The sequence below is a fragment of the Carassius auratus genome, chromosome 35, assembly GCF_003368295.1.
Source record: "Carassius auratus strain Wakin chromosome 35, ASM336829v1, whole genome shotgun sequence".
NCBI lineage: Eukaryota > Metazoa > Chordata > Actinopteri > Cypriniformes > Cyprinidae > Carassius > Carassius auratus.
In genome coordinates this window covers 18,691,148-18,763,236 of record NC_039277.1, presented here as the reverse complement: position 1 = coordinate 18,763,236, position 72,089 = coordinate 18,691,148, and the positions used below count along the sequence as shown (strand labels likewise).

The window sequence follows — 72,089 nt, the reverse complement described above, 5'->3', positions numbered from 1 at the left end:
AATGCATGAATCTCAACGTTATAATGTCTCAGCATTCACTCTGTCCACATTTCTAGCTCGAGATGTTGCTGTGTTCTGGATCGCCTCGAGGTTTTTGGCTTTCAGTGTCAGCTGGGAATAACTTAAGATTCAATAAACAAACAGGAGATATCAGAAATGTGTCAATCCAAATGTCTGCTACAGACTCATACTATATTATTACTATAGGGTCACATGGTTTCCTGCACAAAATATTAAACGTTACTGTGATTTAAACTTCAAAAGCCATGCCACATCACTCACATCAATGCTAAAACACTACACAGCGATGTAAGCATCATAAATAACATCATGCACCACCACATGAGAAGTGTTGCAGACAACGGAAAGGAAAATTGAAAGTAAACACTATATTGAAAATAGCAAAAGCCAACAGAAGAGAGAGCTCTGGAGAAAAAAAAAAAAGGCCTACGTCACAAAATAAATGTTTCTGGTAACACTTCACTTGAAGCCTTAATATATAATGCATTGTAAAAGTATTTTAATGCATTATGCCTTCCAATGCACAAAATAATGCATTGCACAACCTCATGAATAATTGTAATCACAGTTATGAAACATTATAATTCTTTTATAACTACTTTTCTTGTTACTCCTTTAGAGCTATATATCTCATTACATTTTACCTTTATCATGCATTATACTTTTTAAAGGTGTAACAACGAATGAATTATATATAAAAGCTTTAAGTAAAGTGTTATCACATTTATTTGTCTAAAATTAAAATGATGTTATAATATGCACTGAACATGCATGCATTTAACGCAATAAACCACCTTCACGTCTCTATTTTTCCTTTTTTTTCGTCCATAAAGAGTTTAGGAACTCATTGCTCACTTACTAATATTGAGCATTTCTATGGGTTTTATTGATAGTATTATTATGCAGAGTTAATTTTATGTTTGACTGGGCACCTCCAATTAGTCTGTCGCTCAATTCGAGAGGCGATACTTTCAAACAATCCAAAAGGCTTTTACTTCCAAATAAATATGCATGTGAAGCTAAAACCCAATAATGACAGAAATCATTTTCATAATTGAAACCTATTCCATGCTGCTGGCCAGAATGAGCATTTGCATAATTTAGTCTTATCAATGGCACAGCCAGTTCCTTTATCGATGGGGTTGCTTGCACAACTCAAGCGAGTCTTAAAAACTTCAACCTAGTTTTAAATGCAAAAAAAAAAAAAAAAAACTTTTCCATGATTAATATGCTGCTTTTAAAGGAAAACAGGTGGTGGAGCGTTAATGCTTATTCTTTTGGTAAACAGGACAATGGCATGCATAGAGAAGAATGGGGATAATTACTTGGCTAAATTGGGAAAATGTTACTTAAATCTGAATAATACACTGGAACAGATGAATTGTGCTCGAGGCTGAAGTGACTCTCGCTCCATCTGCACCTGACATTAGTTTTAGTTGTCGAATAAAAATGTGAAGTCATTTCCATGTTGCCTACAGCCTTTTCTAATTAGCGGAGTCTTAATGAATGAGATTTGCAACATCATATCTTATAACTCCACCGTGTGAGCATTTAATGGAGCAATGCTGAGATCTAATCTGTTGAATCTTAGAAAGTACAGCTTGATTTAAATGCGAATTCTCCTCGCTGTGGTCCCCTGAGTTTACCCATTATTACTCAAAGACCTCAGTTGATCCGTAAGGTGTCTGTCTTTGTCAGGACTCGAGCTGTTTTCATGTGATCAGAGATGCAGATCTTACAGCACTGAAACTTTGGGTTGATGCCTTCAAAGGCTTCAAAGACACTTGCTGCTCTTTTGAGGAGCATAGAGGATGATGCCCTTGGCTGGACAAAAAAAAAAACACAGCAAAACTCTTAAAAGCAGCCCTTCTTTTTTTATTTTTTTTAACAAGACCGCTCATAGGAAAAGTTCAAGTAAAAGTTTAAACTGACATCATTGACTCATCCACTGAGTTGTAATTTCCATTACATTAATGTTAAGCTCAAAAATGTCAAAAAGCATGTCATATGGACTACTATTATCAGGGCTTGCAAGTTTTGTAAATTTTACTGGCATACTTTATGCTGTTTTTGCAATGCTGCTGTTACTGTCTGCAGGGCTCTATACTGGGACCGTTTTTTTTTTATTTTATTTTTATTTTTTTATATGAAATCAAAAAAAGATATTGGTTTTCTTGGGGGAAAAAACATGAAAATATTGCAAATTTAGCTTTTAACTTCTTTTGTTTTCATTTTGAAAAGCCTGTTATCTTTGCTGTCCACCTCAAATCATGCTACAGATGATTTGGTAACACTTTACAATAAGGAGTCATTTGAATTAACTAACATGAACAAACAATGAACAATACAATACAATTTGTTACTGTATGTATTAATATTTGTTTATGTAAGTTAATGAAAATACACTTATTCATTATTAGTTCACAGTGCATTTAACTAAAATGAACAAGCACAACTTTTGATTTTAATAATGCATTAGTAAATGTTGAAATTTGCTGAAGAAGAATTGTTCATGCTTAGTTCATTTTAACTAATACTGTTAACTAATGAACCTTATTGTAATGTGTTACTGCAGGCTTTATTTTATTTATTTTTATTTATCCATTTGATTCCACAGTGTTTGCTAAACTTTCTGTGTTATTTAGAAAAGCATGTGGTGCATGCATTGTCTTGTCTTATTCATTTTTGTTAATGAATGTTAGTTTGTCATTGTCATGTTTTAATTGTTGTTGTGCCCCTCGTTTAGAATAATAATGAATCTGAAATATTTAATCTGATTTACTGAATTAAAATGTGTGGAGGTATATGTGCATCTTATTGGATTTAGTACACTTGTCAATCAGCATAAATGTTTGCCTTTAGTTTTAAGAGGCTGCTCTTATTATGTAGTGGGCTTTGGAAATGAAGCAAAGAGCTTAAGAGGATTAAATAAATCTTTTAAAATTCAGTAGATTGTCTTTTATTAAATAAAGTTTTTAAGTTGTCGGTTGATGGTTCCATGTTGCCATTCATGTTTCTTGTTACTCGCCATTTTAATAGGTTTATTTTGGTCGCATGCCATATAATGATTTACTTGATCGTCTGAAATTAATCGAAAAAGTTGCACTGTATCTGTGGTTCTCGGTTTTAGTCCAAACTCTAGCGTTGGGTGCAAACGGCCATCATTGGAAGCCCTTGTAAACTGGAGATTAGAGGTCTCGCCCGCTGAAGATCAATTGGAAAGTGTTTGTGGCTCGCAGCGCAGCCGCTCTGATTGTTTCATCACTAAAGGGTCTGTGACATCAATTAAACGAGATACTCCAAAGGGCCTGGACTCAGCACAACTTTTGAAGCGAAGGGAGAAATGTTTCCTGGCTCGCGTGGTGCCACCTCACATCAAGGACGAGGGAATCATGACTTTCATCATCTCTTTTGCTCTTTTAAATTTTATCAAGCCCATGCTTCCATTGCACTCTTTGCCCCAAGAGTTCTTTAGTCAACTTCAAAGGCAGTGCATTGTGGGACATTTGTTTCCAGCACATTTTTCAATCAGTTGAGGGGTAAAATGAGTCCAGGTCTGTCCTGATGGAATCTGGACTGCGCCGAAGAACTGGTGGCAAATGAAAATAATGTAATGAAATTAACCATCGCGTGTAGTTAACACAGAAAATAAATAGGCTTATTATCTTTTAAAATGGAAAAACATTCTCCCAATGCTGGTGACATCAAAGGCCATGAGTCCAATCAGACTCTATATGATGCAAATTAATTTTCAGTAGAGTTTCTTCTGGCAGAAGCTAATCAAATTAAACCGATACCAACACTGACAGGTTTTCTAACAAGGGCTATAAACTATAAACTATCCAAGGTAAATGAAAATTTGTAGAGCAAAACTTCTGGTCCTGAAGCAAAACCAGGTAAGCTCCAATTAACAATAAATTTTTTAATATAATTATTTAATAAGCAACAAAGCATTTTCTTCTAATAATTTGTATTATATTATTGCATATTTTAATTTGTTTTTCACATATTAATTTTATTACAGTTTATTTTTATTTTATTAGTTACAACATTTGTGTTAACATTAACTGGGAGTGACAGGAAGTACTCAAATTTTTATAATTTACTTTAGAATTAAAAAGTAATTTCAATAATTATATTATATCAGCATTCTATTAATTTTAATTTCTTAATATTATATATATATATATATATATATATATATATATATATATATATATATATATATATATATATATATTATTTTTTACATTTTATTATTTTTACAATTACACTTCAATATAATTTTTCATTTTTTATTACAATAATCTTAAAATATTACCATATTTAATTTGTAAATATTACATATTACTATATTTAAACCCTGTTTAAATCCTAACATTAAATGAGAGCCAACGGGAAGTGCTTTAAAATTTCTACAATTTATAAAACAAGCAAAAATCAGCTATTCATTTTTAACATATTTTTGATTATTATTAATATTTTATGTTGTATTATACCATTATAATATAATTTAAAACATTTACAAAACATTTATTTTATTAATTACAATAATTTATTTTTTATTTACCTTGCCAAAAGAAATAACTTTTTTTTTTCCAACTTTGTGTCCTAAAGCAAAACTAGTTAAGAAATGCTAAACTTTTATATTTGATTTTTAAATTAAATGTATTCTATTTGAAATTATATTATATAATTTTTTGTATCTATGATTATTCTTTATAGTTCATGAAATTGGGTGCCAAAAGGATGTACTTGAACCAATAAGTACATAGTTAAAGTAAAACATATAATTAAGCAGCAGCACATATCTGTAATAATAGATATTTCCTGTCTGAAATGCATATAGTTTGCTCAATAACATTGCAGAAGCTGTGTGAGAAAACAGATGCACTGAAACGACAGTCAATCTCTGAAACACAAATGTACCGAAGCTACTCAGGAAAGAAAGAAAAAGTCCTGAACAAATAGTTCTAGGTATACAAACGCTCCTGTCTGAACAGCTCTAATGTGTTGAGGTGAATGGATGTCCACGCACAGAGAACTCCAGAGTGCTGTGGACGCAGTGTTATTTTTTATTCAGCAAGAACAGATTTCATTCTTGATATCATCGTCTGTCTTGGTTCAGCGTAGCTTCAGGCTAGTGAGCCAAAAGACTCAATGTCTAAGGAAAGTCACACAGGATCCAGTCAGACATGCACAAAGAGATTTGACCACACAGAAGCCGGTCAGGACTGATTCTTGAGCATTCATCTTAATCGTCTGATCAGAAAACAACTTTAGTTTCAACACAGACAGTAAACTAAATTATCCCCCATTCCTGATACTGTGTGATACAATAAATGTCTCTGAAAAATCAGTATTAAAGAAAGTTGCATGCAATTACAGTAAAGTGATATTTGCAACCTTACATATTATGTAGCAGTTGTTCTCAAAACCTGGTCAGTATTTTAATACATTTAGAGCAGTGGCCTCAACAAATTCCATAAGGAGCCAAAATATTATTTAAAATAAGACCAAAAAAATAAATTATATATTTATTGAAAAAGTATAAACTACTACAATCATAATACTCCATTGCAATTTTTATAATAAATATGCCTTTTTCTAGTTATGCCAAGCTTTGTGAGAAAAAATAAATACAAATCAGTAAATCTTACTTTTTCACCAGTCATTCACATAATTACTGAAGGTTTGTTTAAGTATCATTAATATATGATATTGTTTTTATTAAGCTGATTTTTTAACCTTTTTATTTCTAATTTAATGTTTTAAAAGTTTTAGTTCTATTTAATTTTAGTGAATAAAAATCAACCTGTCTCAAAGTGATTAAAGAAAAATTGGCAAGCTTAAAATAAAGAAGATTAAATTTTCAATTGTAATTAAATGACAACTGATTAATCATGAACATTCCGATAGGGAAAAAATAAATAATAATAATAATAATAAATATATATATATATATATATATATATATATATATATATATATATATATATATATATTTTTTTATTTTTATTTTTTTTTTTTTTAAACATCAACATTTAATTATTATAAAAACACAAAGTACTATATAAAAAAAATTAAGTATTTAGTAACAATTCTACTTTTTGATGGTGTGTTTTGGAGCTTGACAGACACTATGAACTCTTATTGTCCTTATCAGGTCTTCATAACTGAATTGAATGTTAATCTTAAATGTAAAGAAAAATATCAATTTTATCAATATCAAGGTTTATTTTTTTGTACTTGTTGAATTCCTTCCATAAGAAGACATGTAACTGGCGTATTGAGCCGCAAGCCAAACCTGTCCGTAAACGGTTTACATCCACAATCATGATATTGCAGTTTTTGAAACACGGCGGTTGACATCGCTGCAAAGTTTCCCCCAAAGCACGCAACAAAGAGGAGCCGAGCGTTTCTGTGTGAACTAATCCCGATGATTGACACTCTGTTTACCTGAAACCCTTTAGAGCTTAGAAAGGGAATACATCACCTGTCAGCTCTTTCCTTATCTAGGCTTTTTTCCACTAGGCTGCGATTTTATTCAAGCACCTGACAAAAACATGCACTCTCAAACAATAAATCTCACAATGACACGTTGTGAATCTACAGAAACATTTGCAATAGGAGGAGGACTCATGCATGATGGCTCTGAAACAGCAGGAAGACAAACAGGCTCCCAAGGCTCTGCTGGAGAACAGGTGAACTCACTGCAGATGACTGCAAGCTTTGGAAATTGAAACATCTCATCTGATCACTCCATCCCTTGCTCTTCATTTTATTTACACAGATATCAGAGCACTGCAAGAGGCCATCGTGTGTTCTGTCCGTAACAATTTACGAAGCGAGCAAAACTGCACTCGGATGTTTAGTTGCTGTTTGTTAGTGCCGCTGGCTAAGACACATATTACACTGAAAAAAAGAGACTTTTCACTCAGAAACTGAGTAAATTGTTATAAACAAACAGCAAGTAACATTGAATTAACGTGAAATTTTGAAGTAGAAAGAATACAATGTTTTCTTATAGATCGTGTTTTTATTTACAGCTTCAAAAAACATTTTACAGTGTAATTTCTTGTTAAACATTCTCCAAATATCTCTAAACCATGGAGAATATATATATATATTTTTTTTTTACAGGAAAAAATGCTTTTTATTTACAGGTTTTGAGAATCTGTTTATAATCTATTTTCTTGTAAAATGTTCCAACATTTTGTTTTATTTTCAACTTTAAAAAAAAACAAATTCTACACTATAGAAAACACAAATCTTTATTTACAACTTCGAAAATTTATTTTTTTACAATGCATTTTCTGGTAAAACATACGCCAATAATTTTTTGCTTGAAAAAATGAAATAAAAAATAATAATAATAATAATAATTGTACTCCAATATTCCTTTGGGGGGTTTTTACAATTTATTGTTATTATTTTTTATTATCATCATTTAATTTGTGTGTGTGCGTTTTCTTGTAAAACGCAGTCTAATAATCAGTATTAACAACTTTGAACAAACAATAACAGTGTATTTTCCTGTAAAACACACTTTATTACACTATATTTTTGTCAGACTCTGTTCTGTGTTTGTGTGTGTCTTGCTCCCCATGCACTTACCATGCCATTACCAATCATTATCTACAACTTTGAAAAAAGTAAAATTATAAAATTCTTGTTGCATTCCAATTATCCATTTTATTAACCAGTTCAGTTTACAGTCGTTCTTGTAAAACACTTTGAAAAATCATTAAGTTTACTGTTGCTCATAAGATTTGAGGTGTGAACCAACCCATAACTAAGTATTCGTAAAGGTTTTCCACTTCTACATTATAGATATTAGCATTATCACAGCGTAGCTATACTTTAAACATTAAATAACGTCAATGGAGTGTATAACAGCAGGGAGCTAACGATTGCCATGAGCCTTTGATAATTGCTTTACTGTCCATGAAAATTGGACATAATTAACAGACAAGGCCCGAGATGATTGGAAACAAGATCAACACAGGCTTCGGGTTGAGACGGTATTATCACGCACTCGAGCGTGAAACGAAGGCGCTAATTGTTCTTTAAAAAATAAAAGGAAAGATTTTCAAAGCATTAAAGGGCAAATCTAGAGCTCAGATCTGAGGACGGCGAAACCAACGCGCATACAGAATGACACTCGACATTTTCCATATTGACAGATTCTGTGCTGAACGTTGCATACACAATGCTTAATTGCTTTCGTAAAACAACTGGGGATTGAAACCCCACATCATTATTCCTCATTCAGATGGGGAAAAAAACCATTGACACCGGCGTTGTTGGAGTGTAGGCTATTGAATAGTCATTTGCCGCTTGGTGGTAGGATTTCAACAGACTGCACATTTGCAATTAAATACGAGCCTCACCAGCGACCCCGAGGATAGCGAAGCGACATAATCGCTCCGTGAACGTGTAAAGCCTCGGTCAGCAAACGCAACACAAGGCCTTACTGAGCATTATGAGCACAAATTCACCAACGTCATGTTACTTGTCTCGTATGCTTCCAAAGCTAATTAAAACGCACCGCCACGGGAGACCGTGCAGAAATATTTGCGCCCCACAAACGACATGCTTCATTAGTCTCAGAGCAATTTCTCAAATGCCACTCATCAATCAAACTGAACACGAGACTGAAGGGACGATGATGTCACACATAGAGATGTGCATATCTACACACGCTTCCCAAATCAACTCTGTTTAATTAAGCTTGTTTGGGGTGGTGTCTGCCAGATTTCAGTGTGACCCTGGAGCATAAACCAGTCAGTGAGATTTAAACATCATCTGAAAGCTGAATAAATAATATTTCCATTGACGTATTGTTTGTTAGGATAGGACAATATTTGGCCGAGATACAAATTCACACAAACGTTATGCAACAGTTAAAAGATACAAAAGTTAAATATTTGAAAATCTGGAATCTGAGGGTGCAAAAGAGTCTAAATATTGAGAAAATACAAATGTAGTTGTACAAAAGAATTCTTAGCAATGCATATTACTAATCAAATATTAGGTTTTGATCTATTTACTGGAGGAAATGTACAAAATATCTTCATGGAACTTGATCTTTACTTAATATAATATTGATTTTTGGCATAAAAGAAAAATTTATAATTTTGATCCATAAAATGTATTTTTGGCTATTGCTACAAATATACCCCAGAGACTTCAGTCTGCCTTTGTGCTCCAGGGACAACATATGTATCTATGATTCATACAGATATATTTGTAATTTATTAAAACTTACAAAATTTTATGGGTCCACAGAAAACAAGAAATTCTGCACATATAAAACAATACAAATTGTTAAATATAAAAAATAAAAATAAAAAATATGGAAAAGGGGGGAAATAGCTTTAAAAAAAAAATCTGAACTGAAAGTGTTTCAATTTATGATTAATTCATCCAAACATTACAAACATTATTTAAAATAAATAAATAAATAAAATAAAAATATTTTACATGTTTTATTTTTTGTTTTTGTTTTGTTTAGTTATTTTGATTAGACAGTAAAAAATAAATGCATAACATGAAGTCATCACAGTGGAATTATACATTAATCAGAACTGTCGAGGATAACACAAAGTTAAAAACTTATTTCCATTGTGGTCCTCGTTGTAGTCTGATAAAGATGGTCAGGCAAGCTACAGATGACTAGGGTACCTTATACATTCAATCACATCCGAAAAATAAAAATAAAATAAACAAATACATACACTTCAATAATAAATATTCCTTAAAATCACATAAAAAATTGAATCTTATTAGCATTTAGCAACCATTCACCACATGCTCTATTAAAACAATGATCTGACTGGCTTAACTTAATCTCAACTGGGAGTTTGTTCCATTCCATTGCTGCAGTGTACAAGAAGGTGTTTTGCCCCGAACAGCTCTTAAATCTACTAGGAACTATGTCTGTGGCACTACCTCTAGTTGAATAGCTATGAGAGTTCCTAATAAGCTTAAAATAATCTTTAAAATACTTTGGCTCATTCCTATACAAAATCTTTTGTGTCAATCTCTCAACTGTCTCAACCTGTTTTCAACTGTCAACCATTTTAATTTCTTACGTTCGGGAGAGCCGACATGGTTCCTATTGTTGAGGTTTAAAATCAACCTGACTAATTTATTCTGTGCCGTTTGGAGTTGAACTTTTATCCTCTTTGGGGTGCTGCTGTACCATGTAATACAGGCATAATCGAAGTGTTAATTATTTGGTTCACTTTTATAATAACCCTTTGACCCATACTTTCTCCACTCACAGAACTATCCAAATCACAGCCTAAATATTTTACACAATTTTTAGCTTCAATCTGGGTGCCACCCACAGAAATGTTGAGCTCAGGAGTCCTACTTGACCTTATTTTTGAACCAAATAGAATAGATTCGGTTTTCCCCAGATGCAAAGACAATTTGTTCTCGATCAGCCATTCACTTATGTTATTTAACTCCTCACTTAAATGGTTCTCAATAACTTCTTTGTCCTTATGGGAGAATACCAAGGCTGTATCATCCGCATAGAGAAAAACAGTAAACAATTACAGTTGCAAACAGATTTCATATCATTTATATACAAGAGAAACAACAATGGGCCCAGGACACTACCCTGAGGCACCCCACACATTATTTCTCTAGCTTCAGACAGAGTGCTGTTAATATCAACTCTTTGATACCTCTCAGTCAAGTATGATCGAATCCATTCACATGCCATACTGTTAAAACCTAGAGCTTTTAGTTTAATTAGCAAGATCTGATGGTCAATGGTATCAAATGCTTTCTGGAGGTCTAACAATACCATGCCACAAAGTTTACCCAAGTCGATTTCACTTCTTAAATAATCTGTCAAGTATAATAAACAAGTATCCGAAGAATAAGATGTTCTAAAACCAGATTGCAATTCATAAAACAAATTAGAATTACTAATGTAATTATTTATTTGCTCTTGTACTATTCTCTCAAAAACTTTTGATACAACCCCCAAAATTGAATTACCCTCTTCTAATTTGTTCCCTTTTTATATATAATGGAACAACCCTAGCAAGCTTCAAATCTTTCGGAACTCTACCTGACCTAATCGAAAGATTAAAAATATGAGTGAGATAATATATTCTGCAGCATCTTTTAAAAAACTGGCTGGAATTTCATCTAGACCCATTGCTTTTAAATGTGCTTCTTGCCATTGCTTTATAATTGTTTGTGAAACTTTCTACCAATTTCTGAGTGAAAGCAACCAAATCTACCCACTGTATAGGTTTAGATAATATTTTGATAATTTATTTTGGCATTAATACAGTGACAATATATATATATATATATAAACCCTTGCCTTAATTAAAAACTAGTCATTTCACACACACAGAAAAAAAGCCTTTGTATTTTAAAAAGATCATCCCTCACACGTCATTATATATGTTTTTAGATAGATAGATAGATAGAAACAGTCAGATAGATAGATAGATGGATAGATATAGATTTGCATTCACATCATGTAGAACAGCAATCTGTTAAAGAAGGAGTATAACTAAATGATTAATATTTGAGATCATTATCGGATACAACTGGCTTCATAAAGATGTATGTCACCGAGGTCAACATGAAGAATTAAATTTCAAATTAGAAATGTGCATGACTTTCAGACGACGTGAAGCAATTCTCTGGTCGATCTTTTATAACTTCATGCCTCGGCTGATAATGAAATTATTCATGTTTTCAGAAGGATTTCTCCGATCCAGATTGGCCTGAAATCTAATTACGCATTTGCTCAGCGGAGAACATTTTTCATGAGGAAAAAAAAGGCAATGAAATGTTAATAATGTACTACTGCTCTGTTAAACGGAAGCAGAACTATACAAGTATATGCAAAACTTTGTCTGGCGTTAGACCTGTAAAGGTCAAAGCCTTTATGATACAAAATACACAGTCTCTCCAACTCCTCCAAGAAAGATTTTACAGCAGATCGATGATCCCAGAGGCCTCGTATCACAGGAGAGCTTACTGAAGCCTTTTCATTTTTAATGCCGTTAGTCTGGATTCTGTTCTGTTTTGGGATTTTGCAAAAAATTATTTGCACCAAAGGCATGCAGTTTATTGCTAACATTACAATAATTTAGGCAATTATGCTGAAACATTGTTTTTGAAACACATCTGGGGAGAAAAAACAGCAGTGTTGCATTACAGAAGTAAAATGTGCTGCATTTAGCCATATTCAGGTTTATGTTTCTAATATAAAAAGCTATAATTGTTGTATGTTAAGTGCTGTACTCAACCGAACAGTCTCTGAATCTGTTTAACTCAAAGAAGGAATAACAAATGATCACCTCTCCACAACAGTCTGAATGTAAGCTGCATGCTTCAAAAAAAGGCCATCTCATGCATTTTGACTGACAGCCTCAGCTCTTCTCCTTGAGTGTCCACACGTAATTACCCATAATCACTTGTACATCCTGAAGAGGATTTGCTTCAGTGAGAGCCAGGGACAAATGCAGACCTCTCTCCACTTTAGTGGCGAAATCAGAGGGGAAAAAAATAAAATCAATGTGGTCAACAGCTCGATGATCGGAGCACGCCTTTCATCCTTCTCTATGCGTAACATTGAGACACTTTTTTGCAAGACCTTCATCCACAATTATTCCTCAGCGCTCTCCTTATTTACGCTGCCCTTTTAAAGCATTTAGTTGGAGTGCAACTTCACTAAACTTAATTTATTACCGCTGCCAAGAAAATATTTAATATCCAGATATGCATGCATTTTCTTAGAGCAATGCATTAAATGCATGAAGTAGACTGTAAATGAAGCCCATCAATCCATAAGATGAATGAATTCATAGCTTTCTTTTTGCTGAAAAATTATATAGTGCAAAACATTTGAATAAGTTAAGGAGTTTGGAGCCTGTTCGCGAATCATTTGAGTAATTTCGGAGCGGGTTCCCGAATCATTTGAGTCAGTTCTGGAGTTCAAAGCGGGTTTGCGAATCATTTGAGTCAGTTCAAGAGTTCGGAGCAGGTTCGCGAATCGTTGAGTCAGTTTGGCAGTTTGGATCATGAATCATTTTAATCAGTTTGGGAGTTCAAAGCAGGTTCGCGAATCATTTGAGTCAGTTTCGGGATCGCGAATCATTTGAGTCAGTTCGGGATCGCGAATCATTTGAGTCAGTTCGGGAGTTCAAAGCGGGTTTGCGAATCAGTTGAGTCAGTTTCGGGATCGCGAATCATTTGAGTCAGTTTCGGGATCGCGAATCATTTGAGTCAGTTCCGGAGTTCAAAGCGGGTTCGCGGATCATTTGAGTCAGTTTCGGGAGTACAAAGCGGGTTCGCGAATCAGTTGAGTCAGTTTCGGGATCGCGAATCATTTGAGTCAGTTCGGGATCGCGAATCATTTGAGTCAGTTCGGGAGTTCAAAGCGGGTTTGCGAATCAGTTGAGTCAGTTTCGGGATCGCGAATCATTTGAGTCAGTTTCGGGATCGCGAATCATTTGAGTCAGTTCCGGAGTTCAAAGCGGGTTCGCGAATCAGTTGAGTCAGTTTCGGGATCGCGAATCATTTGAGTCAGTTCGGGAGTTCAAAGCGGGTTCGCGAATCATTTGAGTCAGTTCGGGAATTCAAAGCGGGTTCGCGAATCATTTGAGTCAGTTTTTTTTTAATGATGTGCCTTTTAACAGTATCAAGTATATTCAAAAACCAAACAAATCGTGCCTAAAAAGTGCACCTAGGATAATGTAAAGTTGCATGATGAGGTCATACTAGTGCGCGTGTGCATTTTGAGTGCCTTCTTTCACTGCATTATTTGGTGTATTCAAAAGCATTTATGAATGCATGTGAATATCACAAAATTCAAGATAAACCAGCGCTAACCAGCGAGGGAATTCATACTGGTCAGTATCAGAGATGAGAAAATCCAGACAAATTAAGAGAAAAAAATATCATTGATGAGTATCTGTGCAAAGACTGAGAGGATCCAAATTAAAGAATATTTACAATACATTTATAAGACAGAATAAAAAATAATCATTAACACCCACTTCACTCCTGTTACACAGCTCAAGATAAAACCCACATTCAAAAAGCTAAATCAAGAACAAACTTCAAAACTCATTAGCAAACAAATATAATATTTCAGCAAATCACGAATGTCATCAAGATATATTTATCTTGTCATTTAGTATGCTAGCACAAAATCAAAGCAGATGAACAACTTGTAAAAACCTACAGCACTGTGTGCTTATAAATGATGAATATTTCCATTTAATGTCACAGAAAGCCCAGATTTGATGTATAACATATATACACTTACCTAATAACTAGATATAGATGATATATGGATATAGACATTCTACATGACTATAGGATAAAAAAACAAAAACAAAACAAAGACAGAACCCTATTTATTTTAACCAAGAATCACATGCACATGGGCTGTAATTACACTACAGCTTTAACACACTTGGTTTAACCGCTCAGATGCAACTAGATAGGCAAATATACAAGACATAATGATCCATTTCAATGCCATTACACACAAGGATACGGTTTAATGCTGCTTTTTGTGACCATAATAAAATACCTGCATCAGTTTAATTTGTAAATAACGATTTTCTATTAAATCCTAATGCATGCTTCAAACTTTGGATTTGGCACAAGCACATGCATTGCAGTTATTTATCTGGAAAGTAAAGTCATGTAACTCATTTAAAGGTCCAATGAACAAAACGTTAAACACTCCACACACCCGTTTAAACATGATTTCTCGTGGGGCGTCCACTGTAGAGCGATGTTGTGGGCGACGACAGATTTTTAATGGCAGGGTTTTTGAATTATGCATTCAGACTAAAGCTACTTTTGATTTGATTGCCTTATGGAGAAAAGCCCAGAGGACAGTTTTTCTGCATGCTTTCTGCCTTGGGTAGATGTAAAAACCCATACACCACAAGTGGTGTGTGTGTGTGTGTGTGTGTATTTTTAAATGCTAAAACACTTTGTTCTGTCCCAGATTACAAACAGCTGCTAAACATGACAATAACCCACACCACACCACTCCATTAACTAACGTCTTGTGAAACCAAAAGCTGCATGTTTCTAAGAAACAAATCCATCATTAAGGTGTTTTATCTTTAAACCATCTCTTCTGGCTAAAATACCAAGAAACAAACTCATCCCGGATGACCTGAGAGTTTTCATTTTTAGGTAAACTATTCCTTTAGCAATCTGTGACCCATAAACTATAACCATCCTTCACTGCAAGTCTCAAACATATTAGTTAGAAATCAATAAAGGATTTATAGCTCTACAGTGTGACCTAATGGCATTTCTGGGCTGGTGAGTCCAGATCCAAATAATGACAAATGGTTACACAATAAAGAGACAGGAATAGGTTACTTTAATGAAAGAGCTTTCTCTCATAGCTCACTTTCTTTTCTTTAATATCAAACCAGTAGTGAAGTTTCTTACATGCTGTCATCAGCAGTCTTACGAATGCCCTCTGCAGCATTTCCCATGGTGCATTTCAAAACCAAATGTGGCATCTCTGGAAAAGAGCTGCTGTAATATGAAGTGCATTACTGAAACAGTGACGGGAACACGGCGGGTGACAGCAACCCTGGATATCTGATGCTTTATCTCTCCTGATTGTCCACTTTTCTTTTCATTTACCCATGCATTTCAAGTAATGCCAAATAATGCATGCATTTGAGATTCCTTCTATTTATATGCTCTCAAATGAAGCTGAATAATAAAAGAGGAATATGCATTGAAAAAAAAACTATTTTTGTGCAAAAGGAAGTGAGGATACGTGATTCCAAATGAACACTATAAATCTATTTCTGAAATGAAAATGAACAAAGCAAAATAAAAAGTCATATTGCGTTTTCTTTGCCAGTTTGTATGTAAAAGCAGGGTTTCACAAATTCAATTTTTCTCAAAGCTGAATAAGAAACAAATGCAAAACAGAGCTCCTCATGCACACTGATTTCTCTAAGCCCCCCTAAAAAGCAGAAGGATTATTTCCTCATATCGCCTTGTCAGGTTTTGGTACAGCTCCTCGGGAAATAAACAGACATCAACCTAAACAGTCTGAACATTTACATAGGATGCACAAAATATTAAGACACTTAAAATGTATGCACTTCATTACACTTTATATTTAGGGGAGTAATGATATTCAAACCGAAAACCACAATAAACTATCTGTGAGACTAATTGTTACAATCAGTGTGAGTGATTGGGCTCACGTTTTCTCCAACTCTAATATCCACGTCGGGTTTGCTCTGCAAGCGAGATGAACGCTAGCACGGTTTAGGGAATTGTCACTTGCATGTCATTTCAAGCCATGCTAATTTAAACAGTCAGAAAGTCAAGTTAAAAGTGAAATCGAGTTTGAAGTGAATCTGGTGTTGTTTAGCATCTGTAACAAACAGAATTGAAACGTGGCTCCAAAAAGTGTGATATGAACCGAACCATGGCATTAATATTTCATTAGACCCCTTATATAAATTTAAACGCAGTGCCATTCAGGTTTTAAGTGCATCACAGATGTCCAGGTTCTTTTGGGCTGAAGAATGCACGATAAGCAAGTTTACTGCAAGCCAATCCTTTCCATACAGTACAAGTATAAAGGGAACTCAATGCAAATCCATCAGAGAATATCAAGAGGCAATGCTTCAGAGAAGAATGTACCGAATGTACGTTTTGATGTTTCTCACATCCAGCAAGACTTGTTCTCGTCTGATACTCTCAGATCTGAATCAAGGGCCTTTTCACAGGAACGTCAGAGTCGGAGATCTGTGGTCATTACAGCTCAGTCCACGAGTCAAAGTGAAATCAAAACTGACTAATAACATCCTCCTGAGAAATCATTTGAGAAGTCCTACCATGCAGTTTGGGTAGTACTGTACAATGTTTCTCTGCTGTGATCCTGTTCGGTTTATGAAGCATTAATGACTTGGTTTACTGGTCTGAGTATGGAAAAGTTGTTTTTGAGCGTTTTTGCTTCAACTGAGATCTAAATGACTTCTCGAATATAACTCTGGTGCTTGCGAAGGCATGTAACTCATCTTGAAATGTTTCAATGATTTATCAAATCATGTGTCTTGTTAAGGAAAGGTATGCTGATACTTTGCCAAGTGATCAGACTAGTTTTTCCTCAAATGGCAGATGATGAAAAACAGAAAACACAAAATCCCAGTCTGGAAGCCAGTCAAAGTTTTATAAAGGTTTCAAGCACTCTCCAGTGCGCATGCATCGTTTACTGGCATCTGGCTAAAAGTATTTAATAAATAAACCATTTATACAATGACAATGTGAATAACATAATTAAAAAGCATGAAGGATTTCCAAAAATATGTGTTTTTTACTCGCCAAACAAACAAAATATGACGCAAGATACGACTAATTTTCCTACAGTCATGTGACCTGCAATCTTGTGGCCTTTTTAGCCAGTTATGAATTCACATAACCATTTCTGGATCATTTGTCAGCTGCTTACAAAACCATTTCTACCTCGACAGTTTCACCCCAATTCACACATTCAAGGAGGCAATTCCAGCGCCCATTATGAGCTTCATGTGGTCCGAATGGGTTCAACACAGGGTCTCCCTACAAACATACAGTAGACCACACATCATGAACTCTCTCGGATGACTGGAGAAACGCCTTAAAAAGAAATGGAAAACCTTGGTGCTTATGAAAAACATTTCCTTGTTTGGATGGGCGATATTTTTAAAGGCGCACTCCTACCCAAAATGAAATTTTAGTCATTAATCACTCACCCCCATGTCGTTCCAAACCCATAAAAGCTTCATTCGTCTTCCGAACACAATTGAAGATATTTTGGATGAAAACAGAGGCTTTTGACTGTCCAGCAATTCTTGCGTTCAGCTCATATTCTCCCAAATGTCCTTACAGTGATGCGGAGAGACACAGGAGACGAATTGTCAAACAAAGTGGCTATTTTTGTTTCCTCCGCGTATAAAAAGTATTGTCTCCGTTTCATAATGTTATGGTTGAACCACTGATGGCAGATGGACTATTCTGACGATGCTTTTTATACTTTTCTGGACTTTTACAGAGTAATTTACTTCAGGCAGTCTATGGGACAGTCACAAGCCTCCCGGTTTTCATCCAAAATAACTTAAATTGTGTTTCAATGACGAATGAAGCCTTTATGGGTTTGGAACGATATGGGAGTAAGGGATTTTTGGGGTGGAGTATCCCTTTAAGATGATAAACGGATGCTTTGGTGACAAAATATGTACTCGCTCTTGATTGGTCAGCACATGACAATTCTCATTCCTCATTGGCTGTTTAGACTGTCCATCACACATATTCAAGTTTATTCTCATTATATTTTCTTGCAGGCGCGTGAGCATTGATCATTCAGAACAAAATATCACGCTTTGCAGCTTGCAAACATTTGAAGTACCCATCAGTTGAGGAAACCAATAATTCTGTGCTTTATGTTATGAATATTTATGGTAGAAACGCATTCGTATTCTCAAACACATGGCATAGCTGAATTTAACAACGTGCAGATGGAGTCATTTTAAGTTATAGGTGCATTAAGTGGTCTACTGATGACAAAGTTTGGACGAAGACAGTGAGTAGCATGAATTTTTGATAATTTTAAGAACAGTCAGTGAGAGGAGAGTTGATGGATGTGAGCCGCCTCAGCCTATATCTCACTGCGGCTTCTGTTCAAGAACCGTGGGACACCTCGAGCGCTGACAGTAACCAGCCCAAATTGGCTCCGGAACGCAGGTTGGGTTCCACCATTGGGGAGGGGGGTCTCAGAAATGGCTGAACATCTGGGTTGGGGGTCGGCAGGTCTCGTACGCCTGGAGACGAGCGGCTCAAATGTGTCTGCATCATAACTAGCTCGAAAACAGAGCGAGACCAGCTTGATGAGAACCTGCTGTGAAACCTGAGAGAAGGACGAGAGATGATTGATTGGCCAAGGGTTATTATCGCTAACACATCCAAAACTGTGAAAAAATGTCATTTCTTGAAATAAATGTTAAGTGGAATAAAAAAAATATTGAAAAATACATCATTTCTCATTTTCTTTGAGTTGCATGTACTAAAATAACTAATGATTCAATTCATTAAATCTATAAAAATGATGAAAAGATGAATAGTTTTAGATTTCTATACAACAGGAAATGACTTAACAAGCTTTTATTATGATGATATATAATAGCTAAACATTAATATTTCCAGTTTCATGCATTAATAGAAATGAATCTCACTGTCTGATCAACAGTGTGACTGCTAGCATTATGAAAATGAGTAAAAAATGATTTGCCGGAGCTTTAAGAGGTGTATTATGTTAAATCTCTTCCAGGATTAGATGTCAACTCTTTTCCTTAGAGATAAATAAAGGATTGTCGAACTGCATATTGGGGAATTAGAGTGTTTTTGGGGATTTTTTTTCTTCTCTTGAGAACTGTGACAGTAATGCAAATGCTAAAACACTTCACTGCTGTGTCATGTGTCTCATTTGAATGCTTTTTAATAGATTTTATCATGTTCATTAGAATATAGAGGAGTCTGAGGCTAGACAGCATGAATATTTTCATAAATGCTAAAAAAAAAAAAAAAAAAAAATTGTCCTACAATTTAATAATTTAAACCTAAACAGACAGGTTTTTGTAAAGAAAATGTATTACTAAAACGATAATATAAATATTAGATTATTTATCTACTATCAAAATTGTAATTTTATACATTTGTAAAAATATCGTTAAAATATTGTAATCAGTTAATTGAATTATTATTGTTATTAAGACTATTTAAAATTGTTGCTTTTGGGTTTGCCGTAAATTAGTTTGCAAATTTATTTTAATATTTTACTTAAAGCCTATTTGGCCGTTTGATAGCAAATTCTGATATATTTTTCTTATGCAATAAAGTGTTAATGTTTTTTCTAGTTAAGGTTTGTGAGTAAATGTGAGAAAAATATACTATAATAACCAGTGAGCCAACTCCAAATGTAAAAGCTTCATTTAACCTTCATTTAATGTCACTGTGATGTGAGATTTTAGACATCCGCTTGTTCCTGTGTGAACCGCTCGGGAGGCGAGTTACAAACAATAAGTTGGCATCAAAAGCGAACAGGATAACAATCGCACTCCTCTACATTACGGTCTTAAACTCCCCTACGGGACGAGTGCAGAGATGCTGCTGAAGTGGGAGCAGTGTGATGATAGATTGTGTTTGTTTCTGCGTGTGTGTGGTGGAGAGAAAGAGAGAGGACTCGGCGCTGAAGGAATGTCTCTTTGCAGGAAAATTAAGTGTCTGTGCAGCGCCTGAGACATCCACACTACCCACCCTCCATAATTTGGTGTCAGGCCCTCTGCTCATTAATTTTACTGCAGTGTTTCCAGAAGGCCTCTGGAGCGATGCATGTGGGGTAGACAGTCCTGCTCCTGCCATAAAACTGCAACCATGCCAGGCAAATACATACAGTGAGCCATCCGCATACACACTGTGTCACCTGTAAATATGGACCTGATGGCGCTTTTGCTTTATTTCTGTCCTAGAGAGTGAGGACTGTCACAGTGTATGTGATCAACTAATAAAAACAGTGTTGCACAAACTGACTGATGCATGCACAGCCACAAATACAACAGTGATGTCATTACTGGTGACTAAAATTACATTAAAACTAATACAAATGATTTCCAATAATTGCACTAAAGCTGAATGTTAATATTTTAAGAAAAACCTAAAAAAGCTTATGCAAAAACTAACCTGTTTGAAATACAAAAAAATACTAAAATATAAATATATTTATAATAATAAATAATATAAAAATAATTTATAAATAGACGTATTTTATAAATAACTGAAAAATTGTATCTAATTAGTACTTTTATTATTTTATTTTTATTTTTAACATTATTGTAAAAATATTGTTAGATTAAAATATATTATTGTTAGATTATATGCAATCCGTTGAATTATTATCGCTATTAAGAATATTATAATTTATTTGAATTTACCAAGAATGTAGCCTTTGCTGCTAATACGACAAAAAAATAATAATAATTAACTAAAATTGAAATGAAACCTGAGAATATTGTGATTGTATGAATACCGTAATCTATAAATACTGCTAAAATATCTCTGGGTAACAAGTTTGTTGAATTACTAGTTATATGTTTTTAACGGTATGCCTTCTTTCAGAAGAACAGACATTAGGCTTTAATTGGCCTTCAAAAAAGAAACTGCAGTAAGGCAGTGTGGGTCATTTTAAGCTTTGACCTTTAATTTGATGTGTTTAATTTTAGTTTAACTACAAAATGGCACAGGATGTACCACTCTGAACAAAATCTGCACAAAGCACCTTTCATTTTGGTCGTGATTTAGAGACACACACATAGAGGCGAGTTTTTAAATGACCGTTTCTGAAAGGGCAGAGGTGGGATGTTTGTGAGGGATGGTAAACTGAAGTCAGACGTCTATGCAAAATTTTAAAAAAAAAGGGAACAGGCGATTTTCAGCGCATTATATAATAGTTTAATCTGTGCTGCATAAACAATAGCCAGTGAAAGGCCTTCTCCTCATTCATTACGACACGATCCATATCCGTACTGTCAGACATTGTTTCATGTCTTTGGGATAAAGAAAGCAAAATGATATACTCAAGTTTGACAACAGTAAGTCTTATATAGATGCGTTGATATATCATGTAAACTCAGTATAGTAATTGTTATCTTGAAGCAATTGCAATGAAGCATGTTTTTCTTTTTCATGCACATTTTTTGTTGTTTGAGCTGTAAAAAAAAAAACATAGCAAAGCATTCATAAGACAATTAGACGAGGGAGATTGTTGAGATGTGATGCAAAGTAAAAAAAAAGATGTAAAGACTATTTCAACCAAAATGATCAGCTGGGTTACTTATGGCTCAGAAATTCAACTTAATTATAACATTTATCAACTATAGCTAAAAGTCTTGTCAGTAAGGGTTGATGCTTATGTTTGTCACTGCCAGTAGGTGGCAGTGTGGGATACCCTGAGTTGTGAGGGCATGTGTGGATTACAATGAACTAAACAGCATGCATCAGTGTCATTTCTACAATTTGGTGATCTATTAACATCTTCAGTAAATGCCAATATTTTATAAAGTACACTTCTCTTCTGATTCAGCATCATGTAGTATTTGTGCCATACAAACAACGTTCACGTGCATTACTGTAATTTCCAGTGGTGCAGTATGTGATCATGCAACAGAATTGCTGTGGTCCTCAGTCAAATGTATTACACTTGTACTAGAGTTAAACAATTGCATTGGTGTTTCTGTTAGGAAACACTGAACCGCATGCACTCTGTGTGCAATGACTTGAAAAAGAATAAATGATGTGCGTTGAAACTGTTAAACTGGAGCCGCAGTTCACAGCTGTCAGCGTGACTGCATCAGAAATAATGATATGTTGTTAGGGTTTGCTGTACTTGGACACAATAGATAAGACGAGGACACACAACTTTGAGTTCAATCCTGTAGAAGTTTTAAAAACAACACTTGTTATATATTTTAAATGAAAGACGTGCTGTTGAAACCTGACCTGCAATGTCAGTAATCGTTTGTGGGCCGTGCATTGGTACAATCAGATCAAGGAGAAATGATGTCTGCGCAGAGATACAGACGACATCACAGACTTGTGAGTTTTTACATTACTGGAGGATTTCCAAGCGTCCATCCATTCTGCAAGCGTTTCTTCATCTTCACCTTTTCTGCGTTGGCAGATTTTGGTTTATAACATTAGTTGCATCTTTGCTATTTTGCATGCATCACTCCATCGCTTCTGTTGTGGTTTCTGATGAGCTATATCGAAGTAGATTTGCTTTCTTATCTGTGTAGAGTTTGTCATTATCACAGATTCATCCTTCCTGTGCTTTGAGTCACGGTCGATCTTCATGAACCTCCAGGACTTGCTCCAGACTTTCAGCTTCAAGTCTTTGAGCGAAGCAGAAGGTCATTTATAGATGCGTTTGTGTTTGGACCGAAGAGTCCGGTCTTGTGCATTGAATGACTTCGTCTTTGCATCAAACCAAATTTTCTTTGGTGGTCGTGGGTTTGACATTTTCCACGATCGACTGATTTGAGCATGTTCACTTTATAGATCGTGTGTTTTCAATGTCTCAACCTTCACTTCCACCTCTTCATTCCTCTCTTCTTTAAACTCTGACGGATCTGTTCATGGCCGTCCATGATGTTTCCGTCTCTGACAGCTGTGCATCCCTCCCACTGAACTGAAGCATCATGGGATTGCGTGCTTCATCTCTCTAGACACGTTCATTATCAGCTCCTCAGGCACCATCGCTTGAGATCTCCTTCTCTGATATGCTTTCTGCAGCTCTCCAAGATTCACTCCAACCTGAATTATTTGTAGCCGTAGACTTCAGATGAAGCTGCTTCTTAAAGTGCATCCAATAATGATTCCATGATGTTTTTCCTTAAATTAAATCAGACTTAAAATCTTGTTTTAAAGGCTTCGCTGACATCGACTTCTCCAGTTTGATGCACTATCCTCATTTCTGTCCCCTTGCATGATAGTAAATTTGTTGCAATCACTTTTATTTGTGTTTTCATGAGCATTTATTATTTTCCGACTGAATTTCCAATTCTAGAGTGATTAAAAAGTCTAAAGCTTTGCTGAGTTTCTCCAAAAGAAAAACTGTCATTGGATCTCATATCGTTGTTTGCGTCAAACCCAAGGCTTTGCTTTTCTCTCCAGTCTTTCAGCAGGTTTTATCTCTGAAGACATGCATCCAGCCAATCCTGATTGATAGCATAAAAAGTTACATTTGCACGGACAACAGATGGAAATACTTCTCGTTTGTTATGAAATGTGTGCCTCTTTTGTTTTAACAGATTAATTAAAGATGGCTGCAGTTATTAAAACTAATATTTACACAACTTAGGCAATTAAAGTTGAAGCGACCACACGCTCATTTTCATTCTGAACGGCCTTATAATGTGCAAACTGAATAGACAGAGAAGGAGTTGTAATTAAACTGCTTTTATGCAATATTAGAGTTACTGTAATTATGATACGACTCTTCAGAAATTATTCTTATTTATGGCAACGCTCAAAATGCATTGATGAGCAGCTTGTTATTATGAGTGAAATTCTGACATGGCACAAGTACAGCAATAGAATTTTTATAAATATATACAACACGGGACGTAACAATTACAAAACTATATGGAATGGAATTTGTAAAAAATATTTGCATCAACAAATTGGTTAACCATCAACAAACCCCATTTATTTTATGTGGCCAAAATATATTTTAAATAAATGCTAGATATATGTTGTACACAGGGAAGCTCAATCAAATATATTTTTGAATTCATGCGTCAAAATATATTTTAAATGTATTGCAGAGGAAAGAAATATAAGATTTTTAATTTTTAATGGTGATTTATTAAAAGTTTATTGTATGTTCACGTTATAAAAAAAAAAAAGTGTTTTTATACTTTCTGGGACTGAAAAATATAATATATTTGTAAAAGCTTAAATATATAAATTTATATTTTACAAAAATATATCACCAATTGGCAAGAAAATATTTTGGTAGAAAATGTATTTACATATTTTTTTAGCAAATATATATTTGTGCTATTTGTTTATATAATTTGACATTTTAAATAAAATTTATTATATTTATTTGACATTTTAAATAAAATTTATTATATTTATTTGACATTTTAAATAAAATGTATTATTTATTTGACATATTTTAAATAAAATGTATTATATTTATTTGACATATTTTAAATAAAATGTATTATATTTATTTGACATATTTTAAATAAAATTATATTTATTTGACATATTTTAAATAAAATTATATTTATTTGACATTTTAAATAAAATTTTATTTATTTGACATATTTTAAATAAAATGTATTATATTTATTTGACATATTTTAAATAAAATGTATTATATTTATTTGACATATTTTAAATAAAATGTATTATATTTGACATATTTTAAATAAAATGTATTATATTTGACATATTTTAAATAAAATGTATTATATTTGACATATTTTAAATAAAATTTATTATATTTATTTGACATTTTAAATAAAATGTATTATTTATTTGACATATTTTAAATAAAATGTATTATATTTATTTGACATATTTTAAATAAAATGTATTATATTTATTTTACATTTTAAATAAATTTTTTTTTTTTTTTATAAAAAGTAATTGATTTTTAATTTTCACTTTTTATTGTCCCTAACAGGGCTGCTTTTATCGAACTGAAAATGCCACAAATACATTTCAGAAAATTTTTTGAGCCACAAAGTTGAGCGCCACATAAAAAATAAAAAATAAACGTATTGTTTTTTCCATTATTGTAGAGACTCCTACAGATATAGCTGTCAGTGGATGAAGGGGATTGGATTTAACAAGATTGCAATGTTCCTTTACATAAACTAACCATAAAATATGCATTTGTTTAATAGCTCATTGAGTAGCACGCATTTGATTAAGCTTTTCATTTAACCAGGACAGGCAATTAAAAATAAACACAGAACAAAACAAATGCAGACACACACAGAAATAAATGCTATTTGGAGCATTTGCACATTATTTAATGCATTCAGCAGAGAATCATCACTTATCAGGCAAAAACAATACCACATGAAATTGCCTCCATGATTAATTCTAAAATAGCATTACTGATTTGAACTTTCATGCTAAATTTAAAAGCAATGAAATTGTGTTTATTCCTAGCATTATTAATTGTAATTTCATGAGTGCACTGCATCCAATCCTGCTGTTTCTTCACCAGGTTTGAAGAAATGTAGCATTGCATCAGTGTCTCATCAATGGATGCTCTGCAGTGAATGGGTGCCGTCAGAATGAGAGTCTGATAAAAACATCACAATAATCCACAGCACTCCAGTCCAACAGTTAATGTCTTATAAAGCCAAAAGCTAAGTGTTTGTAAGAAACCAGATTTTAACTTCAAACCTTTAATTCTGACTTTTCAGTAAAAAGAAACATGTGCAGATTTCTCTCCTGATTCAGACTCATACTGTAGGTCTATGCAACGATTGAAGTTAAAAACATCTTAAAAATGGATTTGTTTCTAACAAACATCTTTTGTCTTCTCCAGATGATAACTTTTTTTTTTTTATCAGCTGTTTGGACTCTCATTCTGACGGCACCCATTCACTCTAGAGCATCCATTGATGAGACACTGACGCAATGCTACATTTCTCCAAACCTGATGAAGAAACAAACTCATTTACATCTCGAATGGCCTGAGAGAGAGCAAATTTTTTGCAGATTTTCATTGTTGCATGAACTGTTCCTTTAGGCGACGCTGCATGCATATAATCGAATGTTAATCAAACTCATTTCATTGTGCTGATGTGTATGCAACAATAACAATTTGACTTCAGCTGTCACCAAGTTTGCACCGAGATTGTTTTGCCCTTTTAATCCCAATGCAGCTCATATAAAAACTGTTCATTTTGCATCGCATTTGTCCTTGTCTCTTACAGAAGTGGCTGACATCCTGAATCTTAACCTTTCAGACGGAGTGAAGAAACTGCAGACAGCTCATTAGGAGACAGAGCGTCAACCTTTGCATAGCTGATAATGATTCAGCTGTCATTACCGTGTCAGTTTTCAGAATAGAAATCACAATAATCAGCTCTGTCAAATGTTCCCCATAAGAAGCAGAAACTTGCACTCGCTGTCACTGCCAAGAATGACATGGATATTCAATAAATCGTTGTCAGATGTGTCCTATTTAAAATATTTAATTACAGCAAACCAAAGATTAATATATCAGGTGTTTTGGAACAATGTTTAAGGGAAACTTCATCTAAGAATCTAAATGCATGTCTGTGATGTTATGCTGCGGCTTTAAAACTCCACAAATGACAAAAAAACTAAAGCAATAATTGCAACTTTTTGTCTCACAATTCTGACTTTTTTTCCTGGCAATTTATTTATTTATTTTTCAGAATTGCAAGAACAAAAAAGTCCAAACTGCATGTTTAAAACTTTACATTCTGAGGAAATATGGAGAAGACATAAATTCTGAGTTTATATCTAACAATCCTGACTTTTTTCCTCACAATTTCACATAAAAAAAAGTTTTTTAAATAAAAAGTATGAAATAAAAGTCAAAAAAAAAATTGTATCCTTTGGCAGAAACATGCTTCCATATGATCCCTTTAATGCACGATCAGGAAGTTCATTTCAGTTCATCTATGGATGCATTAAACGTGAACCAGTATTTATCAAAAGTTGCTGTAATTACAAACGAATAAACTCAAGTCAAATAAACATATCTGCTCTTCTTACCTCCATAGATGTCATTAAAACTTCCCTGAAAACACCTAATGCTGCACTGGTGTTATGCAGAGGCTTGTTGATTATGGGAATGAAACACAAAGAGATGTGAATTAATTAACCAGTTATTTATGTGGTTTGAGTTTACTGCTGCTGGAGTCTGAACACTTTTAACCCATGCATTCACTTTGCTTTACACTGCTGGAAATCTAACAGGCGCTAGAAGCAGTAAATTGAGGATGACCTGATTTCTCAAATCAAGCGTTGTGTTGAGGAGTGATCGTGTTGTGCACAGGTAAACATAGCATTCGAATAGTCGTCTAATTTAAAATAAATGTGAATATTACAAGACGGCATATTTAATCTGGATTTGTCCTCTCAAATGTGCGTCTCGCTGTCCACCTCAGCTCCTCTAATTACCTCACACTTTCCCCGACAGAAACATGACAGACCGTCAGCCGAAGCAGACAGACGTGCACCTGTGAGCAGAAAGAGTTAATCACCTTTGACTCCTTGTGCATCTGTAACAGAAGCGAGCTGAAGACTCCTGACCTCTGCTGCTCATTAGTGCACATGATTTAATCCTTCTTTATGTGAATTCATCATCTGATTAAACCTCATTAGCCCATTAGCAAACACACAATGCATGCATTTATGAACTCTGCTTTGCATTAAATCAAGCAAAGGAAATCCAAATTAAATTGCATATGAAATAAATAAACTAGATTTTGTGGTGATTACTTGTTTAAAACTTGCTGCTTGAGTGTTTGGTGATTGACAGGGCATTAACATATGGTTACTAAGCTGTTGCTAGGGTGCTCTGAATAGATATAGTTCAGTTTAATTTGTTTTATCATCTGTGATAATATATTTGTTGTGTTTATGTATGCGTGCATGTACTTTCAATCATTAACCCTAAATATGAACAATAATAGGTGTTATTTTAGTATTATTATATACTATGTTGATTCATATTTTGAATTAGCTTTTATTTTTATATTTTCATTTTAATTTTACTTTAGGTTTAGATAATTTTGTCAAAGTGCTTTTGTCATTTTTATTAATTTTTTTCTTATTTTAATATTTATATTATTATTTGTAATTTTTGTATTTTTTATATTATTTTAATATTTAACAATTTTATCATACTTTATTTAACATAAATATTTAATAATATTTCTATTTTTGTTGTTGGTGTTTTTTTTTTTTTTTTTCATTTTTAGTCATGTAAGCACTTTGATACAGCTTAAACATATTTATTTCAGTAATTTCCAAAGACAACATTTCTATTTTTTTTTTCATCTAATGTTCATATTTTTCCAGCTTCATTTCAAACACTGAAAACTATTTTTAATGATTTTAATTTTAATAATAACAACACTGATAGTTGTGTGCTTTTGTCATGTTTTTTATTAGTTTTAAATATATCTCTTTAGTTTTTATTTTTATATTTCATACATATTTATTTTGATTGCCAAGTCAACATTTCTTATTTTCGTTTAGGTTTTTAAGCATTTATTTTTTTTCCAGCATCATTTCAATTACTGATATATATAGTTTTAGTTCTAGTTAATAGTAACATCACTGAATGATGCATGACTTAGCAAACACAACTAATAAATACACAAATCTAGCAATATAGCAGTCTGAGCTTTATTTAGCAACTGTTCGACGTCGTGTTAAAGATCATTCCTGTAGATGTACAGAGCGGCTGTTCTGTTGAGAAACAATTCCCAGCAACAATCAGAGGAAATGTTGGCATGAATGTCATAAAAACATTAAAGGCATCGCAAGAAATGCTCTCCAAGCTGGCGATGCATTGTGCTTGGAAATGAAAAATGCATCAACCTGAGCAATCTAATTTGCATGTAATTTCTTTTTTAAAAAGGATGATTTTTCCCAACTTTAGCCATTTAAAAAAAAAATTCATTGTGCAAAAGACAGACATACATTAAATGTGAAATGTAAAACAGGACAGGTCCATCACTAAAGCTTGCATTAAGATAATATTATGCTTGTTCCGTTTAAAGACCATTTTTTTTAAATAGAGCTGAGGTTTAGGACGAGAGAGTTTGTGAAAAGAGAAACCAGGACACATGTACTGAAGTGTGTTTGACATCATTTCTAGTTGAACAGATGAAATGATCTCTGAGAGGAATCGGCTAATTAGAAACCAATAACAAAGCATGTGGACAGAAATATAGCAGGATTCGGCTGCGTGTGCTTTACGCTCCTCTTTAAAGAAGTGAACCGCATCAAACCACAAAACATCCTCAAAAGAAAACGCACTCTAATTACTTCAGGTGTTCAGCCCACTGCCGTTCCTTTGGAAATGTCAACCCGTGGGAACAAAATCACCAGAGAATTATAAACAAAAAAAGACACCATATAGCAGCTAAAAATTATTCTGGAAGCACAGGTCAGATTGTGCCTCAACAACAGCAAATGTGAAAGTTAATATATTTTCTTTGACTGAAATATGTAGAGATGCATTTCAAATCCTTATATAGCATATATATATATATATATATAAAATGATTTATATTTTGGGCATATGAAGTAGTATTAAAAACTATTCATTTACAACTTAGAACATATTTTTTATATATCATATAAAATATTTTAAAACATTTGAGCAAATAAAAATGTTTGTCTTTTTTTAAATCGATTTTTAAAATATATTTGAAATAATATTTATTTTGCCATATGGAATACATATGATTTTAACAAGGCTGTGAGGGATAGACTTGCACGCGCTGTATAAAGAGCTTTTATGAAGTTTTTGTCTACTTAAAGTTAAACAATGGGTGTTTTCCATTAAATGCACTGCACTTCTGTCCCTCACAGCCTTATTTCATTCCTTTCTCAAATTAAATATAGTGCAACTCTTGACTAGGATCTAAATGTTTTCACTTGGGAAATAAAGATTTATAGCATTATAAAGGATCAAAGCGCTCGCAGATTGAGCCTCTGATCGCTTCTGTGATACTGAAGAGAATCGATTCGACTCAAACCGGTTTGACTCTCGGAACTAATATGAATGGACGCTGATTTGCATTATCGGGTGCGCGCACGATCTGTATGACAATGGGAGGGTTTCCAGGTGTTAAAGTCTGGAGGCCAGGAGATAAATAACAGACCCCGGAGAGGGACAGAGTGAGGGTGTGCTGGTCATTTGGTGTGTGATGGTGACACTGGAGATGTTCTGATGCTGTTTGGATCCGTTTTGAGCAGATCTGGGGGTTTTGCAAGCGCGCGGAATTATGAATCACCTGTACAGGTGAGCAAATGATTCATGATTCGTTTTGGAGTAATCGAATCACTCGTCTTTGTCCACAAGCCTCACGTTTGCTATTCTTACCTGCAGGTTCCTTCTGTCTGCTGTGGTGGTTTGTCAGGCGGTTCCGTCGGATTCAGGTAAAAGTCGGGGTTTTACGTTGTTCATGTTGGGTTTTCACAGCTTCTTTCTAACACGGATTCGTGGGTCTCTCTCAGGCTGTGAAGGAGCAGAATGTGGGAAAGCTGGAGTCGCTGGAAAGCCAAAACAGCACGGAGAACTCTTGAATAAGTTCAATGAAATGAACACGCACACGCCGCAACGTCAGCACCAGAACGCCGAGGCCGTGTTACCGTTCATAGGACTAACCGGAGGTGACGTCATCATTACGCACTTAAAACATTTTAAACACTATTATTGAAATAGAAAAGTTTTTACACTATTTTTTTTCCCAGTGCGTCCTGGGGAAATTTTTAAGCAGTATCTACATCTCAGATGTAAACATGATAAAAAAATAAAATAAATAAAAAATTATATAAAATATATTTTTTTTAATCATGTAGCTACTGCAAAAAATTTTCAGGATTTCTGAAGATCCTGCGTCTTAATTCACAAATTAATGGCTTAAAAGGTAGGCCTACAGAAAGTATTTTTTTCCAAAAAAAAAAAAAAAAACATTTTCTAAACATGGCGATTGTAACAAAATTAAATGAGTTTATGCTTATAAATAACAAATATCTGTCAACTGTGAATTAAACCTTGTTTTCAACTTCAATAAAGTTAGAATTTAGTTTTTGCTTTATACATAATCTCACTTTATTTTGATTTCATAAAATAGGATTTATTTGTTTGTGTCTCCTGAGTTAAGATTCTTTGGACATTTGCACTGGAAAACAACAGAAATACAGCGTAAAACATCACAATCTGTTGCACTGTAACAGCACTTACAAACAGAAATGAGAGTAAACAATGTGCATGAAGTAGAAGACTGCATTTCCAGCATTTAGGCTGGAGTTGATTGGATTTCTCCATTTATTAATGGGAATTCCAGTCTTGTCAGGCGTAACGGCCTGCACCGTGTCTGGATGGCCCGTGTTGTGCTGGGAAACAGATGTTGGCAGCAGCTGTTTAGATTACATGTCATAAATATTCCAGCAAGGGGCTGCTGTTTTGCATTTGCATCCTTGCATTAAACATCTTTATTCTGTTTCTCATTTCAGTTGCTAAACAAAGTCGTACCTGCTGTAAGAACGGTGGAACATGCATTTTGGGAAGCTTCTGCGCCTGTCCGAAGCACTTCACCGGCCGGAGCTGTGAATACGACGAGCGCCTCAGGTAAAGACATGACATGGCTGGATGGCACTGGGATGGTTGCACAGGGTTTTTAAATGACTGTGTGTTTGTATTTTGACAGAGATTGTGGTGTTATTCCACACGGAGAATGGGTTCAGAAAGGATGCTCGTACTGCAGATGTGGATATGGACTTCTGCACTGCTTCCCACATGTTTTCAGCAAAGACTGTGGTGAGTTTATAAATGCACTGCAAGAAAAATGACTTTCTTCCTTTGTATTTTTGTCTTATTTTTCATTCCAAATATGTAGACCAACACAAATTACTTAAAAAAACTGATCGACGTTTATACTTAATACAAGAAAAATATCTGCCAGCGGGGTCAGAGAAATAAACTTAATTGAAACACTGCAAAAAACACATTTTGTCATGTTTTCTGATACAAATATCTGAACATTCCTGAATCAAAATGCATCTACTAAAGAAGATAAATGACTTAAGGTATTAGGTCTTGTGTTCTGAAAAATATAAATTTTGTTAGTCTTAAAACAATAAAAAATATATCTGCCAATGGAGTAAACAAAATAATCTTACTTCAAACCAAAAACGAGATTATGTTGCTTCCCACATTGGCAGATTATTTTGCATGTTTTAATTATTATTTTTATTTTTTTCTGAGAACATGAATTGCATTACTTGTCTAGAAAATGCTTCTTTAAGAATTGTAAGATATTTGGACTAGAAACGAGACAAAAAGCACTTTTTGCAGATTTTTCTGACTTCACTGGCAAATACTTTTTTCTTGCAATATGCATAAATTTGCTTATTTTTGATGCATTTTGTCAGAAAACAAGACTTAATATCTCAACGTATGCTCCTGCTTAATTAAATCTACCTTTTAGTAATAATGTTAAGATATTCGGACAGTAAAATGACAAAAAAACTGCGTAATAAAGTCTGTTTCCGAGGCATTTCAGTTTGATTACAGAGAGAAGTTGATTAGATGATGCCAGACTCTTAATATCCTGCGGTTTAGCTGGAGATAAACAACAATAGACACAAGTTCTCACCTCCAACGCTTCTCTAATAGTGCTGTGAATCACCGACTAGCGCTTGAGTCGACCTGAAGGCAGATGATTATTCAGACCGTCTGTTTCTCCTTCGAGGAGCTGGTTCTTCAAATAAGATTCTTGTACATTATTCAGTGTGTTTTCTCTGTTTGCTTTCAGACGATTCTCAGGAAGTTCAGTGGCACCGTTCAAGCTCCCCCAGAACACGGTCGTCTTCAATCGTCGTGTTTGTTGCCTGTATTTTCCCCTTTCTACTGCGAGTTAGTTTGCTTAACTAGGTCTCGTACATCAATGCTCTAGACTTAGAAATATAACACAGCAGAGATGAAGATGTTTATTTCCTCTGACATTTAGGGAAGCATTTATTGGTGGCACTGAAATGTGTTTTGCTTCCAGTGGAAGTGTAACTAGCTGTGTTAAAAGCAACTGTTTAGTGAAGGAACATAGGATTTATATTGTGTGTGTGTGTGTGTGTGTGTGTGTGTGTGTGTGTGTGTGTGTGTGCACAGCTGAGCCAAAATGACTTCTGTTTGTTTCTATGTCTCTCTATGAATTTGTTATACAAGAGAGTGCACCGGCTGAAAACAAAGCTTTTCATATTCTTCATCTGTATTGCTTTTAAAATCTACATGTTTTCTGAACAATGAGCTTGTTTTAAAGTCAAGTTCTCTTGTCCTCATTTGTGCTCGTCAGAGGAGAGCGAGGCAGATAATGCTCCGATAGCCCGGAGTGATTGTTGACCTTTCGGCTATTTTCTCTTATCTTCTATAAACAAGTCGTCCGTCCGACCAATCAATCTCCGTGACTCTCTTGACCTTCTCCAGCTGGCCAGTGATGTACTGTAACACTCTGTATGAATGTGTCTCATTTAATTAAAACGCCCATCAATAACTGAGATGACTGACTGTTTTCTGACTTCAATTAAGCAATTTATCATGCGTGATGAAAATTAGATTGGATCCCAGGCTATGAGGTGCAAAAATGACTTAAAGTTGCAATTTTGTAACATTGATATTCAAGCTCATGTTAGTAAGTCGTCTAAAGATCCCAAACGACTGCACCGTTTCACCTTTACAAAGATTATTTGATCAGAAAATACTATTTCAGTCGTTCGACTTCAGAAGTTGCACAATTAATTCAGCGTTTCTCGCCAGTTCTTTTGAACTTTGGGTGAAATTTACTAGCAATCTCTGAGTCTGAATTGTTTCTGCATCCATTTTTTCTTTCTGAGCCTGGGCTGAAAGCTCTCTTCAGAAACCGACTGAATAAACCGAGATGCTCCGGACTCTTTTACACTACAATGCTGCTGATCTCTTTGGTTTTAAAAGCTGGGTGGGGTTGGGAAGACCATCCTGAGCTCTGCATCTTCTCCATTGTCAAGCGTGATAACGGCCTCATTCTGCATAGAGAATCTACTCTTACGTGCAAAACAGATGCTTACACGTCAAAGAGATGCTAATGCGGCGTCTCATGTGATAAAGGACTAGGATATAGCCCAGTCAGGATTTAGGAACCGAAACCGTTTAGTTCAGTTAAACTCATTTTGATATTATTATAATTCTCATGCACATTCTCAGCATTGCAATGCAATATTTTTTTATTCTTAATTACAAAAGCAAAATGGGCATTGTTAAAAATACAGTTAAAATTATACATCACACATTTACTCTACTGTTCAAATGTTTGTGGCTGGTAAAATATGTATCTTCTGCTCACCGAGGCTGGTTTTGTAAAATCAAAAATAAAGAAAAAGCTGTAAAAAAATGTATTACAATTTATTATTGTGCTGTATTAAGAGCTGTTGAATATGGAATAGAGTTGTGCTGCGGAATATTTTTGTTGAAACTGATACATTTATTTTTTTCTGTATTATCTGATGAATAGAAAGTTCAAAAGAACAGCATTTATTTGAAAAACTGAAACTTTTGTAACATTCCAAATGTCTTTACTGTCACTTTGATCAATGTGTCCTTGATGAATTAAAAAGATACATTTATTAAAAAAACTGGACTCCAGACTTTATATTTATTAAAATAAAAAACTATGTATTATGGAATTGTAAAAGTGTTGAATCACTTTTTAGAATAATGAAAAAAAAAAAAAAAAAAAATATATATATATATATATATATATATATATATATATATATATATATATATATATATATATATATATATATATATATAATATACTATTTTGTCATGGGAGATTATGCTAAATTTACACAAACAATTTTTTTAAACATATAAATGGTCCATAAGCAGTATTATCTTAGTATCATTGTATACTATAATAGTTGTTATTTTTACATTTTCTGTTTTCATTTTAGTTTAGTTAAGTTTTAGTAATATTTGGACATTTTTATTAGTTTTATTTTTTTACTATAGGTTTCATTTATATTATAAAAGTCAAATTGTATTTATTTTAGTACATCAAGTGAAACTTTTTTTTTATTCTGCATTTTAATTGATTTCAGTTGTGTCTTTTTAGTTAAATAAAATAACCTTATACTCTCATTTTCTTTATGCAAAATATAAATGTTCAACTTTTTTTTTTTTTTTGTGGTCTGAATTTTTCACTTGTAAATGAAAGTCAGTGTTTGGCAGCAAAAGTGGACATTTGAAAGTTTCTAGCCACTGTTTCCCTCAGCGTCCATGTCTCCGTTGAGCTCTCCGGATTATAAAATTCATTGATCCCCTTAAAATAATCTGCTCTATCGTCTAACCTCCAGAGATGAATCCAGTAGAGACAAAGCTGGCCACATCAGGAGACTTCTTTTACTCCGTTTCCATTCTTTGAGCTTCAGGATGTCCCACATGTTGCAGAGTCACGACATTCAGCCGCTCAGGAAAGAGGATTAACGGGAGCGTTCAGAAAGTGACTCCTAAGACAAACTCTCTCTGACTATAATATAACCCTTGCTCCTGCTGGGAGACTCGTCCTCTGAATGCGATCGTTTCCATGATAGTATTTCATATGCACAAACCACTCGAGGGCTTTGATGGACGCCTGGCATGTGGGTTTAATTGGGCTGAAGGAGCTCGGCAGGAGTTTCCTCTCTGAAAAGGCCGGATGTGTGGGATTACATGCAGGAAATCTGTCTGGGTTTGTGCTGATTGGACGGGGGATGCTTTTGTAGCAATTGCAGGTAAACGTTTAAATGATTGCATCACCTCCTTTACGGAAAAAACAAAACAAACAAGGGTTGTTTCAAACCAGTTCTGGTGATGCAAGCGAGTTTATCTCCATCTTTTCTGAGGTTATATCCATTTGAAGCGCAGGCTCTTACTCTCTCAGCAGGTGTTCGGTCTCTTTTCAAAGTATTTTATTCAACTTTAATGCTCATTGTCTTGGATATGCATGGATCGGCTCAATCCAGGCCGGGAGTCATGTACTATTGATAAAAAGATGGCATTATTAATGCATGGCATATTTGACTGCGGTCCGTTTCAGATGTGTAAGAAAGCACCAATCACAAATGTTCTTTTCCAATTTCATGTAGCCCAAGGTTTGCTCGCGCTCCTTCTCAAAGTACTAGACTGAAGTCTATTGAACTTCGACTGAAACTCAAGAAAAGCTCATGAGACGAACACAAATCTCCAACAATATAGATGGAGAAGAATACTTTTGTTCAGGAGAAGGATTGTCTGTTTATCTCCAAGACAAAAATGAGGTTACATGGAAAATTTCTCTTTAAATAGCTTATCAGATCCAAAGTTATGAAAAGCAATCTTTGAGTTATTATAAAACTCATTCATGTGATCTCAACATGTAAAACACATGTGCATCATTTGAAACATGTTTGTCAAAAGTTAAATGCAAAGTTAAAATCTTTTTATATTGGCGTTTCTATTGATGTCATGAGGACTGAACTTGAAGTCCACAAAAAAATTACTTTCATCTTGAATAAGGTTTTATAAATTTGCATAGCATTATGGACAGTATTTTTTTAAGTGTGACTTTTAAATTACGCAACTTAATCTCTACAAGATTGTTTCTCAAAGCATGGTGTGTATATTTTAATATTTAATATTTTAAACATTATTATATTTTAATGCGTATTTTAATCAAATGTCTATGAGTGCAAATAATCATGCAAATTAATCTCAAAAGTTTGTTTCTCAAAAGTAATTTGTATAATTTAATCATATTCATGCAAATTATATCAAATGCACTGGGACCAAAAAAAAAAAATCAGTTTGTTTAATTTAATTTTACAATTAAACTTGGAGATAAACAATGTTTTAGGACTGTGGAAATGTGAAATGATAAAACTTTTTAGTAGCCTAATTAATTTTTTTTTTCTTTTTTTAGTTTTTACAAATTATATTATAATAATATTGATTTATATATTATAAAAATCTTGGATTATTTATTTATTTTCTTAAAACCTTTGCAATCAAAAAAAGTCATGATCTGCACAGGAACACAAAGACTGAGGATCCAAATGCAGTTTATTTAAGAATAATCCAAAAATGTAATCCATAAACATCATAAAATCATACACAGGGCAGAAAACTGAAAGGAGAAATAATCAGGTAGAGTGAGATCGTGCAAAGGATTATGGGAAATGCCCTCTAGAGGAGCTCATGGAAAATCCAGCTGGAGATAGTGACAAAAATAAAATATTATTATTATTTACTTAAATTAATACATTTTAATGATTACATTACAATCATATTATAAAATGTTTTAGGACACCATACAAATCTGGTATTATATATTTACTTGATTTGCAATAGACTGAAAAATAAATATTAAGATGAAAATGTCAGTTTTTAATCAAATATAACTAAATGTTTTAATTAATTATTACATTAATACATTAATAATACATTAATACAGTACATTAATTATTTTCTAGTTTGTTTCTCTAATTTCAGATGAAACAGGCCTACATTAAAATATATATTTTTAATTTAAACCTGAAAAAAACAAAGAACACTCTTGCCATAAAATTAAAAAGAAATAAGATGCACACAATAAATACAATATAGATACAAATTTTCAATCAAATAAATGGAAGTAAATGAGTGTCAGTGATCAAATGATTTTATACACACATTTGTGACAATTGTGTCAAGTGTCAGTTTATCAAAATTGAGATTTATACATCATCTGAAAGCTGAATAAATCATCTTTCTATTGAAGTATGGTTTGTGAGGAGCACAATATTCGTCTGAGATACAACTATTTGAAAATCAGGAATCTGAGGGAGAAAATAAAAATAAAAATAAAAATACTGAGAAAATCATCTTTAAAGTTGTCCGAATATATTTCTTAGCAATGCATATTACTGATCAAAAATCTAGTTTTTATATATTTACGGTAGGAAATGTACAAAACATCTTCATGGAACATGATCTTTATTTAATATCCTAATGATTTTTGGCATACAAGACAAATGTACTGTATAATTTTAACCCATAAAATGTAATGTTGGCTATTGCTACAAATCTCCCCCAGAGACCGAACACTGCTTTTGTGCTCGAGTCACATTAAGATTTTCTTGCTTCCACTGAATTCAATCGTGTTGGAGAACATGATCCCTAATGAAGTTTATGAATCTCCAGCGATACACTGAGACAATCTCACATGCATGTTATTTCTCTGTTTCACTTTCCACTCAAACTTTAATGTCATTTACAGGGAAAAGCTGGGACCTCACGGTGTGTGTGTTATCCTGGCATGTTTCTCAGTCATGTGGAAAGCTGGTGTGGCAGTGGTAAATGTCTCTTCTCTGTGGCAGTAAACAGAGCGAGGGGCCGTCAGGGGCCAGGACTCGGGCTCCGGTGTAATAGCAGTAAAGTGCTGTCTGACTTACACTCACACAACAGACAGTCCTATACATCACACAGACGGGCGACATGTTTACCCTGAACACAGAGCTCAAGACTGCAGAGGTACATGAGGAAAAAGGAATCGCCTTGTCTTATTTTATCATCTCTCTCTCACTTATCTTTTGTTCTCGGCCCCTATCTTCACATTTCCCGTGGCTGTGTCTAAATGCTGCGTCTGTGCTGTGTCCTCTCGTCCGCTCCTTCAGAGATCTCTCGTCTTATCTGAAGGTGATATGGTAAGAAGACAGGCCTGGACGTCCTCTACAGCAGTGGTCCTCGACGGACGGGGAATGGATCGTGAGAAATTATCATAAATAGTTCATCTTAATAAACGTATTTTATTTCTTAAAAGAAAATATGACATTAATTATGGTTTTGTTTGCAATAATAAACATGGTTTGTGCCACAATGTGTTGAATGCATGACACCAAAGGTACATTTGAAAACTCTCATTATGTATCAATATATTATTCATTTGATAATGATATTAAAAATAAATACTGATACATTTAAAATAATTATAATGTATTTTGCAATGTTTGATTTGAAGGAAACTTTGATATGAATATGAAAATAAAAATGAATAATAACATTATATTCTGTGTATGTATATATATATATATATATATATATATATATATATATATATATATATATATATATATATATATATATATATATATATATATATATATGATTTTAAGGATGTTTGATCTACTTTGGTACATTGAACCAACATATTATAATTTAAAAATGTATGTATGAAACAATCGGAATTAAATGAAATGATTTTTATTAAAATATATTATTCATATTATAATTTTGTACTATATCATATTATATTATTACCATTATAATTGCGTATTGTAATGTCTCATAATATATTATTAAATTTAGAAATATATATATATATATATATATATATATATATATATATATATATATATATATATATATATATATATATATATATATATATATTATTCATATTATAATATAAATATAGTAATAATAGTACAAACTAAAATATTAACATTTAATTTAAAAACTAAAAACTAAACATGGTTTGTGCCAAAATGAATGCAAAAAACCATCAAAATTCAAGATACAATTAAAAATGCTCTATACTTTTATATTAAATATTGCTATTAAAATTCTATTTTAAATTAAAATATATAATACAGTGAATGATATTTTACATAGTATAATGCTATTTAAAATAAATATTCTTGCTGGTTAAAACTTTCAAATATTCATAATATATTTTAAATGTTTGATTTTAAGGACATTTTAATTTCCTTTTGGTTAAATCTGATCTAAAGGCCATCTGTGTTCCACCAGGCCGAACTTTATCTGGGCTGGGTGAAAAAAAAATCAGCTCAGAAAACCCACAGAGCAAAGATGTCACAGTTTAGTTCTCCTCCAACCCAGTTAATTGATTCGCAAATGACTCAAATGATTCGCGAACCCGCTTTGAACTCCCGAACTGATTAAAATGATTCATGCTCCGAACTGCCAAACTTACTCAAATGATTCGCGATCTCCAAACTGATTCAGATGATTCGCGATCCCGCTCCGAGCTCCCGAACTGACTCAAATGATTCGCGAACCCGCTTTGAACTCCAGAGCTGATTCAAATGATTCACGCTCCGATCTGCCAAAGAGACTCAAATGATTCGCGAACCCGCTCCAAACTCCCGAACTGATTCAAATGTTTGCGATCCCCAAACTGACTCAAATGATTCGCGAACACGCTCCGAACTCCCGAACTGACTCAAATGATTCGCGAACACGCTCCGAACTCCCGAAATGATTCAAATGATTTGCGATCCCCAAAATATTAAATATTGCTATTAAAATTCTATTTTAATGGTTAAATTAAAATATATAATACAATGAATTATATTTTTCATAGTATAATGCTATTTAAAATAAATATTCATGCAGGTTAAAACTTTCAAATATTCATAATATATTTTAAATGTTTGATTTTAAGGACATTTTAATTTCCTTTTGGTTAAATCTGATCTAAAGGCCATCTGTGTTCCAGCAGGCTGAACTTTATCTGGGCTGTGATAAAAATTCAGCTCAGAAAACCCACAGAGCAAAGATGTCACAGTTTAGTTCTCCTCCAACCCAGTTAATTGCTTAAAGGCAGACTTGCAGAATTAAATCTGTCTAATACGCCTGTGCCCATAACCCTTCCTGACGACAGACGCGCTGCATAAGAATCAAACCTTCATTACACGAAGGGCAATTAAAGATGAATTAATTGACACACGGTACTGATGTAATAAATCATAAATCCAGCACTCACATTCAAAACCATAGATGTGGCATTTTTTTGCACAAAATGACTCGACTGATATGTCTGCAAAAACCACCAAAGAAAAAAAGAGAGATAGAGACTAGTGCAATTGTGTTCTTTACTGGTGTTTTGGGTATTTTTTATCATTTTGCAATGCAGTTTGAAGGGTTTTTCTATGCTTTCAGTGTGTAGTTGCGAGGGTGGTTGCCAGAGCAAACTGCACACTGATTTGAGTCTGCACTCTTAGAAAAAAAAGGGTTCATTGGGGTTCTACATAGAACCATAGGGTTCTTTACTCAACTCCAAAGAATCTTTTATGCTAAAAAGGTTCTATAATTCAAGAACCTTTTGGCAGAAAGTTTATTTAGGCTATTATTCATTCATTTATTACATTATTCTGCAACATTTTGTATTTGTAATTAAATTATTGTTTATAGTAACTTAATATCACATTTTAATCATGCTGATTTTTGGAGAAAAACTGAAATGGCACTCTTCGTGTGATATTGATTGGCTACATAAAATTATATAAATATATACATTTTCTAACCCCCATAACTTGAATTTTGTGATCATTCACATTCATTCATAAATGCATTTGAATACACCGAATAATGCAGTGAAAGAACGCACTGAAAATGCACACGCGCACTAGTATGACTTCATCATGTAACTTTACATTAGCCTAGATGTCTGCAGTTTTTAGGCACGATTTGATTAGTTTTTGAATATACTTGATACTGTTAAAAGGTACATCATTAAAACAAAAAATACAAGTTCACATATCACACCTAAACAAGCGTGGAAAACGTGATTAGAACTAGCTACTAAATTAGTTAAAAATGCCTATCCGATTCGCAAACCCCAAACTGACTCAAATGATTCACGAACCCGCTCCAAACTCCCGAACTGATTCAAATGTTTGCGATCCCCAAAATGATTCAAATGATTCGCAAACATGCTCCGAACTCCCGAAATTATTCAAATGATTTGCGATCGCCAAAATGACTCAAATGATTCGCGAACACGCTCCGAACTCCCGAAATGATTCAAATGATTTGTGATCCCCAAAATGACTCAAATGATTCGCGAACACGCTCCAAACTCCCGAACTGATTCAAATGATTTGCGATCCCCAAACTGACCCAAATGATTCGCGAACACGCTCCGAACTCCCAAAGTGACTCAAATGATTCGCGAACCCGCTGCAATCCCCAAACTGACTCAAATGAGTCACGAACACGCTCCGAACTCCCGATATGATTCAAATGATTCGCGAACACGCTCCGAACTCCCAAACTGATTCAAATGATTTGCGATCCCCAAACTGACCCAAATGATTCGCGAACACGCTCCGAACTCCCAAACTGACTCAAATGATTCGCGAACCCGCTGCAATCCCCAAACTGACTCAAATGATTCACGAACACGCTCCGAACTCCCGATATGATTCAAATGATTCGCGATCCCCAAAATGACTCAAATGATTCGCGAACCCGCTCCGAACTCCCAAACTGATTCAAATTAATGTATGTGCAAGTTTAAAAGTCTAAAAGTGACAGTAGCCATTGACTTGTATGTAATGAATCACCAAGAACAATGGTTTCAGCTCAAAATCCTCTTCACTGTTCTACTGAAGAAAAAGTGTGTTATATATTAGATGGCCTGAGGCTGAGTAAATTAACAGCAAATTTTCATTTTTGGGTGAACTATTCCTTAAAGTCAGTTTGCCCGAAAACGCAAGCCCAACACGAGTGTGTAAATTGCAGGCGTATGAGAGATGGAAGCCCAGTGTGAGTGGGAGTGAGACAGAGGAGTGATTGAGAGATTGGTGTGTGGGGGTTTGGAGGTGAGCAGAGACTAGAGGCCTGGACTGATTACTCCAGGAGTAACACACTGATCCTGAGATCCATCATTTCCTCCGTCTCTGGGATTACACTCCGTCTTAAGATGCTAACACCTTGTTTCCCTCCAGGCTGGAGTTGTGTTTAACACAGAGAGCTGTAGACGCCGTGGATTATGGGCTTCTTTATTAAGTAACGCTGTTAGTTCATGAATCACATCGGCGGTGATGCAAAAGAGCCGGACAATATCCCAAGGGCTCAGGGGAATCCTTACCTCAGAGCTCACGAAGAAGCTTTAGTTGGTTTGTTTTTAATGCATTAATAATACGATATGTGCAGCGTTGTGGTAAATTATTACATGTTATCTGGATTACACAATCAGATTCCAAAAATGAAGTACTTGCAATTATATTATTAATTCAATTATATTGCATTTAAAAAAAATAATTATCGATGGTTAATGATCATATATTTTATTCTTTTAAAACAAAAAATACTAATAATAACCCCATTCAAATATATAAACAAGTTATGTCAAAAGTAGTTCTTACCTAAAATGAGTGATCTTGATTACATTACTGTCCACAGTGTGCAACATTTGTAATCAGTAACAAACTACAATTTGTAAGTACTCTACCCAGCACTGGATATGTGACATGTTAAATTAAATCAAAACTGAATGAAATTTTCTAGGGAAAATTATGAAATCTAATCCAGTCTATTTATGCTTTCAGTCTTAAAGAACATTAACGTCACCTTCTGGTTCCAGATGGACACGTGTCCCTCACAAGTAAAGCTCTGTAATCTCAATTTCTTCACAGTTTGAAGCCCTGTATAAACACCACGTCTGTCAGCATATTTAAATGAGAATCCTGTACAAACCACTTCCTCAAAGACAGTAAATCCTTTCCCAAGAACATCTGTCACCATTTCGACTATAGGAACGGACATCTATCTATCTAGCTAGCTAGCTAGCTAGCTAGCTATCATCTATCTATGCATACATTAAAGAGCCACACAGATGGGAAATCAAAAATGACCTGTATTACAGTGTATGATGTAGCTGTCCATCAGTGTAAACAATGTGCAAAGTAATTAAACCAAAAAGTACACGATTTATAAAGTTATTGGCTTCTAAAGTAAGGAGTCGACTCTGAATCGCTGAAACGAGTCGTTATAGATTTCAAATCTTTTGCCCATCTCTATGTACATCACTAGGGACACTTTGCATAATAATCTCCGCCCACCGTCTTGACCTGCCCCCCCCCACACACACAGATGCTCTGGTTGGTGTGAGAGCATCATGTCGAGGAGACAGTGTGTTTTTAATTGTAAAGGCAAGTTTGTTTTATTTTCACTGCCAAAGAATGAAGATCAGAAGAACAAATGGCTAAAATTCATTTTCACTACAATACCAGAGCAGTACAACAAATCCCTTTTGTTGTGTTCACAACATTTCACTGATGACTGCTTTTCTAATCTCGGTGAGTACAGCGGGATTTTCAAAGCGTTTGGCCATAAAAGAGGGTTCATTACCAACTTTATTTAGAACAACGAGCATCTCTGAATCACAACGGGAAGTATGATTATGAAGTTATGTGTTGTTTTCTCCCGAGCGTCTTATCAGTATGTGTGCTGTCTGCGCTGATCTTCATTTACAAACACGTCATTAAAATGAAGTGTAACTCCGTGAATACTCAACGAAGAGACATGAGAGATATCTATAGAAAGCTTGACATGTCTACTTTAAAACTAAACAAGTGCTGCTAACAGATATTCTGTGATAAAGTAATCCATATGAAAACAACATGATGTCTGTTTTTCACGTCTCCCATCGTTATATCTAATGTGACCACGCCCCCGCGCTGAAGCGCTATTCAGACTCAAACTGAAGCATGCGGCTTGAATACACACACACAGAAGAAAAAGAAGCGAGACTGTTCAAGTTTTTTATTTTACTGTTTGCTTCACGGCGAGAGGAATAAGACATAATTCACCCCAAACAGATGCTAACGCATAGTTTACCGTGGAGATGTGTGCGAACAACCAATCCAAACTGTTTGCATGTTAGTTGACCAATCAGAACACAGTATGCTACCGAAAGGTGGGGTTTAAGGAAACTGAATCATTTGAACAGCTTCGCGCGAACCGTTTAGGGATCTCTGAGAATTGAGGTAATTTTAAAATGATATTTTGACAAAATGACAATGTTTTTTAATCTTGGATGGATTTAAACCTAATGTACAGGACTTATAAACAGTGATAGGAAGCTTAGAATTTTCATCTTACTGGCTCTTTAATTATCTCTTTCTATAACTTATGCATGCACTATCTATCTATCTACATATATTTATGCATGCTTTAATTATCTCTATATATGCATGCAGTAACTACGCATTTACTTAATCATCTGAATTGTAATTTCAGATTTTTCTTTCATTTGTTCATCTACAAACAAACACACACCATCGATGTCTGGTTGTTTTCAATCTACCTGTCGCTGAAGCTCATCTGTCATTAACGCTCTGTGTGAGTTTGCAGGTCACAGAATCTCACCTCATCCTCAAGGCCCCAAACCAGATCGATTCGTCAGTCCCGTCCCTTCCCTAAAGCCCAGATGGAGTTCGTTAGTAACCCAAATCCTGGAAGATTGTGAGAACCAAACAGTTGTCAAACTTAACAACAGCGTGTGACGGCATCAGACTTATCCAAACCAAATCTAGTGCCGTTAACAATCTGTAAGTATTGATAAAAAAGCTTTTCTGATAACCACAAGGGATCATTCATTGGCTTTTTGCACTCAAGTCTCTTCTATTTTTGGAGACAAATCACTCAGTCCTGGCTGTTTCCACCCAGTCAATAAAGTCGCCTCACCGGTCTCTTTGTCTGAACCTAATATCCACTTACCCCGAGGCAGCACGGATCTCAAGAGAACATCTCCTCAGGGGGAAACGTGTCTGCTGGAGCTATGAAATTCACAACTTCTATCACTTGAACCATACAGCATGTTATAACCAGCACAGATGACACCACATTTGCTGATTTTAAACTCAACATCAAGTCTAGAAATGACATTTCCACTGAGCAAGAAAGAGAACAAAAACGTTTGACATGTTTCTAAAAATAGCAGTAATCATCATTTATGAAGCATGCATGTGTCTTGACTAGCATACTCCCATTCTATTTGTACTATTTTGTTGTATTAAATCTGTGCACAGTATTCAGCTTTTCTGTAGGCTATGCACTGAATACTACAATAACTGCTGCATTTGCTAAAATTTATAGGCCTAGCTGTGCATTAATGATAAACAGTGCATACATTCTATTTATTTATTCATGCATTTAAGTATGCAGGAAAGAGAACAAAAATGTAGCCAAATGTGTCTACAAATATCAGCAATCAACAGCATTTATGAAGCATGCAAGTGAGAATGGATATTTTTGGAATAGTATACTGCCATACTATTTGAACTGTGTGCAACTTTTCTGCACTCACTTAATACTTTGATTAACTCTTTCATTTGCCAAAATAGGCTGCATGATAATAATGTTCAAACATTATTCATTTATTTATGCATTTTTATATTAATTTGTTTGTTTATTTATTTATGCATGCATCTATTTAAGTAATATATATTAAGCATTTTAAGTCTGTAAACTCTGCCCAGCATGCAGTTTTTCTGTATGCATTGATTGAATACTTAAATGAATTGCTACATTTGCTATACACAATGCAATGCATTCAAAAGCACATAGTTTTTCATCTTGACGAAATATGCAACTGCACATTCTCCACCTGCCGAAAGTGAAAAATTGGATTTAAAATTGAATTTTTGATGACTGGATGATGACACCCATTGAATTAAGCATGCAATACAATGTGACAATAATTCAGTTATCGTTTGAGATTGCATATTCTATTTTTTGTACTGCATTATAGCCTACAGTATGAATCAGTGAGCAGTTCACTAGTACTTGGCTGTAATTCTTCATCTGAAGGGGTTTCAGTGGGCTTCGAGTGTGTGTGTGTGTGTGTGTGTGTGTGTGTGTGTGTGTGTGTGTGTGTGTGTGTGTGTGTGTGTGTGTGTGTGTGTGTGTGTGTGTGTGTGTGTGTGTGTGTGTGTACGGTATTGGTGTATCATTCTGAAATGTAACACTGCCATCTAGAGTTTGGACTGAAGTGTGATTCTCCAGTAGATAGGGATCGTGTTTGGCCAATGTTATCTTTCATTTTTCAACGATTTAGATGCTTTTTATTGCTCTTTATGTTTAAAGTATCAGAATTGATCAGAAATATCAGAATTTTCATCATAACATATTGAATAAAATTCTTAATTCACAATTTCTAAACATGTTTAGCATATGTGTGACACAGTTTTTGAATTAAGCGAACAAATAAGTGAATTTTAAAGCTTTAACATTGAAACCTGGTGATATAATAATTCAGGTGTTTCTTTATTTCCTTCCTTTGTATAAGGACATTTCCGGTAGCCGACTTATTGCTTTATTTTTCCTTTTGTTTAATCAAAAACAAAATATGTTTTCTTAGCAACATTTTTTTAAATTTATAATATATGTATTTTTAATATCGAATAACATGTTAGACACAACATTGCCAAATATTTTGTCTATTTTTGCTCCTCCAATGAAAATAGTTTAAAGCGATGCATTTCTGAATGAATCACTTTGTTTGAACGACTCAGTGACTCACTCATATCAACTAATCAACGATGTCCAATGAATCGGTTGAATTAATGATTCGATGACTCGCTCGTAAATACATTTTCTTGAACTGAATCGGTTCCTTTGAATGAATCGGTTAGTTGAACGGATCAGTGACGCACACATGAGATGGTCTTTGTTGCCACCTGAAGTGTAAGGATGTATCCTGCAGAAAGAAACTATAACTAAAGCACTAATGAACCACATGAGCAATGACTCTTTATTTCCAGCCAGTTCATTTTCTTGTCATTGTGTAATTAAAGTAAAAATTTGAATTAAGTTTGACTAGAGCATATGTCTGCTGGACCCAAAATGGATTAATAAAGTGCAGCAAAATTTCTATGGCTTTGGATTCAATGGGAGCTGTTAGTTTAAATGGGCATGAAATGTCTGCTGGTTTTTATAGTGCAATGGAAACGAGACAGATGGACAGTGATTGGCGTTTCTTTATCTCACGATCACTCCACCGTCTCTAATCGTGTCACAACAAGCACAACCAAATTGAAAAATGAACAGGAGTGCAGGACAGATTTGCTGCTCCGTAACACACTCAGTTTCCTCCAGAGCCGCGTGTTCAACAGTGAGATGTGTTTGACAGCGGCTCTTACAGTCATATGAAACTCCCAAGGGAGAAATTCCTGCAAAATATTTGTCCAAACTACTTTCAGGCTTGAGGTGGATTCAGCCGGTTCAGAGATGCTTGAATAAATCCAGGCAATATAGCTGTCAAACGCCTGGCCTGAATCCTCTAAACATGCATAATGATTCCTCAGGTCTCCTGCAGAAACATTGGCTAAAGATCTACAGGATTATTCATTAAAAACTAGATTTCTTAGTGGTTTAGGCCAAGCTTTGTGACAGTTTTATGCCCAATTAGATATCACCAATTAAATCAATTACAATAAAATAGGAAGATTTGTGCATAATAATATAAGCTTCCCCAAATCACCTTTTCCAAAATGTGCAAATGAAAAGTTTAATAAAGGATAATAAATATATTTATAATGTTACAAAAGATTATTGAAAATAAATGCTGATTTGTTTGAACTTTCTATCAAAGCTGCAGAAGGTAACTTTTGTAAAAATATATTTTTTACATATTTGTTAAACCTATCCTATTGCCATTTGCAGAAATTCATCCTCTACCGGTAAGAAAACAACCAATCAGAGCTGCGGTCCGTAACTTTGTGTTCAAAATGTAGAAAAATTTATATAATAAGCCAGGACACCATGAATCCATTTTCCAAACCGTGTTTTTAGCTTGTCCTGAATCACTAGGGTGCACCTATAATAAGTGTTTATATTCGGACTATTTTAGATTGCTTCGGGGGTACCGCGGCGGAGTAACCCAGTACCTTTGTGATTCTTCATAGACATAAACAGAGAGAAGTAGTTCCGGCTACGATGTTCTTCCGCAAGACGCAATCAGTTCTGTTTATAAATCGCTAGAGCGTCAAAAGTTACTTACTGCAGCTTTAATCAAAGAAACCTGAAAAATAAAATGTATCACGGTTTCTGGTTTTTATTTTTTTCTACATTGATAATAATCAGAAATGTTTCTTGAGCAGCAAATCGTCATATTAGAACGATTTCTGAAGGATCAGGTACAAAAGTTGTCATTGGGGCGGTACCTGTTCAAAAATCACCACTTTGTATCTAAAGAGTCCATAGTGGGACCTTAAATGTTCATCTTCATTTTTTTTTTCTGGGAGTGTGTGACACTGAAGACTGGAGTAATGATGCTGAAAATTTATCTTTGATCACAGAAATACATTTCAGTTTAACAGATATATCCACATAGAAAACAATATTTCTCATTAGAGTTCAAATTAATGCTGGCTCCATAAGCACAACAAATATGTAAACTTCTTAAAGCAACAACAAAAAACTGACCAACCTCAAACTTCTTAATAAACGTATAATTTCCCCCCATTGACTTTCTCAGAGAGGGTATATCTTTTTAAATCAACTTCCACCGTTATTAGATATAGTCCGCTGAACACACATTGACCTCTTGTAACCCATGCCTATTTAATGACTTTTCATATTCCTCTTTTTCCTCAAAATAATGGACTCAGTGGAGCAGGAAAGATGTAATGAGAGAGAAAGAGACAGAGATGGTCCTCACAAAGCCTCATCAGTCCTGATCCCGACTCATTCACACCTGTTTATGAGCTGATGATGGTAAACTCTTGGCCTTTCTCTCCCTCTGATGATCGACCTGTTTTTCTCCATTCCCTGCTCCATCTCACCCTTTATTCCCAACAATCGCGCTCCCGGCCGGCCGTCTCTGACAGCCTTGATCTATGTCTGTGTTCTGTCTATCAGCTTGTGTAAAGTCCAGTATTCTTAGGTCACAGTTCAGGTTTGTTATCCACCTTCCTCTAGCCGCAGTTAAATTGGTAATGACCTCCCGAGCAGCGCAGGCTTCTGTTCCCCGAGGCTCCTGCAGTAATGGGCAATGAAGGCATTTTTCCACGAGGTCATTCTGCTTCCGGTGCAGATGGATTCGTCGCAGCTCATGGGTTTGATGATGGATGGGTTTAGTCAGAGAGCGTGCAGAAACATTGTTCCCCAAACACTTTTGGAATACATTTGTGTTTGGATTATCCTGACAGGATTCTTCTTGAGCAGTTTCCATAGCTGTATATGTGACAGCTCTTTATTGGCATTGGTGAAGTGAAAAGTTTGTTTTTGGAACCCAAAATAGTTCTTATATGAAAGCACTGTGAAAACGCATTATATTTTTAAGAGAGCATGGTTAGTTGATTGGTAAAAAAAAAAAAAAAAAAAAAATATATATATATATTTTTTTTTTTTTTATATAGAGCATTATTATAAGGCAAAGTATATATTTTTGTATGCTATGACAGGTTGCAATTTTTAACCATGTGTGACCCTGGAGTCTTAAGTGTCAATTTTTAGAAATTGCGATTCATACCTCATCTGAAAGCTGAATAAATCATCTTTCCGTTGATTTATGGTTTGTTAGGAGCACAATATTTGTCTGAGATACAACTATTTGAAAATCTGGAATCTGAGGGAGCAAAAAAATATAAATATTGAGAAAATCATCTTTAAAGTTGTTCAAATAAATTCTTAGCAATGCATATTACTAGTCAAAAATTTAGTTTATATATTTACGGTAGGACATTTACAAAATATCTTCATGGAACATGATCTTTATTTAATATCCTAATGATTTTTAGGATAAAAGAAAAAACGATCATTTTGACCCATAAAATGTTTTAAAGCAAAAACAGTCTAGTTTCTTAAATAAAAATGTACATAACACAGGTCAGCATCTTTAGAAAACCTAATATTACCAAATTTGATGATGAAAATATCAACTTACGTATATGTATCTGCTTTAATGCATTCATCAAAATAACAAAATGAGAAAAATAAGTATTAAAAAAAACTTAATGATTAATGCATGTGAAAATTGACTGAATAAATAGGAAAAAATTGTTTAAATCAGGCTCAGAGGAAGACAGGGAGTTTTTGTGTCATTGCAGATGATTGTGAAAGCAGAAATACTACTAAACGCATGTTCTCGAGCAAACCCAGCACTATTTCTGAAATCAGCACCCAACAAATTAGTAAGAAACAAGTTTTGGGTTTCAGGGTGGTGTATTATACAAGAAATGCAATTATTGCATTAGATAAAATAGCAAGAGTAAAAATGATGCACAAATACACTTTTCAAGCAATACATTTCACAAGCACAAGTTTGAAATGATAATGAAGTTAATGAAGCTACGTTATTTTTTTGATCTTCCTTTCTTATCCTACAAAGTGACACTCACACATTTTTATTCCCAAACCATTAGTCAGTGTATTTAAGGACTTGATCTGTAACGATTCATCTCACGGTCAGCAGCATACACCAGTTTTGTGGTTAAATTAACATGAGGTGGTGTGTATCACTTCAGTACATCCAGGTGTAAGTCATTCGGACAGTTCTCCTGCCAGACGTCAGCCGGGAATCTGGGAACTGTCGGTGTGTGTTTGAGTTTTTGGGAGCTATACTGTGTGAGCGTGTGGTCTTGCAGGACCCCCTTCACTGTCCTCTGTGTCAGCGTCATGTTTTATTGGAGCGTAATGAAATTCCCACGCATCATAAACCCCGAGCTATGCCCTAAAGCTGCTCGTCTATTCCAGTTTAGGGCTCGTACAGATATCTGGTTCAGACCTGACGCTTCATCTCAGAGCTTTTTACCGGTGAAGCCTCTCTGAAGAGCTGCTCTCCAGCGTTTAATGCACTGCAGAGCTTCACAAACTTCATCCAGTGACACCATTACTATCGCTTATAGTTAGAATAAGTGATGTTATGTTTGTGTGTTTCTCCACTTTTCCTGCCTTAAGCAATGTTTGCACAACCCTGGGAGTTTTATTTAGTTATTTATTTTTTAGAAGTGCAACTTAATGTAATTTGTAATAAGTACAAATATCTTTAATGTGACTTAAATCAATTTAACGCAACCTTGTTGAAAAACAAAAAATGCATTACAAGTAATGTTAGTTACGTGATCAGATTGCTTTTTTCAAGTAACTAGAAAAGTAATGCATTACTTTTTAATTTACAAGTAAGTATTTGAGTTACTCTTTCAAAAAATTAAAGCAAGTTACTTTGTTTTCCTATTAATTGACTGAAATCTTCTGTTTCCCTCTCTGGAGAAATCAGAAGTACAGAGTCGTGTGTGCACTGTGTGAACATAATGTAGTTCTAGACTAAAAAAAGAAAACAGATTTAGTATTCATCAAAATGATTTAAAAGAAGTGAAACGCAAACTCATAATATGATGCAAACTTGCAATAATTAAATATTAAATAACACAAATGTATCTAATGTATCCAGTTTATTTGCTGCTGACCTCTGAAGTTACTTTGATACATACTAATAAACAAAAATGACTTCAGATAAACTAACAATTGTGCTTTTTTTTAATAGCTGAAGAGAGTTGAACCTTCTTCTCCTGCAATCTTCTGTACAGACATGCATTTACTTTTCCTTCAGGATTATTCATTATGTTGTTTTTGGTGTGAAAGAGCTTTTACATTTGCAATAGATAGAACTTCTAATAGTAAAAACAATCAAGCCCTGCTCATATTTGGCATATTTAGTAACCTAACTATTACTTTCCATAACTTAGTAGTAACTTTGTAACGTAATAAGTTACTTTTTTAAGGAGTAACACAATATTGTAATGCATTACTTTTAAAAGTAACTATCCGCAACACTTTAATATCACCCTAGACTCAATGGTAATGTATAACATTTTCCAAAAAAATATGAACCAACACAACTGTTTCAAGTTGCGCAATTTTTTTAGCCCCTGGACAAAAGCTCCCTTAAACAGTTTTGAAAGTTGTAAATGGTGAACATGACATCATCTAGGAACTTTATATAGTGCATGCCTTTACAAGTAACTTTAGTATTTATAATGATTAGCATATTTTGAAATGCATCTGCATCATCTGTGACCTTTAGCTCGGTATCATCCCAGTGCGGCAGGTGTAACGTGTTTTACTCTTGTGTATTCACTCACAGCACGTCATGAGCGGCTCAACACAACACATCTCTCACCCAGACCACAAATCCCAGCAGGCAGCTGCCCAGAATACCAAAGCAGAGTTTTGTCATGCTTACAGAGTGACTACACACACACACAAACCAGAAAATGACAGCGTTTATGAAACACACTGCCTCCGGATCCATGGAAGAATATTTAGCACAGACAGAAATCACAGCAGTTATGATGAATGTGTCTCCAGCACAATTACTGAGGGATTCTTTTACCATAAAACCATAAATAATGGAGCGAAAAATGAAGGTGGATGTCATAAAAATGCTTTGATGGTTGATATACGAGCACACACACACACACACACACACACACACACACACACAGATAACTAGGTAATCTGGAAGATGAGATATTGTTGGATTAATATATCAAACAATGTTATAAAATAAAACAATTGCAGCACCATTTCAGGTGCAAATATACACTGTGATTTCATAATGTTTGCAAAATGATCAAATTTTTTTTTTTTTAATGTTTGCACTATTTAAGAATTATTTTTTTTTTAAACAGATGCTTTAATTTTTCAGAGAACATTCAGAAATAATATTTCCATAACCTAATGGGAATGTTAGCTAAATGTTCAATTGATTAAGACATTCCTCAACAAACATTTACCATGAAAAAGTTATTGGCTGTAACCACTACCGTCGTCAAAAAGTCAAATTCAAAAGTAAAAGTAATATTAATTCAATTATATCAGTCATTTAAAATATAAGACAGACCACTGTAAATCTCCATCATGACTGACCTTTAAAAAATAAAATAAAATAAATTATACTTCATTTCAGCATTTACCCAAAGGATGCTGGGAAATCCACAGCAAGTTTCAGTCAATTCCAACAAAAATTATAAAAATGCAACTAGTGTTATTATACTTAAGTAACTACAGTTCAAACCATAAACATAAAATAAACTTCAGCTTAAATATAATATTAGAAAACTATTTTATTTCAGCTAGTTGACAAGGCAACATTTCTCATTTCAGTTTAGTTTCAATTGATGTCCTAAAATAGTTTATGTCAATACAAATTAAGCATATTATTTAGATCTTAGTAAAATTAACTAACAAAAATAACAAGAATACACAACAAAGTTAGACAAAATTTAACTAAAATTAAATTGAGAACTGGAAATATAAAAATAATTAATAAAACCAATGATACAAAAATAACACTGAATCCAACAGAAAAAAAATAATAATAATTTAACAAATGTAGTTGGATTCAATGTAACATAATAAAACGGTGACAATTTGTCTAAAATTAAAACATAAAATATATAATCTAATAAAAATTATATTAGTATCTCACTGTTACTAAAATAACACTGTTTCCAACAACAAAAAAAGTTGACCATTTTAGTAATTTACGTGAGTTGAATGTAATGTAATTTGCTTGTGACAAAATATTAAAGAATAGCATTGCTTCAGTGAATCGAATAAGGAGCAAAACTCATTTTTAGTACGTTTATCAGTATATGTTTTTTCAAAGCCATGATGTCACCAGTTAAGCCACACAACCTCCAGACCCTGAGGGTCACAGGGATGGATTTTGTTGGTAGTTTTTCCTCCTGACGTGTGTTTTCCTCTAAACCCTGTAAGTCCAGCAGTGCTGTTGTAAGTCGGCTGTGGTAAGTTGCCGACTCCAGTGGGAACGCTGGCATTCCTCTTGGCTTAAACACACCAATACTGCAGTCAGAGCTCCATCTGTCTTGTGTGTTTTTGCTCCAGAAATAAACAATGATGAGATGGAAGGGAAGAGAAAGGGCAAAGAGAAACGGCCAGATCACCCAGATCTTCAGTGAGTCGTTATTCAGTGAGTTTGTTCTTCAATGCAAATGTTTCTTTCAGAATTATCTCAGCATTTCTGATGTTTTCTCTCGACAGAAAGTGCAGGACCGAAGCTGGTTTGGAGGTTAACTTGTCAACAACAACACAAAAGGTACTTCTTATGATTGCTGCTAAAACACATCCCAGCTAACATTCTCACAACTTTCTCTGATCTTTTTAAAAGTTCTATAAATGTGAAACATTCTCATAGATTTATTAATGTTTGATACATGTTCTCATAATGTTGAGAGAACGTTCTGAGATCAACATTCTCTGAATGTACTTGATATAGGTTCTAAAAAAAATTTAAATAGCCTTTAAATAATTTTCAAATCACACAAAAAATGGACACTTTAATTTTCTTAGAATATTAAAAGAAGCATTCAAATAACATTACATTTTGGATGAAAATAGAGAACGTTTGGAAACATTACTATTTTTAATGTTTTTGAAAGACGTTTCTTCTGCTCGTCAAGCCTGCATTTATTTGATCAAAAATACAGAAAAAACAGTAATATTGTGAAATATTATTACAACTTAAAATAATAGTTTTCTATTTGAATATACTTTAAAAAATAATTTATTTCTGTGATGCAAAGCTGAATTTTCAGCATCATTCCTCCAGCTTCAGTGTCACATGTAACATCAGTCGATCACATGATCATTTAGAAATCATTCTAATATTCTGATTTATTATGAGTGTTGGAAACAGTTCTGCTGTCTAATATATATTTGATCAATAAAAGGTTAAAAGAACTGCATTTATTCAACAACAAAAAGTCTAATAATATATTTTCTTTACTATCACTTTTTATCAATTTAACACATCCTTGCTGAATAAAAGTATTGATTTCATTTTAAAAAAAAGAAAAAAAAATTACTGACCCCAAATTACTGACCAGTGTATATTGTTATTACAAAATATTCATATTTTAAAAACAAAGCTTCTTTTTTTCTCATTATTTTTTACTTTTTATTCATCAAAGTATCCTAAAAAAGTATCACATGTTCTGAAAAAATATTAAGCAGCAGAACTGTTTCCAACTTTGATAATGAATCATCATATTAGAATGATTTCTAAAGGATCATGTGATAATGATCCTAAAAATTCAGCTTTGCATCACAGAAATAAATGATCATTTAAAGTATAATAAATTTAAAAACAATTATTTTAAGTTGTAATAATATTTCACATTATTACATTTTTTTCTGTATTTTTGATCAAATAAATGCAGGCTTGATGAGCAGAAGAAACTTCTTTCAAAAACATTAAATATGAATGTTTCCAAACTTTTGGTCTGTATTGTGTATTTATATATATATATATATAACTATTTTGTAACATTTTACATTCTAATCAAGGACACTGGATATTTTAACATTCTAAAATCTTTTTAAAACTTATGTTTTTAAAACCTAAATTTGTTAGCAGGGATTTAGGAAGCTAGCTGATTTTCTTTCTAAGTTGAGTGCTTGTCAGTTAAAGAAGCACACTGGAAGTTAATTGGCACTGACTGTAATAAAGTCTAATTGTGATTGTAGACTGGATACTATAGTTTGCATTTGCATGCAATTTGCTGAAGAAGAATAGCAGTCATGCTTTTCAGAAAATACACATGTGCATCATTTGCTTTGCATTTTGCTGCTAAAAAATCAACATGTATAGGAACTTCTCAGAAGTGAAAGTGAAATTGCATGTGCATTGGGCAAGATTTCAAATTTAATGCAGAGTGTCTCGGAAATGTGCTCATTTATCTTGATTATGAATTATGTGTGAAGTACAGTTTGTCTTAGTTTGCTTGGAATACAATCATTCCCTGTAAAAAATGGTTTGTCCATGTATAATAAGGAGCTACAGATATTGCATGTTCCAGTGAAAAATGACGAGTCGTTAAAGTTGGGAGGAATACTAGAAGCGCTGATGCACAGCTATCCGTCTCCCTGAGATGTTCTGCTTTCATTGTTTCAGATGATTAATTTGGCGCGTCTTCATGATAAATACAGGCTGAAGAAGTTTTGGGAAGAGAAGATCGAAAGCCACGTTCAGAGGATAGGAAATGAAGACTGGAGAATGAAGAACAGCGCTTTATCCAAGTGTGTGTATATCCGTCTTCTTTGATAGTTGCTGCTACAGAATAACTTCATCCACTGTGTTGCTTTTCTTTCCGTTATTCACTTTTCAAGCTTATATTCCGGGGTGGTAATTGCAAAGAAAGATTAGGTCAAATAAACTGAAATGAAAAGGTGATTTTGATAAACTATCTCAGGTCACAAAATCTTGAAAAGACTTGCTGGAATTGACCATAAGAGGGAAAATGGAAAAACTCACAATTGTTTTTCTGACCTAGTTTAGGATCCGTAAATAGCTCTGGCTTCTGGAAATGAAAAGCATCCCACTGAGAGTCTGAAGGGTGATTCTGTTGCTTGTTTTTGCTGCCCTCTAGTGTTTCCTTCAGGAAGCTCATGTGGATTAGCACATACACTGGTACAAATCTCCAGGCTTTGGACCTCTTTAAATCAAAGGCAGTGTGTTGCAACAGAAACAGCTGTAGAGACAAGAGTAGATTTCTGAGTGTGTAATGAACACACTCTTCATTCAGATGAACTGCAACCGGCTTCAGAGCAAATCCAAGGGTTTATTAATACTCAGACCCAAATCTGAGCAAAATGCTACTTTGAATCATGTTAAATGGAAGTCATAATTTACAGTATAGTGTCAAATTGTATTATTATAGTATGGTGCTAATAAAAAAGTAAATAAAATCCTATCTAAAAATATTTAATTCTATTCTACAGTATTTACATGAAGCAATTTTGTGTTTATTTATATGAAACAATTAAAGATTCACCCGTTGATTTGAATTTCTAACCAAAAGTACTCATATATATAGATAGATAGATAGATAGATAGATAGATAGATAGATAGATACAGTAGATAGATAGATAGATAGATAGATAGATAGATAGATAGATAGATAGAAATAAAAAAAAAATACATCAAATTAAATAGACACTAAACATGATCCTTCAGCTGATTTGTTGCTAAAAAAAAAATAGAAAATTGTGGAAAAGTTTGGGGTAAGATTTTGTAAAGTTAAATAAGTTTTCAGCATGGATGCATTAAATTGATCAAATTTGACCATAGACGTGTATTATGTAAAAAAAAAAAATGTAAAAAGCAAATATTGATAATTATAAGCATTGATAATAATAAGAACCATGAGCACCAATAATAATTGACAAAAATGAGCAGCAAATCATCATTTTTCATGATTTCTGAAGATCATGTGACACTGAAGACTGGAGGAATGATGCTGAAAATACAGCTGTGCATCACTGAACTGAGATTGAGAAGGATTTTGTATCTGTATGTACATCAAGAGATTTCCCCGTTACATGTGAGAATACAGCAGTAAAACACGTTTATCATAAAGACTCCGTGTTTTCTTTCAGGTTACGTGAGGAGTGGGTCCAGAGGCTTCAGTTTCAGAATCAGCACGTGATCGAGAGCAAGAGAGAGGAACAAATGAGAAGAGCTCAGAGAGATCAAGGGATTTTAAGAGTTTAGATGCTGGAATGAGTTTAGGTTGGTGTGAAAAATCAAAAGCACTTTTCTAAGAATGCCTAACATCATATATATCAGTATAAAGGTCTGTTTCTTTAACTAAAATGAGTTGAAGAGTTTGTTGTTGTTGTTGTTTTGCTGTAGCCTTTGGGACAGAAAGACACTATTGCAGCCATACACCATTAAACACAATGTGATCCTGCCTTCCAGCATCCAGCTTTCATATATGGCTCATTGAGTAGAGTTTTCGCTTTAATAAAAGTTAAATATCATACGTCCACTATGCAGGGGTTTAATGCTTCATGCTTTTTCTGTGAAAGATAATATGCATCATTTGTCATGGTTGCTCACTTTCTGTTTAACACTGTTATGACATTTCACTCTATTAAAAATCTTTCTGAAAAAGTATGATATCATGATGCCATAAATCTTTTGCAGCACATGCAGAGCTGTTGAGAAAGATGAGTTACGAAACAGGCTTCCGTTGCAACAGAGGAACGTTGCAGCCAATACTTCCAGCATTGAAGCCCATTCATTTCAATGCTTGGAAATCTGTACAGTAGTGGTATTTTAGCACATTATATTTAATGTTTATCATTAGATAATAGACAGTTATACTATAACTGCAGCTAGGTGTTAGATTACATGAGAAACATTTTAATAGTGACCAAAGCCAAAGCTAGTTTTTATTCATTCTGCAATTTTTGTCTCACTGTAGGAGATTGAATGAGTACAATGAAGACTGCTCATTCAAGCAATAATAATAAAATAAAATAAAAACTTATTCAAAATTTGTATTAGGTTAAATTCATATTTGCATGCATTTTGTAATATTCACTTATGTTGTATGATTATGTGAATTTCACAAGATAACACTGGGATGTGTGTAATTAACCTCTTTCAATTTAAAAATCAGGTGTTTGATAATGTCTAAATATACATTCAAAAGCAAAACCTAAAAAAAAAAAACCTCAGCTAGAGTAGAGCTTAATACATACAGCCAGACGGAAGTCTAGTGGTTAAACCACGGCAATACATAAGAACTTTATTTTTTCTGGCCACCAAATCACTCTTAATTTGCACTGTAATAAATTTTTTTTTAACATTTTCTCCATTTTAACCCTAAATACCACACTAAATGGAAAATAAATAATAAGCATATTATTAAATTTTATATTTTAAATAAATAGAACTGAAATTGAATATGGTATAATTATTTAATCGATTAAAAATTAGACTTAGGCTAAGGTGTTTGGCCACATTTGACTGCCAAAGAGTATGAGAACATGTTAATGCTCACTTTATCACTGCCCAGAATAAAATGAAAAAGCGTAAAGCGTAGTCAGTGCACAATCAATGCACATTTTGTTTTTAAAAAAAATCTAGAAAAGGCTGCAAATATAGTGAAACTGATGTCTGTCCCGATTAAACCCATTCAAACAGATTGACAGCAAACTATTAAGAGTTCCGTGAACCACGTGACCCGGCGAGATCAAAGCATTTCGCAACTCTGTTTCTCAATGGCTCTGACCACATGAATCAAACACATGCAAGTTCTCGTTTTTATTTATATATTTTTTTACCTCACCTGAATATATTTTTAGATTTCTGTTGGATGATTTGAAGTGGAAAGTAGATAATCGGAATGAAAATATTAATTTTTTGTTTTTGTAAACATTATATATTTTTTTCGCTTATTTCAATAAATCTCATTAAACTAGCGAGCTAAACCAGTAGTAATGCTGACCGTGTGGTGTAAACATGGCTAAAGGCGAACAGACAAATCGATTCAATTGAGTGAGTCATTTACGCTGGAACCGCTCCGAATAATTCAAACTCAAGTATCACTTTTATTATTAATTTCAAGTGACTCACTAGCAAAAAAAGCTCATTTTGGAATTTATACAACGTTTAATGATTTAAAAAGCAAGTGGTGATGGATGAAACGGAGCTTTTCGAAACTCCGACTCAGTTAAATCACTGTGTCGCAAAATGATTCAATGTTTCGAAGCGCTCCAATTGGATCGCGAATCATTTCATATCGGGATTTCAAAGCACTTATAACGAATCATTTGAATGTTCCGCTTGCACACACGAAGTATCAGTAACCTGCATTGATATTTTTATTTATTTAATGTTTTAACAGTGTATGACAAGCCCTCTTCCCCAGGGATAGACATACAAAAAAGAAAGAGAGAGAAAGAGCGAAGGGAAGCTGCTAAAGGCAGTTCAGCATCACAAACATGAACACAAAGCTTCAGCAAGCCAGCAGGTAAATAATCAGAGAATAGTTAGCAGTTTTTCACATTTTAATTCTTGTACTTAAGGATATTTCCCATTATGATCACTTGTCTTGATAGTAACCTATAACACATCATATTGTATTAAAGCCATATTAATAGTAGGTCTATAAATAGCCTATAAATATGTTCCCATGGCTTAGTTTGCCCCTGGTTTGGGGTAACTTGACCCCGAGTCGAGTCAGTGGGTAAGATGCACCATCTGTTTGTAAAATGACCATCTAACTTCATATGATTCAAACTCATGTGAAATAAATAATCATTTTAAAATGTATTCAATAATTTCCTTTTACAGATAGTCATTTAAAAAAAAAAACGTGAACTTAACCAAATTAAGTTTCAATTTCAATATTTAATTGTTTGTTTCTGACACCAATATGTTGAACACCAAAGTTGTATCTTTCATAAAATCAGACTAAACAGAGAGTTTGCTTGTGCATTAGTGACTACAGGTGGAAAGATATTATTTATTTGTTTTTATAGCAATATCTGGCAACGCTGTCAGAACTTAAACTGATAGTAATCAAAAGAGGCCACGAACATGTTATTGCTGACCACATCCGATAAGGCAAACAGATATTATCTGTTAGAAACGTTGTCAGCACTATCAAAACAGCAGCATATAACACTTGTGCAGAAAACTGTGAAAAAGTATGTTAAGTCTATGCTATTTCATATTGTAGTTACATTTTGTAAGTCATTATAAGACGTGCCAACAACATTAATAAGGGCACTAGACAAAGTTATCATCTACATAGTAATGGTTATTAATGAAAACTATAACAGTAATTGCTGAATGAATAATAAACGACTGATAAAATTATATACCCCTAACGTAAAGTATTGGTGCAAAACAGAGAAAACATATTTCTCAAACATCTACATATCTTTTTCTTTTAAAGTGTTTAGTGTATATGACGAGTGGGGTTATTATAGCACAATTCACGCCCCAGACCACACACATTTTCAAACCCTGGCATGATGCCTTGTGTTTCTCCTTTTCACAGACTGTCAGAAATGATGAGTGGTTACAAAATACAGCGTCACATGACAGTATTAGTGTACAGTTGCCAAGGGGGTGGCTCAACTTACCCCACTCTCCCCTAACTCCCCTGTACATTGAAAATTAAATACTGTTGTACTTCTACATAAGTAAAATTGAAAAGGAGCACTTAACACTTTTACTGGGGTAGTATTTTATTAGGCTATCTGTAACTCAAGTACTTGATCTGTGTACTTTGTCCACCACTGAATTTCATATATAAAACGGTTTATACATCATGCACATTTTTAAGTAATTATATCGCAACTGTATAACACTATAGTAAAAAAAAATCATAAAATGACTGATTCACTGTAATAAGCAAGAGTAAAATATAAATCAAAGGTTTATCCTGCTAATGTCACATATTGTCAATGTAATATTATAAATCTTATTTAAAATTGATGTGTCAGTAAAGTTTTCCTTATCTGATTAATGCATTACTATTGTAGGCAAGTATGAATAATGACTACAAACGTGCAACCATTTAAAACATTTTGTGGAAAGTATGAAAATTAATGTTAGAATGGGTTTGACTCACAGGGGATGCATGAATTTCAAAAAGCATTGCTTCAATATAATTTACATTTCTTTGGTTAAATGTGTATGCTAAATACATGCAATAATAATAGCAATTCATGTAAATCAATGCAGAAATGTAAATAAGTGAGTTGTCTTTATATAGTGCTTTTCACAAGACTTTGTTTCAAAGACGTTATGTACATTGTTAATGTTTATTATATCTTGATGCCATGTAGTGGCATTTTAGAGTTGGGTGACTATATATATGTACATTTCTTGAGTATGGTATGTTGTGATGAAAAAGAGGAAGTTGTTGAAAGAGGCCACTTTTCTTAGTAATTATGAGCAAATGTGTGTCTGAACGGTGTAACTGATTACATGTTGCTTTTAAAGCATTTATAGTTTTTAAAAGATGTTTAACATTTAAAACATTATTCTTTAACAAGTAGCATTAAGCTATTTGTCCTAGAGAAAACTTCTGTTAGCACAATAAAACTGGGTGAATCTTAACTCAGAAGTAAAAATATTTAAATTTTAAATTTTAATTCAATTATACATTTAATTTAATTATAAAAGTAAAAAGTGAATTTAATGTTTAAAGAACATAAAAAAAAATGATCAATTTAACCTTTTTTTGCATTTTATTTGTAAAACATGGTTTATAATAGCATGCACTTAAAATCTGTTTTTGTTTTATGCAATGATTAAATGATGTATATTCATTTGACAATTTTCTTCATAAGCTTTTTCTAAGAAGATTATAACAAAAAAAGCATAGTATAATTCATAATTTAATTATATTGATAAAAATATAATGTCATTATAAAAAAGTGGTCTAATAAGATTAACGATTATTGAAAACGATTATTGCATCCAGCTGCCGCTGATCACAGCGTGAGTATAAGAAGGCAGCAGGTGCAATGCATACCAGGTTTTCGATGAAGAGCCGAGTTGGAGACCTTGCAACTCAGTGGCGGTACAGCAACCATGGCGGCGGGACGTGGCCTCTCGGTTCTCTCCTTCAGGGAACGAGGTTTACCATACATAACAGAGACGTTCCCTTTTAGTCGGTCACGGTCGACGAAAATGGGATCCCTATCAAAGCGCCATGGGTGCTGCCCCTTCCAGTGCCCTGTGCGAGCCGCCTGCGCCCCTATTAGGTGTAGGCTGGGGCTCGGAACAAGTAGTTCCACTCACCGTTGTCAAAGCACTTCCTCACTGGGAGAGATTGGATAACACTGGGAAAACGTACCCATTCAGCTTGGAACAGGGGTGCTGCGGAAGCCCCATCCTTCTTGAAAGAGGTCTCGGGAGCAAATACACATATATCATCCATTTAGGAGTATATGGAGAAATTTGAGGTGATTAAAATCCTCATGGGAAGGCAGATGTCTGCCGGGGAAACACGGGCTCTAAGTCTATACCGTGGACTATACACATACGAGTACCGCTTAGGTCTCAATATGGAACCCACCCTTCCACGGTTCTCACGGATACATCATGAAGGCCTGGGGCCGGATGTCCCGCCGTGTCCAGCTGCTTAGGGTGATGGAGGATCTCAACAGGGTCTATAGTACGGACACTCTGGAGTAATGGCTCTACACGAAGGCTATAGAACCTAGCGAAAGTGTTAGTGGTCACCCAGCCAGCAGCTCTACAAATACCTGTCAGCGAGGTGCCACGAGCCAGCGCCCAGGAGGATGCAACACTTCTAGTTGAGTGAGCTCGCAACCTTAACGGGCAGGGCACACCCTGAGCCTGATAAGCCTGGGTTATGGCATCCACAATCCAGTGGGCCATCCTCTGCTTTGAGACGGCACTCCCATTCTGCCGGCCTCCTTAACAGACAAAGAGCTGGTCTGAGGTCCTGAAGCTTTGTGTCCAGTCTACGTAGCATCTCAATGCTCGGACGGACTGACAGAGGAAAGCCAGGGTTGGGTCTGCCTCCTCCAGGGGCAGCGCTTGCAGGTTCACCACTTGGTCTTTGAAGGATGCAGTGGGAACCTTGGGCACGTAGCCAGGCCGGGGACTCAGGATTACCTGGGAGTCAGCCGGCCCAAACTCTAGGCACGAATCGTCGACCGAAAATGCATGCAGGTCCCCTACCCTCTTGATGGAGGCCAGTGCAAGCAGGAGCAGAGTTTTCAATGAAAGAAACTTCAGCTCAACTGAATGCAAAGGCTCGAATGGGCCCCGCTGTAGTGATTTAAGCACTAGAGTCAGGTCCCAAGAGGGTATAGAGGGGGGCTGGGAATGGTTTAACCTCCTGGCCTTTCTAAGGAACCTGACGATGAGGTTTTTTTTCGTCTGACATGGCGTCAAGAGTGACCAACTGAAAGGGAACAGTAGTTACTTTTAGTTTTAACCCTAACAAAAGGGCTCCTTGCATAGATTAGATTAGAAAATTTCAGAAAAAAAATAGCGTAGGCCTACATTAACAGTCAAAAGTTTTTGAACAGTAAGATGTTTCATGTTTTTTTTTTTTATTCTCTTCTGTTCAAGAAAAAGCCTGCATTTATTTGATCCAAAATTCAGCAAAACTACTACTATTGTGAAATATTTTTACCATTTTAAATAACTTAGTTTTATTTGAATAATAAAATGTAATTCATTACTGTGATGCGTAGCTGTATTTTCTTTAAAAACACTAAGACTTTCACTGTTCAAAAACTTCTGACTGGTAGTGTATTTATTTGCAAGCTTGTTCATTATTCCTGAATAACTTTCAGTCTAGGCTTAACTCTTAAGTTGGCAGCCCTGTTTGAACTTATTGACGTTTTAGGTTTTTCTGAACAACATTTACAAAATTCACTGTAGCATTCATGTTACAAGTTAATGTAAGATATTTTGCTCCAAACCACTGGTTAATGAGATGAAGTGAGAGAAATAAGTTTCAATATACTGACATTGGATGTTACAATATGTATAGCTAATGTGGGGTAATGTAAAGTAATCAGCAATCATAGGATTTATTAATGCTTTTTTTATGCCAGGTTGGAGTTATACACTGATTGTCTGTCATGGTCTATGGACCTCCTGAATTAGCCTTGAGAACCCCGTCTATAAAACTTTAGCTCCGCTACTAGTGGTCCGTGCCATTTGTGTTCCCTCCTCAGAGAAAACTCTTTCAAAAACATGTCTTAGAGAAAGTTTAACAGTGCTCTTAAAATCCTGCCCCATGAAAACATACAGAATGGGGTTCAGACAGCTGTTGAAATACGCCAAAGAGACAGTCAACGGATCCACTGCCAAAGCTACCAAGGAACTTGATTTCTCTCCGTACATTATTACCAAGTGCACTATGTGATACGGCAGCCAGCACAGAAAAAATGTCACAATTACAGCCAGCATGATGCGAAACGCTCGTCCAGAGTGAAAATGTCTCCTGCCTAACTTGCGTGCGATGAATCCGTAGCATGTTGTGATGCATATGAGAGGAACCAAAAAGCCAAACACAAATCTGATGACGCTTAACGTTGGCATTGGCTCTTCATCAAATTTATAAAACAGGCAGCGCTTTTTGCCATCGTCTGTATTAGTCTTTCTTAACATCATAAAAGGGATACTGAGAATTAAAGCCAGAATCCAGGCCGCTGCACAGGACAGTCGTGCGATGAACAAGCTGCGATGATTCTGAGCCCAAACCGGTGTGATCACCAGAGTAAACCGATCCAGACTAATCAAGGTGAAGGTGAAAACGCTGGCAAACATGGTGATGAGCATAACGAAGGGGAGAATCTTGCACACGAAGACAGATTCATAAGGCCAGTTTTCTTCAAGAGAGTTTTCTGCCACATAGTAAAGAGTGGAAAGGCAGCAGAATAAGTCAGCAATCGCTAGATTGAGAAACCCTACTGTATTAACAGTCCTCTTCATCTTCAATCCAGCAACATACACGACAAAGGCATTTCCAGGAACACCGAGGATCAAGGTCAGGTAGAAGAAGACCAGAGAAATCACTATTGTAGATCTCCTCAGCTCTGAATTAGAACAATCCTGACAATCATCATAGAAATAATTGTAATAGTCAAAAGAATAAAGATTGCCAGAATATTCAGGATCTTCATCTGTCAGGTTGATAAGGCTGGAGTTGGTGATGATCATAGTGCTCCTATAAATATCACATATTATCAGTGTCATTTCATTTATTAATTTATTTAGCAGATTTTTAAATAAATGTACAAATATATATTTAAATAAATAAATGTATTTATTCATTTACTTGCTAAAACCTGCTTACCTCTATAAAGAAGAATCACAGAAGTGGGAGAAGATCCTACTGACTTGACGAAAGAACTACAAAGAACCTTTAGGGTGATTTTTTTTTTTTCCACGTGACGCAAACTAAAAGATTTCTGAGAAAACATTTGATGACGCAGTCTACCACATTCTCGTTCCCCTTTTAAAGAGAAAATTTACAAGAAAGGCAGTAATTTCAACCGTGGTTATCCATAACTTACATCTGCCTTACAGAAATTCATAATGTTCATTTTCATTATGAAGTTGTATACCACAGTGTAATATAGTATATAACATGTATTTATAGTTCACATCACTATTAATGTTTTTTATATACATACACACACATATACATATACACACACACACACACACACATATATATTATATATATATTATATATATATATATTATATATATATATATATATATATATATATATATATATACACACATACATATATACACACACACAATTGCATAATAAATGGAAAGAAAATAGAATACAAAATGATTAGAAAGGAAGTTAGATTTATTAAGAATAGAATTAGAATAGTGAGTGTTAAAAAAAGTTTAAAAAAGTGAAGCGACATTCAGCCAAGTATGGTGACCCATACTCAGAATTTGTGCTCTGCATTTAACCCATCCGAAATGCGCGCACACACACACACACACACTGTGAACACAAACACACACACTGTGAGCACACACCCGGAGCAGTGTTCATCATTTATGCTGCGGCACCCGGGGAGCAGTTGGGGGTTCGATGCCTTGCTCAAGGGCACCTAAGTCGTGGTATTGAAGGTGGAGAGAGAACTGTACATGCACTCCCCCCCACCCACAATTCCATCCGGTCCGAGACTAGAACCCACAACCCTTCGATTGGGAGTCCAACCCTCTAACCTAACCATTAGGCCACGACTTCCCCAATGTTAGAGGGTCAAATAAAGATGGAAGAGATGTGTTTTAAGGCGATTATTGAAGATGGCTAAGGACTCAGCTGCTCGGATTGAGTTGGGGAGTTCATTCCACCAGAAGGGAACATTTAATTTAAAAGTCCGTAAAAGTGGCTTTGTGCTTCTTTGGGATGGCACAATCAAGCGACGTTCACTTACAGAACACAAGCTTCTAGAGGGCACATAAGTCTGAAGTAACACATTTAGGTAAATGGGTGCAGAGCCAGTGGTAGTAAATAAACTTTTCTAGCTAAATGATTATATGATCAACTCAATTATATTATCAATGAAGCTAATTTATGATTACAAACACGCAAAATGCTATTAAAAGTACAAAAAAATCATATAAATAACTCTGTAAGTAATCATGACTCCCGTTGTGATGATTCGATTCACAATTATTCCAGTAAATGTTTTCTTCTTCTAATGTTCAAGACTTCTTCAATTTTGTTACTTCATCATGCGTCAGCAACATTTCAAACATGGATGGGTTGTGAAACATTATGACCAACTCTGTAAAGTTGGTTAAGCCTTCTATCGCACAAGGGAATTCTTAAATTGAAAAAAAAAAAAATACTTATGTTAGAATAAAATAGCAATTTAAATAAATGGAGTCAATTCATTTGCATAGCATTTTATATATACAATTGTTTACAGGAGGTCATAAGGATAATTTATAATATATTATTGTTTGTTTGTAATTTAATATTGTATTTGTACAATGTGGTCATTAAAAAGAAAAAAAAAGTTGTATACATTAAGTAACGGTGTACCAACGGATGAAACATTTTTAACAGTCAGTAGAAGATTGTTGATGTAAACTCTTTTATTTGAGCAAAGTTAAACAACTTGACTCCATAAAAGAGTGATGATAACCAAGTCTCTAACTTCCATGGCTAATGAGAACTATTTTGGATCATTTTAATGCTTTGGGGGAGCTTTTGACATATTCTGTGGTGTGACACGCCAAACCTCCTCACCTAAAACTATTTTAAACAGCATTTTGCTTATTTTTAAATGAATATTATGCATTTATGAGATCATATTAATTGAAAGACTAATATTGCTAGGTTTAGTGCACAGATGTTTACAATGAATAGGGATGGGAAAATAGTGATTAAAATGAAGAACTGAAGTTTAATAACAAATGCTAACTTACCAGCTGAAGTTCCTGAGATCTAATACACGTTCATTAAAGGGTTAATGAATGATTATTTTGTTTCTGTTTTGTTCTTCTTTTTTTTTTGCCTTCATAGTTCACTGACAAGGTGTGTACTGTAAATATGATTGACTATCAGCAGTTATATTACCTTGTTTGAATTTTAGCGATTCCGATTCTTATCGATTCCTAGTTTCGATTCCAATAAGATAAAAAAATCCAATATAAAAAAAATTAAGTCACACATTTAGATGTCAAACATTTTTACAAAGCATTCATAGCATAGCAAACCATAGCAAAAACAACTAGATTAATATACATTTCAAATATTAAAGTGTTAAAGACAAGTCAGTAATAAGATAGGAACAAACAAATCATTTAGCAATATCATAAATAAATACAACTAAACAAAATTTCAGGTACAGAAACTGTAATTAAAAGTTTAAAAACACTGCATAGTTTTCTTTTTATAAATAAAATAAAGATTAATCAAGTAAAGTTATTAAATATATTCAGTCAAGACCAGTGAATGATTTTCTTTTGTTCTTTGATTAACATTAATGACAGGCAGCGCGTTTATTAGGCTGTTGTCTCTTTAAGCAAAAATACTGCACGTGTGTTTTCTTTCTCATCTGTTTATGTTCACGTAAGACAAAAACGGATATTTAAAAAAAAATCTATATTTTGTAAAAAAAATTAAAAAATTAAAAAAAATAAACCTGAACTATAATCTAAACATCTGTATTTTCATACAATTTCATAAATAAGTAGGCTAATGAATAACTAATGTTTAAAAAATATGATATAAACTATTATAATATATAGTAAGAGCTAAGCTAAGCAATAAAATAAAAATAAAAAGGCACAGGTTAGGTCGAGGTGTAAAGCAAACAGCTAAAACTCCAGTACTACGTTTTTATAAACTGTGGACCCCAGGAAACGTTACTTAAAAAAATAAATTAAGCTTTTAATCTTTACAGTAATTTAATTAATATTCATATGTATATTAATATTATATATTCAAATTTATTTATACAGTGGCCACTTTTTTTTAAATTGTTTTGGGGGGGGGGGGGGTAGAGTATTTTTCTTTTTCGGGGGGGGGGGGTGAATGGAATCAGCCGTTTTGAACGAAAAGTTTGATTTGAACGATTCAGTAAATACTTAAACCATGGATTTGCTGTCATTATTTAAGCATGAAAGGCCTAAACCAGACAAGGTGCCAGCACTAGCCTACTACCAGCACAAAATCACATTTAGCAAAATATTTACCAAAATTAATCAGTTTCACTTAATAAGCTAAAATTCATGTCACAGTTTCCCCCAAATTTTGAGGTGAAAATGAGGAAGATGTAAAAAAAATCATGTCAGTTCTTGTCCCAGAATGTATATATTTTTGTTTGTAATTTCACAGTTGCAATACCATTACATGAAAGCTCCGCTTTTCTATCGCGAATGTGCCGAATCTGCGGATGTAATTACACCGCTAGGTGAAAGAGAAAGAAAAGGGGAGGGGGAGGGTGTAAGCAGGGGAACCAATCAGCATCGAGTGTTCACTTTCAGCGCTGAGGAGTGCTGAGAAAAGTAACATCATGGAGGATGCTAGACTCCCTCAGTCCAAACTCTAGATGGCAGTGTTACATTTCGGAATGACACACCAATACCGTACACACACACACACACACACACACGAAGCCCACTGAAACCCCTACAGATGAAGAACCACAGCCAAGTACTAGTGAACTGCTCACTGATTCATACTATATAATGCAGTACAAAAAATAGAATATGCAATCTCAAACGATAACTGAATTATTGTCACATGATCTCATTGTATTGCATGCTTAGTTCAATGGGTGTCATCATCCAGTCATCAAAAATTCCATTTTAAATCAAATTTTTCACTTTTGGCAGGTGGAGAATGTGCAGTTGCATATTTCGTCAAGATGAAAAACTAGGTGCTTTTGAATGCATTGCATTGTGTATAGCAAATGTAGCAATTCATTTAAGTATTCAATCAATGCATACTGAAAAACTGCATGCTGGGCACAGTGTACAGACTTAAAATGCTTCATATATATTACTTAAATAAATGCATGCATAAATAAATAAACAAATGCATAAATAAATGAATAATGTACACACTCTTTATTATCAATGCACATTATCATGCAGCCTATTTTGGCAAATGAAAGAGTTAATCTAAGTATTAAGTGAGTGCAGAAAAGCTGCACACAGTTCAAATAGTATGGCAGTATATTATTCCAAAAACATCCATTCTCACTTGCATGCTTCATAAATGCTGTTGATTGCTGATATTTGTAGACAAATTTGGCTAAATTTTTGTTCTCTTTCCTGCATACTTAAATGCATGAATAAATAAATAGAATGTATGCACTGTTTATCATTAATGCACAGCTAGGCCTATAAATTTTAGCAAATGCAGCAGTTATTGTAGTATTCAGTGCATAGCCTACAGAAAAGCTGAATACTGTGCACAGATTTAAAACAACAAAATAGTACAAATAGTACTGGAGTATGCTAGTCAAGACACATGCATGCTTCATAAATGATGATTACTGCTATTTTTAGAAACATGTCAAACGTTTTTGTTCTCTTTCTTGCTCAGTGGAAATGTCATTTCTAGACTTGATGTTGAGTTTAAAATCACCAAATGTGGTGTCATCTGTGCTGGTTATAACATGCTGTATGGTTCAAGTGATAGAAGTTGTGAATTTCATAGCTCCAGCAGACACGTTTCCCCCTGAGGAGATGTTCTCTTGAGATCCGTGCTGCCTCGGGGTAAGTGGATATTAGGTTCAGACAAAGAGACCGGTGAGGCGACTTTATTGACTGGGTGGAAACAGCCAGGACTGAGTGATTTGTCTCCAAAAATAGAAGAGACTTGAGTGCAAAAAGCCAATGAAGGATCCTTTGTGGTTATCAGAAAAGCTTTTTATCAATACTTACAGATTGTTAACGGCACTAGATTTGGTTTGGATAAGTCTGATGCCGTCACACACTGTTGTTAAGTTTGACAACTGTTTGATTCTCACAATCTTCCAGGATTTGGGTTACTAACGAACTCCATCTGGGCTTTAGGGAAGGGACGGGACTGAAGAATAGATCTGGTTTGGTGCCTTGAGGATGAGGTGAGATTCTGT

The 72,089-nt window shown here is 34.3% G+C and overlaps 2 protein-coding genes and 2 long non-coding RNA genes across 6 annotated transcripts in view; 1 reads left to right on the top strand and 3 right to left on the bottom strand.

Annotated features, from left to right (window-relative positions):
• Nucleotides 1-17,226: 17,226 nt before the first annotated feature.
• On the bottom strand, nucleotides 17,227-30,852 carry LOC113054757 (uncharacterized). The gene is made up of 2 exons (XR_003277427.1): nucleotides 30,731-30,852; nucleotides 17,227-18,958 (listed from the first exon to the last, which is right to left on the bottom strand). It is a non-coding gene; the product is annotated as an uncharacterized LOC113054757 (long non-coding RNA).
• Nucleotides 30,450-33,466, top strand: LOC113054756 (cryptic protein-like). 2 transcript variants are annotated; one of them, XM_026220536.1, is made up of 6 exons: nucleotides 30,453-30,649; nucleotides 30,737-30,786; nucleotides 30,865-31,020; nucleotides 31,867-31,981; nucleotides 32,061-32,170; nucleotides 33,168-33,466. In XM_026220536.1, exons 1-6 carry the CDS (start codon nucleotides 30,633-30,635, stop codon nucleotides 33,284-33,286), a joined length of 567 nt encoding a protein of 188 aa, XP_026076321.1. In that variant the 5' UTR covers nucleotides 30,453-30,632; the 3' UTR covers nucleotides 33,287-33,466. The 2 variants fall into 2 exon arrangements, with proteins under 2 accessions (XP_026076320.1, XP_026076321.1); XM_026220535.1 differs by having other exon boundaries at nucleotides 30,450-30,649; nucleotides 30,737-31,020.
• Nucleotides 33,467-65,199: 31,733 nt separating this feature from the next.
• LOC113054881 (C3a anaphylatoxin chemotactic receptor-like) lies at nucleotides 65,200-66,872 on the bottom strand. Its single transcript, XM_026220661.1, has 2 exons — nucleotides 66,812-66,872; nucleotides 65,200-66,682 (listed from the first exon to the last, which is right to left on the bottom strand). The coding sequence occupies exon 2, from the start codon at nucleotides 66,673-66,675 to the stop codon at nucleotides 65,632-65,634; it is 1,044 nt and encodes a 347-aa protein (XP_026076446.1). The 5' UTR covers nucleotides 66,676-66,682; nucleotides 66,812-66,872; the 3' UTR covers nucleotides 65,200-65,631.
• Nucleotides 66,873-70,051: 3,179 nt separating this feature from the next.
• The window catches only part of LOC113054753 (uncharacterized), a 13,852-nt gene continuing 11,814 nt past the window's right edge, over nucleotides 70,052-72,089 (bottom strand). For both annotated transcript variants that reach the window (XR_003277425.1, XR_003277426.1), the window contains one exon: nucleotides 70,052-72,089. This exon is cut by the window's right edge and continues 3 nt beyond it. This is a non-coding gene — a long non-coding RNA (uncharacterized LOC113054753).

What these genes read in the sequence shown, in the direction of transcription:
- LOC113054756 (XM_026220535.1), top strand. An exon ending in GTTCATAGGACTAACCGGAG is followed by an intron (nt 31,021 to 31,866) that starts GTGACGTCATCA and finishes TTCTCATTTCAG; the next exon opens with TTGCTAAACAAAGTCGTACC. An exon ending in GAATACGACGAGCGCCTCAG is followed by an intron (nt 31,982 to 32,060) that starts GTAAAGACATGA and finishes GTATTTTGACAG; the next exon opens with AGATTGTGGTGTTATTCCAC.
- LOC113054881 (XM_026220661.1), bottom strand. Translation starts at nt 66,675, where the DNA reads ATGATCATCACCAACTCCAGCCTTATCAACCTGACAGATGAAGATCCT.